This window comes from Pseudophryne corroboree, chromosome 2 (assembly GCF_028390025.1).
Source record: "Pseudophryne corroboree isolate aPseCor3 chromosome 2, aPseCor3.hap2, whole genome shotgun sequence".
Classification (NCBI taxonomy): domain Eukaryota; kingdom Metazoa; phylum Chordata; class Amphibia; order Anura; family Myobatrachidae; genus Pseudophryne; species Pseudophryne corroboree.
In genome coordinates this window covers 408,041,405-408,113,493 of record NC_086445.1, presented here as the reverse complement: position 1 = coordinate 408,113,493, position 72,089 = coordinate 408,041,405, and the positions used below count along the sequence as shown (strand labels likewise).

Below are 72,089 nucleotides of genomic sequence, written 5' to 3'. Positions count from 1 at the left end.
ATACGCAAGCACATAGCGGCCACCATTTTAACATTACTTCCTGGTTCTTCCCCGGAAGTTGCTGCCCTACAACACTCAGCCTCTGGTGGAGCCGGGGTGTTTTTAGGAATTTTATTTTATTTTATTTGTTTTGTACAGCATGGCTTTACAGGAAGATTCACTATTGCTGGTAACCACATGCACTGTAATGCATGTTTATACACACTCTACTTCCGTGGTGTACTTACTGGTCGGTGTACATGATCACTAAGTCTAATGCCTAGTCAAACAAGCAGCTTCGCTGCAAAGTCGGTCACACAGTGTGTCGGACAAATACGACTGCACAGGCAGACCCTTTACCGATCCTCTTTGGAGGGAATGTGGGCGCATGTACTGCCTGAGGGACAAAATTGTGTTTATTTGTCTTATAAATTGACTGTTTCTGCTAGATTGTTTGCGGTCGATTCGCCGCCAGCTCTCATAGCACCAGGCTAGTACGTCGGGTTCTCAGCGAAGGCTGAACAATTTCCAATGAGACAATTGCAATTATTGGTGTTATCCCTTGTCCGTTTCAGTCTACGACGTTTAACTACCCGTCGGAGTGTACCCTACACAGCAGTAGGGCTGTTGCTTCGCCCAGCTTTGGTGGGGGTTTTGAGTTAACAAGGCTGTAGGAGCAGGGCAATCCAGTTCAGGTTTGTCCTACACGAAGAACACCTTACACTTCTTGCTGCTTACAGCTTCGGTGGACGTTCGCCAGTTGGTTCTCGCATTTCAGCTTCACTAGTTGCGCACAACGTCCACTTTGGCTACGTTTCTAACAGGCGGAGTCGGATTCCAAACGAGAGAGGCATTACCTTACGCTGGCTAGAGGTTTGGTCCTGTCTTGGACACCTGCCTTTCGCAGACCACGAGGGGGAAAATCTGATTTCCTACCATTGTCTACGCGAATTCCTGAGGGGGCTACTCAGGATATTGTCTTTACACCTTAGTCCATTCGGCGCCGTGCTACAGGAGCAGCCATACACACATGTGGTAGACTACGGTTATGGTACTGCCACCTACTTCGAGATATCTATAACCAAGTTCTGTGGCCTTTACACCTAAGCCCACTAGCAGGCCAGGGCCAAAATGAGATTCCAGCATCTCCAATCGTCAGTTGTGAACATCCACAGTTAGGTGGAACCACAACTTTGAATTCACAGATTATGAAAATACGGTCGACGGTTTCCCTTCATTGCCATTTGCAAGACAGGTCTGCCTCCGTCAGAGGACAAGACGGCGGTTCTGCAGACAGGCTCGTAGTCAGTAGTTGATACCGCAGTCAACACCCGAGTCGCGGTTATGTTTTGGTTTGGGGATAGTTCCAAAACTGGATGACGCTGTCAGTTCGATACTGACCCTGCAGACAGTAGGGTGGTCATTCCGAGTTGTTCGCTCAGTAATTTTTTTCGCATTGCAGCGATTTTCCGCTTATTGCGCATGCGCAATGTTCGCACTGCGACTGCGCCAAGTAAATTTGCTATGAAGATTGGTATTTTACTCACGGCATTACGAGGTTTTTTCTTCGTTCTGGTGATCGTAATGTGATTGACAGGAAGTGGGTGTTTCTGGGCGGAAACTGGCCGTTTTATGGGCGTGTGTGAAAAAACGCTACCGTTTCTGGGAAAAACGTGGGAGTGGCTGGAGAAACGGAGGAGTGTCTGGGCGAACACTGGGTGTGTTTGTGACGTCAAACCAGGAACGACAAGCACTGAACTGATCGCACTGGAAGAGTAAGTCTCGAGCTACTCAGAAACTGCACAGAGAAATCTTTTCGCAATTTTGAGAACCTTTCGTTCGCAATTTTGCTAAGCTAAGATTCACTCCCAGTAGGCGGCGGCTTAGCGTGTGCAATGCTGCTAAAAGCAGCTTGCGAGCGAACAACTCGGAATGAGGGCCTATGTTGCTTGCTATAGATTCAACGTCGAATAAGGGCAGTCGGTGACAGCAGGTGGGATCCGCAGTAATACCGGATTTCGATGGATCTCGTATTTCGACGAATCGGGCCTACTTATGGTTTGCTGTAAAAAAACAAAAAAAAAACATTCTTACTTTCAAACGCTACCGTTTGGCTTCTTATCGGCGCCTCGGGTAGTCACATATAGAAGATGGCATGATAGCTCATCTCAAATTCCTAAGAAGGATAACAGTTCCGTACTTTGGAGATCTGCTCATCAACACTACGTCTCAACACTTCTTCCTGCAACGTGCATTACGAACGTACAATGCCGTCGTTCACCACGGTTGGATTGTCAACCTAATGAAATCGTCCCTCATTCCGTCACAAAGGATTCATGCTTAGGAATGATTCCGTAGATTAATGGTTTTCCCTGCCTGAACACAACACCGAAGTGTTCGTCATCGCATACAGTTAGTACGCAATCCATGGACTGTCTCGGTGCATTTGGGCATTCGACTACTAGGAAGGAGGGTGGTGGCGTCTTTCGACGTACTCCAGTACGCAGAAGTTCACTCATGACTTTTTCACCTGCATGTTATGGCACGCATTTACAAATTCATCAGATAGTGCGGTTGTCTCCAAGGGCCAGAGTATCACGACTCTGGTGGCTCCAAGTACACAATCTCTCCGCAGGGAGAATTGCTGTCAATTAAATGACCTGGAACTCAGGGCAATTTCCAACGCGCTGCAACAAGCAGTGCACATGCTCCAGTCTCAGACTGTCCAGATGCAGTCAGACAACGCCACAGCGGTCGCATACAAAGCAAGGAGGAATTCGAGGTCACATGGCATGCAGGAAGTTGCTCGAATCCTTAATTGGGCCGAGCGTCACCAAGTGATATTGTCGGCAGTGTTTGTTCTGGAGTGGACAACTGGAAGGCAGATTATCCCAGCTGTCAGGTTTTTCTTTCAGGAAACTGGGCATTGAATTCAGAAGCGTCCCAGATGTTAGTCCAGCAGTGGAATTACCCACAGGGGGATATAATGGCATCTCGCAAAAAGAAAAAAAAAATCATCAAACATTCCAGTATGTGTCCAGAGTAAGAGCTCCAAGGGCAGTGGCAGTGGATGCTCTCACGATTGCGTGGCCGTACATCTTTGAGCATCTGTTTCCGCTGTTTTCTCGGTTGCTAAAGCTGACCAAACGGGAGTCATACTAGTGGTGCCTTATTAGCCTCGGAGAGCATGGTTCTCGGATTTCCGAAAACTACTCGCACCCTTGACCTTGACCACTTCCGCCGCATCCGGACCTGTTACAACAGGGTCCGTTCCTTTACCCCGATTTAGCGCGGCTGCGGTTCATGGGGTGGCTGTTGATACTGCCCCTTACGAAGAGAGGGCGTTCCAGAATCTGTTCTACCAACCATGTTACGTGCGAGGAAGCCAGTTATGGCGGCTCATTATCATAGTATTTAGCTATATAGGTTGGTGGGAAGCTCGGACGTTTCCGACATCATCTATTCCGTTTTTTAATATTTTTTTTTACAGACTGGGTTAGGTGGAGGACTGTGTTTCTACACTCAAAGTGCAGGTTTTTGCCTTGTCAATTTGCCTTCAAAGGCATTTGGCTATTTTACCGATTGCACACACCTTCCTGCAAAGTGTCCTCAGACTACAACCTCCATTTCTACCATCTACAGCACCATGGGTTTAGTTTTTTTTTACAATCTTTATATGTGAACCCTTACAGCAAGTGGATCTTAAGTTTCTCACTTGGAAAACAGTTTCTCTTAGCCTTAGCAAGGCGCGTTTCAGACTTGGGTGCCTTGTCATGCAAGCCACCGTACCTTGTGCTCATAGAGCGGAACTTCGCACAAATTCCTTTATCTCACCAAAAGATGTTACGCATCACTTAATCAATCGTAGTTCCTGTGTTATCAGTAGGTTCAGGAACTTCAGCTACTTTTAGATGTGGTACACGCATTACGTGTTTATGTAGCCCAAACATTAATTGTAAGTAAAACAGACACATTGTTTGTTCTCTATAGTTAGATGGCTTGGCCAGCTTCCAAGCAGACCTTAGGTCATACGTCAGGCTTAGCTTCATCATAGGCTACAACCGCCGACATCAGTGTCAGGCCATTCCACACGTTCTTGAGAACGTCATGGCCAGGCTACAAACGCCTACATCAGTATCAGACTATTCCACACGTTCCTTGTGAACGTCATAGGCAGCAGGTCGTGGACCTTCGAAGAAACAACTTAGACGAGCTGCTACAGTGTCATCGGTGCATGACCATCAGTGCACACGTCCGTGCCCTTTTACAAGTTTGCTAAGTTTACGGCATCAGCATCTAGCTTTGGCGTCTAGTGTTGCAGGTGCCAAACAGCTCTCCCGCCCAAGGGGGAAACTTTGGTACGTCCCAAGAGTACTCCAGTGACCCCTAGTGGATGAAAAAGAAAATAGGATTTTGGTACTTACCAGGTAAATCCTTTTCTTTGAATCCATAGGGGGCACTGGACGCCCACCCAGAGCAGTATTACCTGGTTTGTGGTAAGCTCAGTGGATCTTATAGGAACACATTATTGCCAATGGATACGATGTTACGGTGATATATATATTATGGTGTCAACTGCTTAGTTGTCAGTTGCATTATGTCAACTTTAGTGTTGACCGTTATAATTTCTGTTATGTGTCAACTTTAGTGTTGACGTTATAATTTATGTTATGTGTCAACTTTAGTGTTGACCGATATAATTTACGTTATGTGTCAACTTTAGTGTTGACCGTTATATTATAATGTTATATGTAATTCTCTATGGTTCATCCTCTCTATCGCTCCTGTTCGGCTCAGTAAAAATACGGAAGTCTCTATGGGAGTATGGAGGGGGTAACCAGTTACTAATTTAAATATTTAAATGTGCCAATCCCGGCTACGCCCGTCCATATCCCAAGAGTACTCCAGTGCCCCCTATGGATTCAAAGAAAAGGATTTACCTGGTAAGTACCAAAATCCTATTTTTTCTTCCCAGAGGATGATTCTTGTTACCTCTGATATTGCAGCTCTGCTCTTCGTTCTGCCCTGTCGGTTTATGTAAGCCGTCATTACATTGTCCGACTGCACTTGAATGGCTCAATCTCGCAGAAGATGGGCCACTTGGAGAAGACCGTTGTAGACGGCTCTTAGTTCTCAAATGTTTATTGGTAGGCTGGATTCCAGGCTTGACCACCTTCCTTGGAAGGGTTCCCCCTGAGTGACTGCGCCCCAGCCTCGGAGACTTGCATCCATGGTTAGAAGGCATGAAACCTTCCATACTGTAAAACGTCTTAAGAGGCCGCCGTCTTCCCCAGAAGGCGAATGCACTGATGAACCGAAACCCGGGCTGGCTTCAGGACATCCCGGACCATTGTTTGTATCACCAACGCTTTCTCCTCTGGAAGAAACACCCTCTACACTTCTGTGTTGAGATCTTTCCCAGAAAAGACAAACCCCTGGTCAGCTCCAAATGTGATTTTGGAAAATTCAGGATCCAACCGTGTTCCCTGAGCAGATGAGTCATGAGAACAATGGACTGCAACAACCTCTCCCTGGATGATGCCTTTATCAGCAGATTGTCCAGCTATGGGATTATGTTCACCCCCTGTTTGCGGAGGAGAACCATCATCTCTGCAATCACCTTGGTGAACACCCTCGGTGCTGTGGGGAGGCCAAATGGTAGTGCCTGGAATTGATATTGACTGTCCAACAGTGCAAATCTGAGATAAGCCCGGTGAGGTGGTCAAATCGGAATATGGAAGTACGCATCCTTGATATCCAGGGATACCAGAAACTCCCTCCTCCAGACATGAAATCACTGCGCTGAGTGACTCCATTTTGAATTTGAACACCCTCAGGTAAGGGTTCAACGATTTCAAGTTCAAAATTGGTCTGACAGAACCATCCGGTTTCGGTACCACGAAAAGGTTTGAATAATAACCCTTGTTTTGCATATGAGGTGGATTTGGGACAATGACCTGTGATTTTTCCAATTTTAGGATGGCTTCCTGTAGGATATCCCTGTCTGTCAGCAAAGCTGGCAAGCCTGATTTGAAGAATCGGTGAGGTGGGAGTTATTGAAACTCCGGTCTGTGCCCCTGGGACACAATATTCTGTACCCAGGGATCCAGGCCGGATTACACCCAGACGTGACTGAAACGTCTGAGTCTCGCACCCACCAGCCGGTCCTTCAGGCTTTGAGGTCCACCATCATGCTGAGGATTTTGAGGAACCAGAAGCAGGTCTCTGGTCCTGGGATTCTGCCGGTGCAGGCTTTTTGGATTTTGCCCGACCACCTCTAAAGGTAATGGTAGAAGGCTTGGGCTTTTTTTGTCTTAGCGGTCCGACGGGACTGCTACACAGCTGAAGAAAACAGTTTCTTCGTAGAAGGAGTAGCAGAGGGAAGGAAAGGTGACTTACCCGCGGTTGCCGTGGAAATCCACGCATCCAACGTTTCCCCAAATAGAGCCTGACCTGTGTAGGGTAGGTTCTCCACACTTCTCCTGGATTCCGCGTCTGCAGACCATTGGCGTAGTAAGTGTGCATGTATATAATAAAGTTATACTGTCACGGTGTGTGCGTTTTGTTTTTATTTGGGTATTTTTTTTGTAGTAGAAATACAGGTACCAGCGAGCCCATTTTCCCACCGCATGCTGGTACTTGTGGTTCTCCAAGTACCAGCTTGCGGGGGAGGCTTGCTGGGACTTGTAGTACTGCTACAAAAAAACAATATTATTTTTACACAAAAGGCTATCAGCCCCCCATCCGCCACCCTTGGATGGGGGGGACAGCCTCGGGCTTCACCCCTGGCCCTTGGGTGGCTGGAGGGGGGGACCCCTTGATTTAAGGGGTCCCCACTCCTCCAGGGTACCCCGGCCAGGGGTGACTAGTTGGTGATTTAATGCCAGGGCCGCAGGGACCAATATAAAAGTGTCCCCCGGCCGTGGCATTATCTCGCTGACTAGTGGAGCCCAGTGCTGGTGTTAAAAATACGGGAGACTCCTACGTGTTTTGTCCCCTGTACTTTTGACACCAGGACCAGGCGCAGAGCCCGGTGCTGGTTGTTAAAATATGGGGGAACCCCTGTCAATTTTCCCCCCGTATTTTTACAACCAGGACCGGCTCAAAGAGCCCGAGGCTGGTTATGCTTAGGAGGGGGGACCCCACGCTATTTTTTTTCCTGATTTTTTACTATTTCACACCCCTTCCCTTCCTATCAGAACATGGTAAAAAAAAAAAGCAGGTCTATTTTAAAACTGCTTTTTTTTATGTATAAAAACAGACACTATCTGCGCAAGTCCCCTTAGTATAAATGCATGTTAATTTCGAAAAGAAAATAGAGAAAAGAGTGGGATATAGTTGGGATGGGATGTAGCTGGAAAGATTTTGGAAATGGTGCAAGCCAACAGGTAGACTAGTACCCTTACTAGTATGAACTGAATCAGAAATAGAAAAATAGAAAAATACCTTGGCGCACCAGGGGTTAAAGAAAAGAGTACCAGAAGGGAATGGTCAGACTAATTTGAATTAGAATTTATTTATGCATTAAGACACATTTGACATATTTATAAAATCATATAAAAGTTAACACAAGTTATCTTTGCATAACCTATTAAGTACAACAATAAAATGATTATGGCAACTTGATGTCTTTCGCCAATAATTGTATCAATGTGCCAATACTTATAGTTATAATTTCATATTCGTCCCAAAAAGCATAGGGCACAGGAAAAATAAAAGGTCCCGAAATCTGTTTATCCCACACGGGTGACACTAAATGTCTTTTATAAAAGCAGTCTTTAAATGATAGGGACTTCCCTATAAAGACATACAGCCGTGTGTGACCTTGTCCAAGCAGCTCAATTGAATAGCTGATGGACTTTTTGGGATGGTCACTGAACTTAAATGTCTAGGTGGCTCCCAGCCCTCCTCTTTCCTACACACCTCAAGTGTGTGAGCTGGTGCTCGTAAGATGACAGTACCTGTGGATGAGCAATGTCCAGAGTCCTCCGTGCCTTCCTCTCCCGGGTCCGAATCTCGTAGACCTCCGGTGAAGCCGGGCAGCCGATTCCCAGAGCTACGATACGGCTTGTACCGTCTGGCCCGCAAGCGTGGAACGCAGGCCAGTCGCTTCCGGTTTCGCGGCTTCCGACTTCCGGGATAGCGAGTCGTCAACGGGTCAGTTGAAGTTAGAATTGAACTCCTATTCCTTCGTTCAGCATGCAGTGAACCAACGCGTTTCTCCCATACAGGGCTTCGTCAGGGATAAGTGGCATGCTGCAAAGGGAGCCTTATATACCTGGTGTATTCCAATAATTGGTCTCACCTGTAGTGGTCCCATTGTGTGTGCATTAACTCCTTCCTTACAGGAGTAATTTTGTCATTTCATTAAATGATTTACAATTTCATTAAAAAGGTGGACAAATTAAAATTTCAATTATATAAGAATCATATGAATTCATGATCGAATCAAAAATCCATTAGCCATTATTTTAAAAAATCAGTCTGACCAGAGGAAAAACAATGAAAGGAAAAGAGTAAAGAAAAGAAAGAAGAGAAGGGGAGAAGAAAATGAATGAGAGACAGAGGGTGAATTACCCCTTATTTCTTTTCCATAGGGGAGATCCGTAATTGTTTGTGTGGAAGATAGCTTGAAAGAATCGTTTAAACAGTATGTCATTCCAGGAAGCTTGCTAAGTCGAAATCGATATTTAAACCTTTAGGAGTGATGGTATCCATTTGGTAGATCCATTTTGCTTCCTCCTTTGAAATTTGGGCCATGCTTTTTTTTATGATTTGTATTTTTTCACGGCAGTGTTTGGCTATTGCCAGCAGTGTTTGTGAATTCGAATTTTTAGTAAATTACAGAGTTGTATAAAATAACAGGCGTATTTGACCAATGGTGTATTCATTCGTATTTTTTTTCTTTGCCTTCCAAAAAAATACGAATGCCCTCATCACTGCCGAGATTTGAGTTTAGTAAATTCCCGAGATGACACTTTAATGAAAAAACACCAACTCGGTCAAAATCGGGAGCTTAGTAAATATACCCCCATGTCTGTAGTATCGGAATCTGTATCCGTGTCATCTTGCACATTTTGGGTAAGTGCACGTTTCTGTGGGAACATGCTAGGGGATTTTGCAGGAATAGGGACAGAGCCTGACCAAACTACCATAGACTTCTTCAACACCTGAGTTTCAGTCTCAGTATTAGCTACCCTAGTAGAGATCTGAGAGATCATTCCTTTGATAGGTTAATCAGTCAGGTTCAACAACAGGGATCTGAGACAAAGCACTACAATCCTGTGTACATGGAATGGATCCCTCCTGAGAGGAAACATCTTCTGCAGCATATGACACAGAGTCTCTAGACATGACTATGTGAGATAGTAAACACCCACACACACAGACACAGGGAAATGTCAGACACAGTTTCCCCCCAAGTATGCCACAGAGAGAAGCAGAGATTGGAGCCAACCCACACACAGCGCTTTTTAAGGTAGAATGAATGAAACTACCAGCGCTGTCTGTGTACCTTAATAGACTACACAGACTTTACACATCCTCCCCCTCCCTTCCACAACCCCCTGGTACCGTACAATGATAGCTGGAGTTGATATGGAGGGACAGCTCTCACTGACAGCGCTTCTGCAGGCTGGAAAATGACGCTAAACGCTGCTGAGTCGCTCTGAGAAGCTCTGCCCCCTTTCATGGCGCTGCATCCCGCTCTTCTGAACATTTTACTGGCCTGAGGAAAAGTGCTGGCAGCGATCCTGGGACCCTGACAGGCTTGTTGGTCAGTGTAGGGTGTAGGCGCTGGCTCAGGGCGCCCCTCACAGCGCCGCACTATGTACCGCTGAGCCCCGGAGCGCAGTTGGTACTGCGCTCCATACCCTGTTGCCGCCATCTTCACACCGGCTCCCTGCTTGCCAGGGGGGCCGGTGACTAACTCGCCACTGATCTTCTGGCTCTGTAAGGGGGTGGTGGCATGCTGCTGGGGTGAGCGATCCCCTGTGGCGGGGAACGTTCGATCCCCTCAAGAGCTCAGTGTCCTGTCAGCGGAGATAGTGGCTCAGACCCCGCAGGGCGGACACTACTCCCCCTTCCCCTTAGTCCCTCGAAGCAGGGAGGCTGTTGCCAGCTGCTTCCCTGTGTCTAAGAAAAATAATAAAACTAGAGAAACTCCTAAGGATCTCCCCTATGGAAAAGAAATAAGCTATGACTGGCTCCTCCGGGCACATTTTCTAAACTGAGTATGGTAGGAGGGGCATAGAGGGAATAGCCAGTCCTCACTCTCAAACTCTTAAAGTGCCAGTGGATCCTAGTGGACCCATCTATACCCCATGATACTAATGTGGACCCCAGCATCCTCTAGGACGTAAGAGAAATGAGAACTATAGTCAGGATCGTGACAGTATCCTCCACTCTACATCAGCTGCTGTGCTGCACCCAATGGACTGTCCTGCTGCTGTAATGCTGAGGAGATTCCTGATCGGTGCAGGAACTCCTCAGCAGTGTCTGCTGTACTCCTGTTGGCTGAGTGACACATCACACACAGTCACTCAGCCAATCCTCACCCCCACACACTGACCTCACAGACAGGAGGCTGAAGGATGAAATTGCAGGCTGTAGTTCAGCCTGAACACAGGAAAAATGGTTAGTCAAGTGTCAGTGTGTCACACACTATTATGTGTATAGTCTGTACAGGGTAATCACTTTTATAAGTGTGACCTCCCCTCTCCCTGAAGCCTAGAGTACATGTGCCTTATATCTCTGTCCTCTGGATGCAGCAGCCCCTCCTTTAACCCCCTCCCTGCTAGCTGCCTTTTCTGCAGTATGTATAGATATACAGTATATACTATGCATACAGTATGTACACTGCTTCAGCAGGTCCCTGTCGCTGCATTTCCCCATGGGCCTTGAAGCCCCAATCCGACACAGACCACAGTGGATGTCCTCGGGCAACCAAATCTGCCTTCAGAGAATTGAGACATCATCTTTCCTTGAAAGAATTTCCTGAGCACTTGCAAATACCAGTTACTACTGGCAGAATGAGTAAGAGTCCAATCATCAGAGGTGTTTCAGCCCCCATATCTGTATATCTCAAAACTCTCACTCCTATCGCTTTTCCCTCCATCCCAATATCCTCAACCCTACAAAAAAAATAGGCCCTTCATAAATTTCAGCTCCAAGCCAATATGGACCTTAATCTGGCACTGCATCTTTGAGTTTGTTGGCTTCTGAGATTCAAACATTCTAATGTTTGCAAGTGTTACACTAGATTTAATTTCAATAGCTTTCTGCTTTTCTTGTGTCCTAACTTGAGGCTCCTCTACTGTGAGGGATTTTGGTTTTTTCCTGTCCACCAAATTGCATCACCAAATTAATACAAAAAAAGAAAGAATATATATAATATATGTATGAACTTAATTTTCATTGATTTTTCAGGTTTTTTTTATGTATTTACCCGATAGTACATATGACTTTCATTTTCTCTTGGATGTTTAACCTCCTTTAATTGTTACGTTTTTTAAATTTTACTCAGTTTATAATATTTTGACAAATCAGGCTAGTGTCTCTTGCAATAATTTTATATTTTTAATGGATATCAATAAAATGTATTTATTTTAACATGACAATGCTTTGTTTTCCAACCAGTGCACCAACAAGGGATAACCTTGTTGTTGTCACCTATATAAATAATAAGATATATTAGGAAAGTATCATGACAAGGTTGGTGTAAGTAGATAGGTTGTTATTATAATCTTGTCACTTGATTTGCTTGCTTCCTTTAATTTTGTATTATATTGCAAAAGAGGAAAAAGGATGAGGTGTAAAGAAACGGGATCTGTGTTATCACAGTTGACCACTGGGTGGCAGCAAGCCTTCAGCACAACACTCAGGTAGCTAGATTCAAATATGAGAAGGTGACAGTGCACATACACAGTAAGGGAATTTGGTACTGAATGCCTTTGTTGATCTCTCACTAATGTGTCTTATGTTAAGTCACCCCCATGATGTTGTTTTTTTTTTTGGTTTGTTGTTTCATCATCCAGTCACGTTTTATAATCCAGGTTTTGCACTAGTGTGCCTTTATTACATACCTATGGGGAGTGTATTGTGCAATCTGACCAGTGTTCATGTAGGTATACCTACAGGTACAATGGTTAGATGGCACACTGTGACACCATACAATTCAATAGGGTTAGGAGTCAGCTGGCTGAGCTGCCTGAGATTGTATTTGAATCTTTCCCTTTTTACTTACCTAACATGGGCCTCCTCTCCAGTCCTCCCTGAGATATTTGGTACAGGATTGCCTCAGAGATGAAGAGACGGGTCAGGGTTGGAGAGTAATAAAGGGAGGAAAAGAGAAGAGCAGAGAGTAAAGTGGAAGACAGCCCCAACTCTCCCTCCTTCAGCTGACTGCACCCTCAGCAACTGGTATGTGGCAAAAAAAAAAGTTTCTTTGCTTTTATTATATAAAAAGACAAATATAAAAATAAACAGATCTATAAGTTTCACAATCTGCATAAAAGCACCAGCCGGCCGGCATAATATACTGTACACAATATAATCACAGTACAATTTCAGAAATTGTTACAACTAAAGAATAAAAATTGCTTATAATTATCTAATAAGAAATCCTGCTCATAAGTTGGAAGCAGTTAAAACAAGTGTGCATTGAGCACAAACATTTTATTAGTTCAGCGTGAGTTAATTAGTATAAAGGAGCTGAGTGGATAAGAATGGTGGGGAGAGTATTTATTACTTATATGATTGTAAAAAGCTCTGGAGGGTTAGTTGGTATTTGATAGAGATGTGCGGCGGACACTTTTCAGGTTTTGTGTTTTGGTTGTGGATCTGGATCCCCACTCATGTTTTGGATCCGGATTGGTTTTGCCAAAACCACCCTTTCATGTTTTGGTTTTGGATCTGGACAGGGGTGTAGCCAGAACTTTGTGGGCCCCATAGCAACATTTTGAAGGGGCCCCAGTCCCAATGCTTCTAGAGAGACACTTCTCTGCAGCAGTTGTTAATTTTATGCCCTATGATAGTGCCCTAGTTCATTTTCTGAACCATAGTAGAGCCTTATTTAATGTTATGCCACATAGTAGTGCCCCAGTTTCTTTTATGAATCGCAGTATTGCTTAGGTTCACCCTATGTCACATTTCAGAGCTGCCAGGACACATTATGCCGCACAGTACTCCCAATTCACATTACGATATATAGTGCTCCCCGTTCATATTGTGCCTCATTACAGGGTTCATGTTATATAACATTAAAATGCCCTCAAGTTCATTTTATACTACACTACAATGACCAGATCCAGGGCATACATAGATATATTGCAGGCCCCAAGGAAAAAGTTTGAAAGGACACCTGCGTACCACCCAATGGCGAAAAATGTATATAAGACATGTAACTTTGACAGGGAAGGTGGGCCCCTCTCCGCTGTGGGCCCCATAGCAGCTGCACTGCCTGCACATATGGTAACTACGCCCTTGGATCTGGATGATTTTTTTTTTAAAAACATAAAAACAGCTAAAATCACAGAATGTGGAGATAATTTTGATCCTACGGTATTATTTATCTCAATAACATTAATTTCCACTCATTTCCAGTCTATTCTGAACACCTCACAATATTGTTTTTAGTCCAAAAGGTTGCACCAAGGTCGTTGGATGACTAAGCTAAGCATCACAAGTGGGCGGCACAAACACCTGGCCCATCTAGGAGTGGCACTGCAGTGGCAGACAGGATGGCAGTTTTAAAAGCTAGGCCCCAAAGAGCACATAATGCAAAGAAAAAAAGAGGTGCAAGTTGGAATTGTCTTGGGCCCTTCCACCCGCCCATACAGTATGTTGTTTAAACAGGACATGCACAGTTTAATAAACCCATCATTTCAGCAACAGGTGGTCCCCCTGGAAAAAGGTAGCCAAGTTCTCTGAATCATAGCTAGCTACAAACATATCACCTCCATATTTGATGACTTTTCACATTATGAGAAGAGGCAAGAGGAAGAGGACAGTGTCAAGAAGGTGATTAAAATTAGAGAGATACACGCAATCAGGAACAACACACAGGCTTTCACCTCCACTCTTATATTGGTGTGGAACAGAAATTACTTCAACCAAGCAAATATATAATTATTAATTACTACATTACTGGACAAACTGATAAACCAGGGTCAAAGCCTCCAAATTTTTACCCCCTTCTCCATGTTCATGGATTAAGATAATCTCAGATTTAATGCTGGAATGCAAATACATTTCTGTATACCACAAGATCAAGATTGGAGTCTGGAGACTTATTTTGTGAAAATCTCGTGGGTTTCTTTCCCCCCCCATTTTTTTAAATTAGAGTTTTATTTACATATTTTGTGACAGATGCCTTATTTTTGTTTTTCACAGCTCCCATTAACATGCATGTGAGCATACCTGTGTGTCTTGTTTATTTTATTCATATTTTATTTTTAAATAAAGCAGCCCTTAGGTGTTTTAACAGCCCCTCCTGAGCCCCCACAGCAGCCCCGGATGGGGAAAGTTGAGTTCGGGTGGGTTTGGTAAAGTACCAAGTGCGACTGTGCAGTTAAATTTTTTGTTATTGAGCCCCTGTCCTAGTGGAGCTTACCACTCTACAGTCGAAACTCATTTTATACTATAAGTAGGACTGTGGGAGGAAGCAATGCTAACCTCTGTGCCCACAGCATGCCTCAGCCTGGCAAACATCTTCCTGGCTGTAAGCCACCATGAGACTCTATACTGGGCCTGATTCAGTAACTGTGCCTCACAGGAGCTCCTGACCCATCTAGTGCTGCAGTGCAATAGAAAGCTGATGCAAGATCACTGAAACTTTGTTCTTCTAACACTGCGAGGTCTTGCAGCCCTTAGGAAAAGAAAATCCCTGTACAACAAATGTGCATCTTCTAAATAAATAATCCCAAAATGTGGAACATCAATAATAAATCAAAATTAAGGTTGAGTAATTGGAGCTAATTAATTTGAGTGAAATAATTGAGAAGAACCTCTCTCTAATGTTCCGGCAGAAAATATCACTTTTACCTCTCCGGCAGTTGCCCTGGATTATGATCCAGCCTCTTCTGAGTCACACTGATTTTGGCCACAAATGTGGTTTCTCCCTGCGTTATTTAAAAACACTTTGTCAAAATAGCAATTTCCATTTCCACCTTTGCGGCTATGTTTTCACAAATATGTTTGTGATGTTGAAGCTTGTTTCATATCTGCTCTAGGCTTTCATTTAAACCTAGGATCAAGTACAGCAGCACCCCTGGAATTATACAGCTGCACCCCTGGATTTATACAGCATAGGCAGCATTCCTGGAGTATTACACAGCACAGCAGACAGGCAACAGCACCCCTGGACTTAAACTGCAGTGGGGCAGCATCCCTGGACTGATAGGGTAGAGGGGAAGCACCCCATATAGGGCAGCACCCCTTGAATTATGTGGCAAAGAAAAGAAGTGCAAGATGGAACTGTCCTTGGGCCCTCCCACCCACCCTTATGTTGTATAAACAGGACATGCACACTTTAACAAACCAATTATTTCAGCAACAGGGTCTGCCACATGACTGTGGCTGAAATTATTGGTTTGTTTGGGCCCCCACCAAAAAAAAAGCAATTAATCTCTCCTTTCACAAACTGGCTCTGCTGTGGCAAGATGTCGTCCTCAGCCTTCAGAGTTTACATCCTCATCCTTACAGAGAAATACTATTCAAACAAAACCACATAATTTATGTGTCAGTGGACTGCTTACGCTATTACCCAAAGTTTCTGAATTTGACAATGGCTTATGATGAATGCCCTGCAGGTGAAGTATAAAGGAGGATGTTCCTAGGTGGTTTTTGTCCTTACCCCTACTTATTATGGATTGACAAAGGCAACAGATGGCTTGACACCTGTTGTCCGGATTTGTGGAGAAAAAATTACACACTGAAGAGGTGGCTTTTTTGGTATTTTGCCCAGGCATGACAATGGGCTTTTTTTCATCCCATGGCCAACAACTGTCTCCACTGGTGCCTTATTCAAACAAACCACATCACCATCACAATCCTCATCGTCAATTTCCTTCGCAGTGTCTGCTACACCCATATCCTCCTCATCCTGGTGTACTTCTACAGTGACATCCACAATCTCAAAATCAGCAACTGGACTGGTGGTGCTCCTCCCAGCACTTGCAGAAGGCATGCAAATGGTGGTAGAAGCCTTCGCTTCCCATACAGTGTTGTGAAGGTCAGGCCTAGCCATTACAACCGTGGACAGTGCCAGCACCCCTGTATTTTCAAACACCCATGCAATTTTACAGCATACAAGACAAGGCCAGTGTACATTTATTTTCACTACAACACTGTACTTTTACAGCATACAGGACCAGTGTACTTTTATTTTAACAGCAGCACCTCTGTATTTTTATGGCATAGAGGACCAGTGTACTTTTATTTTAATGCAGCACCCCTGTATTTTTACAGCATACAGGACCAGTGTACTTTTATTTTAACAGCAGCACCCCTGTATTTTTACAGCATACTGGACCAGTGTACATTGATTTTCACTGCACACCAGAATTTTTACAGCATACAAGACAGGGCCAGTGTACTTTTATTTTAACAGCACCCCAGAAATTTTACAGCATACAGGATACGGCCAGTGTACATTGACTTTCACTGCACCCTAGAATTATTACAGCATACAAGACAAGGCCAGTGTACTTTTATTTTACTGCACCCTAGAATGTTTATAGCATACAAGACAGGGCCAATGTACATTTATTTTACTGCACCCCAGAATTTTTTCAGCAAACAAGACAGGGCCAGTGTACGTTTATTTTACTGCACCCCAGAATTTTTGCAGCATACAAGACAGGGCCAGTGTACATTTATTTTATTGCATCCCAGAATTTTTGCAGCATACAAGACAGGGCAAGTGTACATTTATTTTAACAACAGCATCCCTGAATTTTTACAGCATACAAGACAGGGCCAGCACCCCTGTATTTTCACAGCATACAAGAGGACAGTGCCCCTGCCCCCTGTACAACACAGTGACAGCCATAACAGCATCACACATGTACAGCTGCAGCACCCCTAACAGCACATGAAACACCAGTGACAGCCAGGACAGCACCCCTAACAGCACAGGTACACCACAGTGACAGGAGCAGCACATCTACAGAGCACACACTGACCCCACCCGACGCCACCACCCACAGAGAGCGACAGAGGTCTGTTTCCCTCACTCTCCAAGTCCAAAGTGAAAATGGCGGCGACGTGCGGCTGTTTATATGGAATCAAAAACCTGTAAGAATCCGACAGCGGGATGATGACGCGTTGCCTTGTTCTGGTTTCCGAGTCTGGCGGGAAGTCCCGAGCCGGACTTGGAAACTGGCTTGGAAAGGGATGAACTGAACCCGGTCATCTCTAGTATTTGTTAAAATAGAAGCGACAATCAATAGGTAGATATATTTACCACTTCTCTTAGAACCACAGAACACACAGTCCTCACATCCACTGGTGCTGTTATCCTTTTAATGTGGCCTTATCCAGAGGGATGTATGTTCAGTTTCCAAACTCTTACTTAGAGCTCCTTATAATAATGTAATGTGGCCAAACAAGGCAATGATAATGCTGTTGGTGAGAGTACAAGGCTCCTGCTATATATCACCCTTAATTATGGGTGAAATTGTCGCTGATGTGCAGAGCTGGCCCTAACCAATATGATGCCCTAGGCAAGTTTTTGGCTGGTGCCCCCTAGCACCACCGCGGTTCCGCCTTTGGCCCTGCACCCCTTTCCCAGTACCATCACCCCTCACCCATCGCAGTCCTCATTTTGGTGCTCCTACCCCCAATATTTTGAGTAGGAACAGTGTGCACATTCTGCACACAGCCCAACAAAAGGGCGTGATCTTGCTGGGAAGGGGAATGGCCACACAATAGTACCCTCAGTTCAAATTTTGCAACACAGTAGTGCAATTTTATTCACATTATATCATGCGATAGTGTCCTTTATTCACATTACATCACACAGTAGTACCACTTTACCTTATATACGTTACATGTGGTGAGGTAAATGGCTCAGGAGGTACCAGAGCCAGATTTACACACAATATATGAGCCAAAGGGTTAATGTTGGCATTATGCACAGGTGCAGCAGTATAAACTCCTGGAAATTTGCTGAGTTTTGATCAGAGTTGTGCGGAAAAGATAGACACAACCTCACCTGCCATAGACTTTTTACTCCAAAATGATTAGAATAATACAAAGAAAATATTTCTAACATATTCTTTGTATTTTTCATATACTTTATATAGTCAAAACTCTGGTCCAAACGTTAGTATGACAGGAAAGGCTCTGCCTCACCTGCCTCACCCCCACCACACGTCACTGCATCACAGTAGTGCCCCTTATTTACGTTACATCACACTGAATTTCTCCTTATTCACATTACACCTCACCATATTGCTCTTTATTCTCAGTGCCCTTTTTATATGGTATGCCACCGGGGGCGTATCTAGAGAGGAGGGAGACCTGCGCATGCGCTGTAGACTCTGGCACTGTGCCAGAGCCTCTAGTGCTCAGACAGAGCGCTAACAGCGCTGCTGCGGCTGCTGGCTATGGGACTCGGGAGAAGATGGGACCCACACCCGGACACCAGAAAGGTAAGTATATAGAAGAAATGGGTGCAGTGTGTGCGGTGTGGGCACCCTCTGGACCCAGGGGCCCGTGTGCACCGCACACACTGCACCCATTATAGATAAGCCACTGTATGCCACAAAGAGCACCTTATACACAAAATGCCACACAGTAATGCCCCTTACACATATGACACACGCTATTGTCCTTAAAAACATAACGCGCCTTACACATTACTAAAATCTAAAATAATCCCGCGCTTTATGTATGTTTCAGCAGCTCCGTATTAACAATAGCAACTTAAAATATACAAAATTGGAGCGCTTGTATATGTGTAATAACGCTGTGGAATAAAATTAATTAGTGAATGTATACAGCTCTTTTCTGAATATGTTTAAAAGGGATTGAGTTATTTTTAGTAAACCCGGGGATTCCTATAATCCGGTATAATCATGGTTAATGGTGCAAGTTGTCTTTCCCTGCTATCCCTACCTGTACTTTCAGCTTCAGCGATTTGATGTAACTGATAATGGCCCTCATTCCGAGTTGATCGCTTGCTAGCTGCTTTTAGCAGCATTGCAAACGCTAAGCCGCCGCCCTCTGCGAGTGTATCTTAGCTTAGCAGAAGTGCGAACGAAAGGTTAGCAGAACAGTGCTGAAGTTTTTTCAATCAATTTCAGAGAAGCTGCAGACCTACTCCTACCGTGCGATCACTTCAATCTGTTTAGTTCCTGTTTTGACGTCACAAACACGCCCTGCGTCCGGCCAGCCACGCCTGCGTTCTTATCTGACACACCTGCGTTTTTTAGCACACTCCCGGAAAACGGTCAGTTACCTCCCAGAAACGCCCATTTCCTGTCAATCACTCACCGATCAACAGAGTGACTGAAAAGAGTCGCTCGGCCTTGTGTAAAACTGCATAGTTTTTTGTGAAAGTACACTGCGTCCCATACGCATGCGCAGAAATGCCAATTTTTAGCCTGATCGCTACGTTGCGAACAACGGGAGCTAGCGATCAACTCGGAATGACCCCCAAAGTCTGATGGCTGCGAGCGCCGGCTTCGGCGGCTCAAGCTCCGGCTTGATTTCCCTGATGCGGTTAGCCGTGTGAGATAGCGCTGGCAGCTTCAGTGTTTTGATGTTGGTCAGCCTGAACGGCTGCGGCGCAGGCCTCAGTGACTCCCGTACTCCTGCGGCTTCGGCTCCGGATTGGTTTCCCCGATGCTGCTGGCTGCTTCAGAGAATGCTAGTGAGCTGTTAGCTTGTGCGTCTCTTCCCTCAATCTCAGTGGTCTCTCCAACGCCCTTCATCTAGGATTCTGAATGTTTAAACTTGGCTCCTTTATATACTTAAAAAACTTTATTATTTCTTAAATAAAACAGGAATTGTTAAAAAAAGGATGTTTAAATAAACAGTGGCAACCATATGCCTATTAAGGCATATATGGGACATAATAAAAATGGTTGCATTATCTTATTCGATTTGGTATGGCGTTCATATTTAATTTGTATTATGTTTAAGAAGTTATATAAATACAAGATGCCTTACATATTATGCCAACCTTTATTAATGCCCTTATATACATAATGTCCCTTACACATATGCCGCACATTATTAATGCCCTTATACACATAATGACACGCATAATAGTGGTCATTCCGAATTGTTTGCTCGTTGACGTTTTTCGCAACGCAGCGATTAGGTGAAAAATGCGCATGGGCAAGTTATATAACACAAAACTTAGTAGATTTACACAAGCTCGAGCAACGTTTTTTCATCGCTCGAGTGATCGTAGTGTGATTGACAGGAAGTGGGTGTTTCTGGGCGGAAACTAGACGTTTTTAGGGAGTGTGCTAAAAAACGCAGGCGTGCCAGGTAAAAAAGCAGGAGTGGCTGGAGAAACGGGGGAGTGGCTGGCCGAACGCAGGGCATGTTTGTGACGTCAAACCAGGAACTAAACGGACTGAGGTGATCGCAATCCAGGAGTAGGTCTGGAGCTACTCAGAAACTGCAGCAAATTATTTAGTAGCAGTTCTGCTAATCTTTCGTTCGCTATTCTGCTAAGCTAAGATACACTACCAGACAGCGGCGGCCTAGCGTTTGCAATGCTGCTAAAAGCAGCTAGCGAGCGAACAACTCGGAATGAGGGCCAATGTCCCTTACACATATGTTGCACATTATTAATGCACTTATACACATGACACACATAATGCCACTTACACAGATGCTGAACACTATTGCACAACCAACCCACCTGTACACAACACTCATACGGCCGTTAACACTGTGATCTCTGCCTCTGCTTGGATACAGATGTGTCCTCATACATATTGCCTCAATACGTCATGCAGCAAGAGATGCCTGGCATGAGTCAGCTGGCAGCTTTAGGTCAGCTCTGCTAAAGTTGGGCACCTTTTTTTTTGCCGAAAATGCTTCTTATTTGCATTGCTATGTGACTAGGATGCACAAGCAGCTTCTGCTGATTAAAATGATATACAGCATGCCTATATTCTCTGTGCGAATGTGGCTATATCTGCATATGAAATGCTATGTTACAGTGATTTCCAGGAATACACTGTAACATAGCATTTCATATGTAGATACAGCCGCAGTCACACACAGAATATATGCATGCTGTATATAATTTTAATCGGCAGAAGCTGCTTGTGCCCCATGGCATTCCAAATGCCCTATGCATTTGCCTAGTTTGCCTATGCCTGGGACCGGCTCTGCTGATGCATGTATTGTAGCTCTCCTGTTGCATGCTGTACCCACTGAAGGCGATATCAATGCTGATGGAGCCGTCAATGGGAGTACCGATCTGCTGTATATACTGCTGTATCTCACTCCTATTTGTAGATAGAATTATCACTGGTAGGTAGAATATATTTCTCCCGCTGCACACTGTAACTGCCTTGGGCGAGATCGCCACTGATGAATATACTGCAGTGTACCTGCTGCGCACCACTTACAGTAGGGCACACTCCGCTTCCCATGAAGGCACTGACTGCACGATGTGCCGCGGCTCCAGATTTCTCGTACACTGGCCTCTGCTTACCATAAGGGCTGTATGATGGCGCGTTTCCCTGCCTTAACAAAATCAGCGGCTTCCTCCGATCAGAATCAAATGTTTGAGCTCAATGCAAACTTGTTTTTAACTGCTTCCAACTTATGAGCAGCATTTCTTATTAGATCATCATAAGCAATTTTTATTCTTTAGTTGTAACAATTTCTTAAATTGTACTTTGATTATATTGTGTATATTATGCCGGCCGGCTGGTGCTTTTATGCAGATTGTAAAACTGATAGATCTGTTTATTTTTACAGTATATTTGTCTTTTTATATAATAAAAGCAAAGAAACTTTATTTTGCCGCATATCAACGCTTTTCTCACGTTTTTGTAAATATTCTATTATCCTTACAGGTTGAGTATACCTGTTGAAGAGCAGCAGGTATCTGGCTAACCAATGGGCGCCTGGTCACTTTTTCTTGTCTTTGTTTATCCTCAGCAACTGCTCAACTCATTCCATTACTAGGACAGTGACTGGCAGCCTGCAGCACTCTCTCTCTCCCTATCAGACTTTGCACCTCTAAAGGTGCATACACACGGAGCGATATAACTGAGCGATTTTGACTATATAGTCAAAATCGCTCAGAAAGTTAGTGCAGATCGCTCCGTGTGTACACAGCCAGCGATATCGATGCGCGTCCCCGCTAGGTCGCTATCGCTGGGAAAAATAGTCAGTGCAGGCAAGTCAATTTTGACTATGTCGCTGCAAAAGTTAGGCAAAATCGCTAACACTTTAAGAGGCCAGCGATTTTGCCCAGCGATAGCGATGTGCGGGCGGCGGCGGGTTGCGGTGGCGGTGTGGGCGACGGCGGGTTGCGGTGCGGGCGGCGGCGGTGCGGGCGGCGGCGGGTTGCGGCAGCGGTGCGGGCGGGGGAAATTTACCTTTCTATTGCAGAGTTTGGCAGCGGAGCGGTACCAGTTTCAAAAATGGCGCCTCAGCGTCATTTTTGAAATTCAAGATGGCCGCCGCGAGCCAATCACGGCTCGCCGCGTCATCGCCCCGCCCCCTCCCGCTGACTTATATAAGTCAGCGCGAGGCAGCGGCTGTCAGTCCGACGGCGGAGGAGGAGCGGAGAAGAGCTCCTGAAGACGCCGTGGAAGTCCTGGATGGGCGGCGGCTATGCAAAAGAGCTTAGCAGCCGCCGCCCACCAGGTGAAGACGCCGGAGCAAGACCCCAGAAGCCCTGGGGAGGTGGCGCCCCCCCAGGTGAAGACGCCGGAAGCCCTGGGAAGGCGGCGGCCATGCAAAAGAGCTTAAAGGCCGCCGCCCCCAGGTGAAGACCCAGTTTAATAAAGGATTTTTAAAAGAATGTGTTGTGTTTTTTTTTAAATATTTTCTTTACAGGTGGACTACAGGTGCCAGCGGGCCCTTTATGTCCGGGCATGCTGGCACTTGTGGTTCTCCAAGTGCCAACATGCTGGGGCAGGCTTGCTGGGACCTGTAGGCCTCCTGTAAAGAACAATATTACTATTGAAAGGCTATCAGCCTCCCATCCACCGGGCCACGGATGGGGGGGACAGCCTCGGGCTTCACCCCTGGCCCTTGGGTGGCTGGAGGGGGGGACCCCTTGATTTAAGGGGTCCTCACTCCTCCAGTGTACCCCGGCCAGGGGTGACTAGTTGGGGGGGTAATGGCACGGCCGCAGGGACCAATATAAAAGTGTCCCCCGGCTGTGGCATTATCTCCCTGGCTAGTGGAGCCCGGTGCTGGTTTGGAAAATACGGGGGACCCCTATGTCTTTTGTCCCCCGTATTTTTTAAACCAGGACCGGACGCAGAGCCCGGTGCTGGTTGTCTAAATATAGGGGAACCCTACTCATTTTTTCCTCTGTATTTTAACAACCAGGACTGGCTCAAAGAGCCCGAGGCTGGTTTTACATAGGAGGGGGAACCCCACGCAAATTATTTTTTTAACTTTTAGCTATTTAAATACCAGCCACCCTGTAAAATCGTCCTATATATGACACTCATCCCCTTATTTAAATGAGATAGTCAAAATCTCCCATAGCCAAAATCTCTTGCATAGTTAGACAAAATCTCTGGTAAAGTTAGTCAAAATCTCCTACTGCCAGTTCAAGGGAAAAGTTAGTCAAAATCTCTCATAGCCAAAATCTCTCCGTGTGTATGCACCTTAAGTTTGATAGCCCCCTGTGAGGAAATGAGAGGTCTGTGACAATTAATATAGCTATGCCTCAATTCCCATGTCAAATATGTACTTTTTATACCCATACCCGTATACATTCAATTCCTCTGTTTGTTCATTCTCCATAACATGTCCATTGCTGCTCACCCAATACTGTGTTTAAATCAATCTTAACATTGTTAATATATGCAATTGTGTTATGTTATATGTTACCCTTTAGATAATGTATTCATGTTAGACTTAGTTTCCTATTGTTTACTAACACCAGAGTGGACACTCAAAAGGTAAATCATATAAGGTACCATTGTCCTTTTTTGCTTACTCCCTATTGTCCAACATTGAGATAACCAGACATGGTAGCTCTCTGGCTGATGTAATCACCTTGATTAGAATATGTATTGTATTCCAATGCTTAAGATCCTAAGACAAAGAAGCCACACACACCCCTGCAATATGAAGCTTCTGGGGGTATAAGTAGAGCTACCCAGAGAGCTGAGGGAGATTCTTTGACCCTAGGCTAAGATGTAATGTTTTGCCAGGGATCCGCTGTAGAAACTAGAGATGAGCGGGTTCGGTTTCTCTGAATCCGAACCCGCCAGAACTTCATGTTTTTTTTCACGGGTCCGAGCGACTCGGATCTTCCCGCCTTGCTCGGTTAACCCGAGCGCGCCCGAACGTCATCATGACGCTGTCGGATTCTCGCGAGGCTCGGATTCTATCGCGAGACTCGGATTCTATATAAGGAGCCGCGCGTCGCCGCCATTTTCACACGTGCATTGAGATTGATAGGGAGAGGACGTGGCTGGCGTCCTCTCCGTTTAGAATAGATTAGAGAGACACTTGATTTACTAATTTTGGGGAGCATTAGGAGTACTCAGTACAGTGCAGAGTTTTGCTGATAGTGACCAGTGACCACCAGTTTTATTTATAATCCGTTCTCTGCCTGAAAAAAGCGATACACAGCACACAGTGACTCAGTCACATACCATATCTGTGTGCACTGCTCAGGCTCAGGCCAGTGTGCTGCATCATCTATTATCTATATATAATATTATATATATCTGTCTGACTGCTCAGCTCACACAGCTTATAATTGTGGGGGAGACTGGGGAGCACTACTGCAGTGCCAGTTATAGGTTATAGCAGGAGCCAGGAGTACATAATATATTATATAGTGAGTGACCACCAGACACACAGTGCAGTTTATTTAATATATCCGTTCTCTGCCTGAAAAAAGCGATACACACAGTGACTCAGTCAGTCACATACCATATCTGTGTGCACTGCTCAGGCTCAGGCCAGTGTGCTGCATCATCTATATATATTATATATCTGTCTGACTGCTCAGCTCACACAGCTTATAATTGTGGGGGAGACTGGGGAGCACTACTGCAGTGCCAGTTATAGGTTATAGCAGGAGCCAGGAGTACATAATATTATATTAAAATTAAACAGTGCACACTTTTGCTGCAGGAGTGCCACTGCCAGTGTGACTAGTGACCAGTGACCTGACCACCAGTATATATAATATTAGTAGTATACTATCTCTTTATCAACCAGTCTATATATTAGCAGCAGACACAGTACAGTGCGGTAGTTCACGGCTGTGGCTACCTCTGTGTCGGCACTCGGCAGCCCGTCCATAATTGTATATACCACCTAACCGTGGTTTTTTTTTCTTTCTTTATACATACATACTAGTTACGAGTATACTATCTCTTTATCAACCAGTCTATATTAGCAGCAGACACAGTACAGTGCGGTAGTTCACGGCTGTGGCTACCTCTGTGTCGGCACTCGGAAGCCCGTCCATAATTGTATATACCACCTAACCGTGGTTTTTTTTTCTTTCTTTATACATACATACTAGTTACGAGTATACTATCTCTTTATCAACCAGTCTATATATTAGCAGCAGACACAGTACAGTGCGGTAGTTCACGGCTGTGGCTACCTCTGTGTCGGCACTCGGCAGCCCGTCCATAATTGTATATACCACCTAACCGTGGTTTTTTTTTCTTTCTTTATACATACATACTAGTTACGAGTATACTATCTCTTTATCAACCAGTCTATATATTAGCAGCAGACACAGTACAGTGCGGTAGTTCACGGCTGTGGCTACCTCTGTGTCGGCACTCGGCAGCCCGTCCATAATTGTATATACCACCTAACCGTGGTTTTTTTTTCTTTCTTTATACATACATACTAGTTACGAGTATACTATCTCTTTATCAACCAGTCTATATATTAGCAGCAGACACAGTACAGTGCGGTAGTTCACGGCTGTGGCTACCTCTGTGTCGGCACTCGGCAGCCCGTCCATAATTGTATATACCACCTAACCGTGGTTTTTTTTTCTTTCTTTATACATACATACTAGTTACGAGTATACTATCTCTTTATCAACCAGTCTATATATTAGCAGCAGACACAGTACAGTGCGGTAGTTCACGGCTGTGGCTACCTCTGTGTCGGCACTCGGCAGCCCGTCCATAATTGTATATACCACCTAACCGTGGTTTTTTTTTCTTTCTTTATACATACATACTAGTTACGAGTATACTATCTCTTTATCAACCAGTCTATATATTAGCAGCAGACACAGTACAGTGCGGTAGTTCACGGCTGTGGCTACCTCTGTGTCGGCACTCGGCAGCCCGTCCATAATTGTATATACCACCTAACCGTGGTTTTTTTTTCTTTCTTTATACATACATACTAGTTACGAGTATACTATCTCTTTATCAACCAGTCTATATTAGCAGCAGACACAGTACAGTGCGGTAGTTCACGGCTGTGGCTACCTCTGTGTCGGCACTCGGCAGCCCGTCCATAATTGTATATACCACCTAACCGTGGTTTTTTTTTCTTTCTTTATACATACATACTAGTTACGAGTATACTATCTCTTTATCAACCAGTCTATATATTAGCAGCAGACACAGTACAGTGCGGTAGTTCACGGCTGTGGCTACCTCTGTGTCGGCACTCGGCAGCCCGTCCATAATTGTATATACCACCTAACCGTGGTTTTTTTTTCTTTCTTTATACATACATACTAGTTACGAGTATACTATCTCTTTATCAACCAGTCTATATATTAGCAGCAGACACAGTACAGTGCGGTAGTTCACGGCTGTGGCTACCTCTGTGTCGGCACTCGGCAGCCCGTCCATAATTGTATACTAGTATCCAATCCATCCATCTCCATTGTTTACCTGAGGTGCCTTTTAGTTGTGCCTATTAAAATATGGAGAACAAAAATGTTGAGGTTCCAAAATTAGGGAAAGATCAAGATCCACTTCCACCTTGTGCTGAAGCTGCTGCCACTAGTCATGGCCGAGACGATGAAATGCCAGCAACGTCGTCTGCCAAGGCCGATGCCCAATGTCATAGTACAGAGCATGTCAAATCCAAAACACCAAATATCAGTAAAAAAAGGACTCCAAAACCTAAAATAAAATTGTCGGAGGAGAAGCGTAAACTTGCCAATATGCCATTTACCACACGGAGTGGCAAGGAACGGCTGAGGCCCTGGCCTATGTTCATGGCTAGTGGTTCAGCTTCACATGAGGATGGAAGCACTCAGCCTCTCGCTAGAAAAATGAAAAGACTCAAGCTGGCAAAAGCAGCACAGCAAAGAACTGTGCATTCTTCGAAATCCCAAATCCACAAGGAGAGTCCAATTGTGTCGGTTGCGATGCCTGACCTTCCCAACACTGGACGTGAAGAGCATGCGCCTTCCACCATTTGCACGCCCCCTGCAAGTGCTGGAAGGAGCACCCGCAGTCCAGTTCCTGATAGTCAGATTGAAGATGTCAGTGTTGAAGTACACCAGGATGAGGAGGATATGGGTGTTGCTGGCGCTGGGGAGGAAATTGACCAGGAGGATTCTGATGGTGAGGTGGTTTGTTTAAGTCAGGCACCCGGGGAGACACCTGTTGTCCGTGGGAGGAATATGGCCGTTGACATGCCAGGTGAAAATACCAAAAAAATCAGCTCTTCGGTGTGGAGGTATTTCACCAGAAATGCGGACAACAGGTGTCAAGCCGTGTGTTCCCTTTGTCAAGCTGTAATAAGTAGGGGTAAGGACGTTAACCACCTCGGAACATCCTCCCTTATACGTCACCTGCAGCGCATTCATAATAAGTCAGTGACAAGTTCAAAAACTTTGGGTGACAGCGGAAGCAGTCCACTGACCAGTAAATCCCTTCCTCTTGTAACCAAGCTCACGCAAACCACCCCACCAACTCCCTCAGTGTCAATTTCCTCCTTCCCCAGGAATGCCAATAGTCCTGCAGGCCATGTCACTGGCAATTCTGACGAGTCCTCTCCTGCCTGGGATTCCTCCGATGCATCCTTGCGTGTAACGCCTACTGCTGCTGGCGCTGCTGTTGTTGCCGCTGGGAGTCGATGGTCATCCCAGAGGGGAAGTCGTAAGCCCACTTGTACTACTTCCAGTAAGCAATTGACTGTTCAACAGTCCTTTGCGAGGAAGATGAAATATCACAGCAGTCATCCTACTGCAAAGCGGATAACTGAGTCCTTGACAACTATGTTGGTGTTAGACGTGCGTACGGTATCCGCCGTTAGTTCACAGGGAACTAGACAATTTATTGAGGCAGTGTGCCCCCGTTACCAAATACCATCTAGGTTCCACTTCTCTAGGCAGGCGATACCGAGAATGTACACGGACGTCAGAAAAAGACTCACCAGTGTCCTAAAAAATGCAGTTGTACCCAATGTCCACTTAACCACGGACATGTGGACAAGTGGAGCAGGGCAGGGTCAGGACTATATGACTGTGACAGCCCACTGGGTAGATGTATGGACTCCCGCCGCAAGAACAGCAGCGGCGGCACCAGTAGCAGCATCTCGCAAACGCAAACTCTTTCCTAGGCAGGCTACGCTTTGTATCACCGCTTTCCAGAATACGCACACAGCTGAAAACCTCTTACGGCAACTGAGGAAGATCATCGCGGAATGGCTTACCCCAATTGGACTCTCCTGTGGATTTGTGGCATCGGACAACGCCAGCAATATTGTGTGTGCATTAAATATGGGCAAATTCCAGCACGTCCCATGTTTTGCACATACCTTGAATTTGGTGGTGCAGAATTTTTAAAAAAACGACAGGGGCGTGCAAGAGATGCTGTCGGTGGCCAGAAAAATTGCGGGACACTTTCGGCGTACAGGCACCACGTACAGAAGACTGGAGCACCACCAAAAACTACTGAACCTGCCCTGCCATCATCTGAAGCAAGAAGTGGTAACGAGGTGGAATTCAACCCTCTATATGCTTCAGAGGTTGGAGGAGCAGCAAAAGGCCATTCAAGCCTATACAATTGAGCACGATATAGTAGGTGGAATGCACCTGTCTCAAGTGCAGTGGAGAATGATTTCAACGTTGTGCAAGGTTCTGATGCCCTTTGAACTTGCCACACGTGAAGTCAGTTCAGACACTGCCAGCCTGAGTCAGGTCATTCCCCTCATCAGGCTTTTGCAGAAGAAGCTGGAGGCATTGAAGAAGGAGCTAAAAGGGAGCGATTCCGCTAGGCATGTGGGACTTGTGGATGCAGCCCTTAATTCGCTTAACAAGGATTCACGGGTGGTCAATCTGTTGAAATCAGAGCACTACATTTTGGCCACCGTGCTCGATCCTAGATTTAAAGCCTACCTTGGATCTCTCTTTCCGGCAGACACAGGTCTGCTGGGGTTGAAAGACCTGCTGGTGACAAAATTGTCAAGTCAAGCGGAACGCGACCTGTCAACATCTCCTCCTTCACATTCTCCCGCAACTGGGGGTGCGAGGAAAAGGCTCAGAATTCCGAGCCCACCCGCTGGCGGTAATGCAGGGCAGTCTGGAGCGACTGCTGATGCTGACATCTGGTCCGGACTGAAGGACCTGACAACGATTACGGACATGTCGTCTACTGTCACTGCATATGATTCTCTCAACATTGATAGAATGGTGGAGGATTATATGAGTGACCGCATCCAAGTAGGCACATCACACAGTCCGTACTTATACTGGCAGGAAAAAGAGGCAATTTGGAGGCCCTTGCACAAACTGGCTTTATTCTACCTAAGTTGCCCTCCCACAAGTGTGTACTCCGAAAGAGTGTTTAGTGCCGCCGCTCACCTTGTCAGCAATCGGCGTACGAGGTTACATCCAGAAAATGTGGAGAAGATGATGTTCATTAAAATGAATTATAATCAATTCCTCCGCGGAGACATTGACCAGCAGCAATTGCCTCCACAAAGTACACAGGGAGCTGAGATGGTGGATTCCAGTGGGGACGAATTGATAATCTGTGAGGAGGGGGATGTACACGGTGATATATCGGAGGGTGAAGATGAGGTGGACATCTTGCCTCTGTAGAGCCAGTTTGTGCAAGGAGAGATTAATTACTTCTTTTTTGGGGGGGGTCCAAACCAACCCGTCATATCAGTCACAGTCGTGTGGCAGACCCTGTCACTGAAATGATGGGTTGGTTAAAGTGTGCATGTCCTGTTTTGTTTATACAACATAAGGGTGGGTGGGAGGGCCCAAGGACAATTCCATCTTGCACCTCTTTTTTCTTTTCTTTTTCTTTGCATCATGTGCTGATTGGGGAGGGTTTTTTGGAAGGGACATCCTGCGTGACACTGCAGTGCCACTCCTAGATGGGCCCGGTGTTTGTGTCGGCCACTAGGGTCGCTAATCTTACTCACACAGTCAGCTACCTCATTGCGCCTCTTTTTTTCTTTGCGTCATGTGCTGTTTGGGGAGGGTTTTTTGGAAGGGACATCCTGCGTGACACTGCAGTGCCACTCCTAGATGGGCCCGGTGTTTGTGTCGGCCACTAGGGTCGCTAATCTTACTCACACAGCTACCTCATTGCGCCTCTTTTTTTCTTTGCGTCATGTGCTGTTTGGGGAGGGTTTTTTGGAAGGGACATCCTGCGTGACACTGCAGTGCCACTCCTAGATGGGCCCGGTGTTTGTGTCGGCCACTAGGGTCGCTAATCTTACTCACACAGCTACCTCATTGCGCCTCTTTTTTTCTTTGCGTCATGTGCTGTTTGGGGAGGGTTTTTTGGAAGGGACATCCTGCGTGACACTGCAGTGCCACTCCTAGATGGGCCCGGTGTTTGTGTCGGCCACTAGGGTCGCTAATCTTACTCACACAGCTACCTCATTGCGCCTCTTTTTTTCTTTGCGTCATGTGCTGTTTGGGAAGGGTTTTTTGGAAGGGACATCCTGCGTGGCACTGCAGTGCCACTCCTAGATGGGCCCGGTGTTTGTGTCGGCCACTAGGGTCGCTTATCTTACTCACACAGCGACCTCGGTGCAAATTTTAGGACTAAAAATAATATTGTGAGGTGTGAGGTATTCAGAATAGACTGAAAATGAGTGTAAATTATGGTTTTTGAGGTTAATAATACTTTGGGATCAAAATGACCCCCAAATTCTATGATTTAAGCTGTTTTTTAGTGTTTTTTGAAAAAACACCCGAATCCAAAACACACCCGAATCCGACAAAAAAAATTCGGTGAGGTTTTGCCAAAACGCGTTCGAACCCAAAACACGGCCGCGGAACCGAACCCAAAACCAAAACACAAAACCCGAAAAATTTCAGGCGCTCATCTCTAGTAGAAACCACTATATTGGATTTATCTGGGACTCTGTGTTGCTGGTAGAGATTCTCTGCTCCAAGACTAAGAAGTAATGTTCTGTCAGGAGTTTGTGGTGGGAATTGTTGTGTGTAATTGTATTACAGAGGTGTAGCTGTTTATAACCCATTCTGTTCAATTAACCACTGTTGGTTTTTCATCTACCACTGTGCCTGAGTGATTTGGAGCCCAGTATCTTCACACCCCCTTCCATATGGATTGTAAAGTCTCACAAATGTATAAGCTTCTTACACGCTTCCATATAGATAGTCAGCTCTCTCTTCCTTGTGTACTGTTCTTTTTATTTCATAAGCGGTCATCTCTTTTCCCATGGTGTTCTTTTACATAATCAGTGGCTTTGTACCTGTGTGCTTCACCTTCAACTGGGATACAGGTTAAGCCTGTGCTCGTTATCTTGGTACTACTACTATGTACATACAGTATTGTACTTGTCCTATTCTGTCTTTACTTAATTTCTTGTTATGCTTGTTTTGTACTGTTGTAAGTACTCTAATGTGCTCTAGACCCCTTGTTGCTCCCTGTAATGAAAAGATGATAATAATAATAATAATAATAACAACAACAATGGTATTAGAATACTGTTGAGCTGTTTCCACACCATAAGGTGAGCTTATCAGCTTTATTTACCACCAATATCATCTCTATGCTGATGATACTCTTCCCCTGACTTTTCGCCCTTTTCCCCTTATTTGTATCTCCAACTGTCTGCTATCTCTACCTGTATGTTCCAACACTTTCTTAAACTTAAACATGTCTATAAGACTGAGCTGATCATCTTACCACCCTCTCGCATAACCAGGGCTGTAAGTGCCACCCCTTGTAGGGCTCAGGGTGAACGTTTCCTTTGGCGCCCCCCCTCCCCATTCAAAATAGGGACAGTGCACACCAAAGGCATGCAACAAAATTATAGGGTCATGTCTTCATGGGGAAGGGGTGTGGCCATAGAATAGTACCAATTCACATTACACCACACAGTAGTACCCCTTGTATACACATTATGGCAAGTAAAGCCACTTTTATAACTGTTACACAGTAATGCCCCTTATACATTATGCTACACAGTAATGCCCCCTATACATCATGTTATACAGTAATAGTGGGTGACATGGAAGGCAGTAGCTGACATGTGGTGCCCAGGCTGCTGTCCTGGATAGTGTCCCTGATGCCGCTCTCTGGATCCCTATAATGGTACTCTGTGCAAGTACTCTTTATAAGCTGCCATTTACATGCAGCAGAGGGAGCTGCTAGAGCCCTCCCTGCTGTGTCCTTTCTCCAGAGCAACCCACAACCGCAGCCCCCAGGGCCAAAACTAGGGATTTTTGTCACATGAGGTAAGGCAGTAATTTGGCAAAAAACCCTCCCCCATAAGCCCTATTAGGGTGACCCTTTAATCTGGGACACATATGATTTACACAGGTTCTGTGGCTGGCTAAAACCAGGTGAAATTCAGGCTAGAGTTGAGCCAGCCACAGAACCTGTGTAAATCATAGGTGTCCCAGATTAAAGGGATATTATGGTCACCCTACCTAAGAGTTGGTGACCATATCACCCTCTTCCTGGGCGTCTCACCCATCTGCCAACGACTCTCTCACCCATCTGCTGCTACACCATTGAAAGAAAAGGGGGTTCAGATGCAAAAAGCCTGCACCAAAGGATTATGTTATTGTGAGGATCTGGTGTATATTCATATGTACATTCCTAATCATTAACCTACAGTATCCACACATTCTTGTGTATATTTTTTAGCTCTTATACCTATAGTACATATGTATCTGAGTGCACAGTCTAGCCATTAGACATATAGGTGGTCATTCTGAGTTGATCGCACACTGCAACGTTTTGCATCCCGTGCAATCAACTAGACGCAGCCTATGGGGGAGTGTATTTTTGCATAGCAAGGCTGCGATTGCATGTGCAGCCGAGCTATGCAAAAACATGTTGTGCAGTTTCTGAGTAGGTCTGGACTTACTTACCCACTGTGATTACTTCAGCATCTCAGGTCCCGGAACTGATGTCAGACATCCGCCCACCAAATGCCTCGACACGCCTGCGTTTGGATTTCCACTCCCCGAAAACGGTCAGTTGACGCCCCGGAACGCCTTCCTTCTGTCAATCACGGTGCGATCGTGGCAGCAATTGTTTTCTTCTACGGTGTGGCGTGAATGGGGGGTGGTACGGCGTGGATAAATGCGTGTCGGGGGCATGATCAAAAGCGTGTCAGGGGCATGATCTCACATACAGCTGCCGCGATCGGGAACATGGCGGCAGGTATCTCTAAGGCAGTCCTGCGCTTTGCCTGCCGGAGGCATCCTCTATTTATGCTAACAAGCAGAAATTGTGATGCGTTTGCAATTTCTGCTTGTTGAAGGGGGGCAGGCGGCGGACAACATGCTGGGCGGCCTTGCGTGCTAGCTAAAGGATTGCAATTTCTGCTAATTATCAGAATTTGCAATCTTTACTGAATTAGTCTCCAAGAGCGATTTTAGACACCAAATGATCAGATGATTTACATCTGCCAAATCAGGCCAATCTGTTGTTGAGGTCTATTATATAATATGGTAGGTTGTTGTTGTTTAGTACATTGCTTTCACTTGTTTGTGAGTCGTGTGTGCTTGTAAGTATTTGTATTGTTTTATTTATTTATTTCCTGTGTTCTGTCTGTTTTGTGTGTTATGTGAGTCTGGATGGAGATATGCAAGAAAAGGGATAAACATATTAGCAAGTGTGGGAAAAAGAAGCAGATTGGGGACACCAACAAGTAGTGTGCGTGTGTGTGTGTGTGTGTGTGTGTGTGTGTGTGTGTATGTGTGTGTGTGTATGTGTGTGTGGGTGGGGGTGTCTTGAGGAGGGAGTCAGTGTGCAACAGGAAAAAATAAATTTGCCCACATTGTGTAAAACTGCCCTCCTCGTGTTTCTGGGCAGACTTTTCGTTGAGGTCTGTGCCACTGTAAACTCTGTAGGGTATCCCTGGAGGCCCAGAACTTCTTGGGAGACATAACCATGCACCCAAGATGACACAACCAAACATCCAGTGCTGTTTCTTGCGGCGGGCGAGCCGTGCAACCGTACGGGGCACCCGCTGCGGCACTTTGTCCCTTTACTGCTCCGTACTCCCCCTCCTCCATCCGTTACCCAAGTACTCCGTTCAGAGTTTCACGGAATGATGCAGTTGCGTCGTGACATCAAGATGCAACCGCGTCATTCCGTGAAACTCCCCCCCCTCCCCCCCCCGAGCGGAGTACTAGAAGGAGGAGGGGGGGCCCCGGATGGATGCATTACAAACCTGACTTCCTTGCAACAGCAGCCCCGGCGGGAGCAGCTTTTCCACGCCGCCCCACGCACCGGCAGAAAGACACAGCCATCCCTCAGTTGGCAGCCCCGGGTGTAGCTTTCCCCTGCTGCCCCGCACATTGGCAGGAGGACGCAGCCATCCCTCAGCTGGCAGCCCCAGACTCCCAGCACATGAAACCCCTGGCAATGAGCATGACACCCAGCACAGGAAACCCCTGGCAACAAGCATGATACCCTGCACATGAAACCCCTGGAAACAAGCCTGACACCCAGCGAATGATACCCCTAGCAATGAGCAGGTAATTTTAAAGTAATTAGAAGCTTTACTGTTGGGAATAATTTATCACAGTCATTGCGGTGTATGGCACAATATGGTGCAGGGAGCATAATATGGTGCAAGGGGCATTACTGTGTGGGTCTTAATATGGTGGATTTTTCTTTCCCTGTGGTGGCTGAGGTCTCTTGGTGCAGGGTCAAAAACTGGGGTATAAAGTAGTCTTTTCGGGCTAGACCACACCCATTTTAGTGAGACCACACCCATTTCACACAGTGCACTCCAGTTTGCAAATACCACTTCCCGTTCAATGTTATGCACAGTGTGGTGCATCCCACTCCTCAATACTTTATTACTCTATCCAGCACAGTGCTCCCTAATTTGGTATATTACCTGCAACAAGCAGTTTCTTACCAGACTATTCAATGCAATAGTCTGATAAGAACTATAGGGGGTGATTCCGAGTTGTTCGCTTGCTAGCTGCTTTTAGCAGCATTGCACACGCTAAGCCGCCGCCTACTGGGAGTGTATCTTAGCATAGCAGAATTGCTAACGAAAGCTTTGCTAATTTTCTCGGAACGATTACCCCGCAGTTTCTGAGTAGCTCCAGACTTACTCAGCCATTGCGACCAGCTCAGTCCTTTTCGTTCCTGGTTTGACGTCACAAACACACCCAGCATTTGCTCAACCACTCCCCCGTTTCTCCAGCCACTCCTGCGTTTTGCAACTCGAACGCCTGCGTTTTTCCGCACACTCCCATAAAACGGCCAGTTTCCACCCAGAAACACCCACTTCCTGTCAATCACACTACGATCAGCACAGCGATGAAAAGGCTTAGTTATGCCGTGAGTAAAATACCTAACTTTTGTGTAAAATAACTAAGCGCATGCGCTCTGCGAACCTTGCGCATGCGCAGTAAGCGACTAATCGCAGTATAGCGAAAATCGGCAACAAGCGAACAACTCGGAATGACCCCCTTAGTCTGGTAGTCAGTCGCCTCCAAAATAAGGAGGATTCTTATCAGACCTCCTAGCTTCCTACAATCTCCTAATACCCAAGACGGCTTTCTGACCCCTATAGGGCTGTGAGTCAAAATCTGAGAGTCTGGCACCAAAAAAGGTCGTGAGGGGTGCGAGATCGGGGGCCATGAGGGGTGCGAGATCGGGTGCCATTGCCAATGTTTTGTCGTGGCAATTACATTTCTTACCCTTCGCAGTGAATAGCTCTGACCCCATAAGATGAATTTAAAAAGAAGGTTAGTTAGGGAATGGGAGAACTGGGAATGCCATTTTCACCCCAATAACTATTAAATTGCATATTAGTTAATGAGAATTATGTAGCAGATTTTTGTTTATTATTTTTAAAAACTAATAGATAGCAACATGTTTAGTCAGCTTTTTTTATCCCTTCTGAAAATTCTGGTCATATGACAAATGCTATGTATAAATACTGTGAGCTACACTAATTCCCCTTTTTCTTCATGTGTGCAGAAGAAATTACTGTCTTTGCTATTTTGCTAGAACACGTTTCCCTTGATTGTTGTTCGCTGGAGACAGATTCGCAGATGTAACAAAGAAGGGTAAGGCTATTTTAATTTACACAGTTTATTTAATTTATGTCATTCTAAAATCATGTGTTTGGTTGTGACACTCAAATGTCTTTACCTTGTGTATCTGTAATATGTATGTATGTACAGTATGGTACGTTTCTGTTCATACTATTTATTCCGTATTGGAGAGGTTTGTTGAATGTAAAGAGTCCAGAGGAATTACACGTGTGATAATCAGCAAAGCACATATATTTAGACCATACAATAGACATTTCATTAAAAGATCAAAAAGAAGAGGAATAATGTGAAGCAAATATAAATGAAACTCTATTGGTTTGTAATTATATTCTTGTGTAGATTCCTTGCTGATTACATAAGCTTTTTGATTAGATAGTCAGTTCTTGTTACATATGAACTAAATAGTGGAGGCACTCGGAATAACCGGCTGCTGGTTTGAAAATATAACAAAATGCATTGTTTAGACAATATCATACATTTTTCAATAAAATAAACATAAAAATAGCATTAAAAATCAGTTTAAAAGTAGCAGGTGAGAACAGCAGGTGTAGCAATTATATTGGTAATAATTCTCCCTTATGGCCAGCAAAGGGAGTATAATGGGGGTCATTCAGAGTTGTTCGCTCGCTAGCTGCTTTTAGCAGCATTGCACACGCTAGGCCGCCGCCCTCTGGGAGTGTATCTTAGCTTAGCAGAATTGCGAATAGAAATTTCTTAGCAGTTTCTGAGTAGCTCCAGACCTACTCACAGATTGCGATCAGCTCAGGCCGTTTCGTTCCTGGTTTGACGTCACACACATGCCCAGCGTTCGGCCAGCCACTCCCCCGTTTCTCCAGACACTCCCGCGTTTTTCCCTGACACGCCTGCGTTTTTCGTCAAACTCCCAGAAAACGGACAGTTTCCGCCCAGAAACACCCACTTCCTGTCAATCACACTCCGATCACTACAACGATGAAAAGTCTTCGTTCGGACGTGAGTAAATATACTAAGTTTTGTGCTAAAATACTTAGCGCATGCGCACTGTGTACCATGCGCATGCGCATTTTAGCCTTAATCACTCATTTGCGAAAATCGGCAACGAGCGAACAACTCGGAATGACCCCCAATGTCCTCTATAGACTATAACAATATACGAGCAGCTGCAACTGATTTGTTGAAATGAGGAGTTATTTAATTAAACTTCAACCACAGAGAAACAGGTTCCTGTAAAATGAGCTGAATTGTCCCAGTCAGTGGCGTCGTCGGAACGGATGGGGGTGCGCTTACCCCCGTATCCCTGCAGTGACTTCTCCTTTAAAAATTGTGCTCTGTGCTGCCGCAGTGTGCTATACTCATGATTAGTTTCTTGCCGGTTCTTCACAGATGCATTTTGAGGCGGATATATCCCAGCATATTCAGCATGGCCACACCTCCTCTCAATAATGCATCTGGGAAGAGCCGGCAAGACAGGAGCACATCGGTATAGCACGCTGCGGCAGCTCAAAGCACAATTTTTAAAGGAGAAGTCACCGCGGGGACCCAGGGGTAAGCGCTACCCCATACATGGTGTGGACGGGGGTGTGTGGACGGGGATATTGGGGGAGCTCCAATATGTCATTTTTCAGCGCCCCCAACCTCAAACCATTCTGTCGCCCCATGTCCAAATAATTGAAGTTTCTCCACACACTCAGCAAGTAAGGGTTAATAGCAGTAGAGAGTAAAAGCAGCTTCAACTATTAAATTGCAATGAGCTGTATTATCCCAATAATTGGAGTTTTCCCACACACTCATATATATTCGACATGGAGAAGGTTCGCTAATCATCCATTAAAAAATATTTTCAAATTACGTACAATTAAATTCTTCTGTTCCTCAAACATATATTTGACATGCATAGAGTTCGCTATTCAAGTGTGGAGAGTTTAGAAATTTTGTTAATTTATAATTATTATTAATAATATTAATTTAAATGAATCACAATGTTGTAATAAGAAGAATTATGAAAATAGGACAATAAATTATAACATAAGAATATGAGCTACTGACACAGCACCCTGAAATGGACAGAGCACGCCTGGAAGGAAACAGCACAAAATATACAAAAAAAGATGTATTTTATTTTGGGTGGAGTAACAGAACACCTTTACATGAATGGTGCAGCTGCAGTCCCTGGATGTACAGTGGGATAAAACAGCACAAAATATTAATTAAAATCAAAATATATATATTATTTTTTATATCACACTGCGGTTACAGCACAGGTTCTCAAACTTGGTCCTCAGTGCATGTTTTCCAGGTCTCCTCACAGAATCATAAGTGAAATAATTAGCTCCACCTGTGGACCTTTCAAAATGTGTCAGTGAGTAATTAATACACCTGTGCACCTGCTGGATTACCTGCAAAACAAGCACTGTGTGGGGTTCTGAGGACCGAGTTTGAGAACCTGTGGGTTACAGTGTCGCACAAATGAGTCAGAAATATATATATATATATATATATATTATTTTTTATATCACAGACTGCAGTTACAGTGTCACACACTGTGCTTACAGGGTCACACAAATGAGTCAGAACTATGGGGGTCATTCCAAGTTGATCGTAGCTGTGCTAAATTTAGCACAGCTACAATCAGGGACACAGATATGCGGGGGGATGCCCAGCACAGGGCTAGCCCACCCCGCATGTGTGTCCGCATCCTCCCCGCACAAGTACAAAAGCATTGCATAGCGGCGATGCTTTTGTACTTGTGGAGTTACTCCCGGCCAGTGCAGGTCTTGGGCATGGTCCGGCCAAGCAAGCCGCTGTGGCCCACCCCCCGCACGGTTTGGCCACGCCTCAGTTGGCCGGACCGTGCCCACGAAATGTCCGTACTGCCCCCCCCCTCGCCCAGGGACTGCCTCTGCCTGATTGATAATAGCACTCCAACGGCCTTCGGCCATCTGGCATACGCCGGTGCACTGCGGCATCGGCGCATGCGCAGTTCTGACCCGATTGCACTGCTGCGATAAACTGCAGCGTGTGATCGGGTCAGAATGACCCCCTATATATTATTACACACTGCGGTTTAGCTTCACTAACAGCAACGCACAATACGTGTATGAGTCACAAATGGTAGTTGAACACTGCAATTGACCTTCATCAACAGCATCGCACAATACGTGTATGAGTAGAAAATAATATACTGTGGTCTGAACGTTAGTGTCACAGTACTTATGAAAATAAAATGAAAATTGTATAGTACACTGGGGTACAGCACAAAAACTATTTTTTTTTTAATATTTATAATTTTAGGAGTTTTGTTTTTAGCTTTCAGTATTTTCATTTTACACTGGGCAGAGCCCCTGGGTGGACAGATGGACAGATCACCCCTTTTTCAGATACATCAGACAGAGCACCCATTTTCAGATGCAGTAGACAGAACACCACTTTTTCAGATACAGCAGACAGAGCACCCCTTTTTCAGATGCAGTAGACAGAACACCCCTTTTTCTGATACAGCGGACAGAGCACCCCTTGCAGATACAGCAGACAGAGCACCCCTGACTGGACAGACACAGCAGAGCACCCCTTTCAAATAAAACAAACAGAGCACCCCACCTGGACTGATACAGCAGCACACCCCTTTAAGATACAGCAGACAAAACACCCCTTTTAAGATACAGCAGACAGAACATCCCTTTCAGATACGGCAGAGAGATCACCCCTGCCTGGACTGATACAGCTGATCGCCCTTTTCAAATACAGCAGACAGAGCACCCCACCTGGACTGATATAGTAGAGCACCCCTTTAGGATACAGCAGACAGCACCCCTTTTTCAGATACAGCAGACAGAGCACCCCTTGCAGATACAGCAGACAGAGCACCCCGTTTTCAGTTACAGCAGACAGAGCACCCCTTGCAGATACAACAGACAGAGAACCCCTTTTTCAGATACAGCAGATATCACCCCTTTTCAGATACAGCAGATAGAGCACCGCTTTCAGATACAGCAGACAGAGCACCCCTTGCAGATACAGCAGACAGAGCACCCCGTTTTCAGTTACAGCAGACAGAGCACCCCTTGCAGATACAACAGACAGAGCACCCCTTTTTCAGATACAGCAGATATCACCCCTTTTCAGATACAGCAGATAGAGCACCCCTTTCAGATACAGCAGACAGAGCACCCCTTTTTCAAATACAGCAGACAGAGCACCCCTGCCTGGACTGATAAAGCAGAGCATCCCTTTCAAATACAGCAGACAGAGTAACCCACCTGGACTAATACAGCAGAGCACCCCTTTCAAATACAGCAGACAGAGCACCCCTTTTTCAGATACAGCAGACAGAGCACTCTTGCCTGGACTGATACTGCAGAGCACCCTTTTCAAATACAGCAGACAGATCACCCCACCTGGACTGATACAGCAGAGAGAGCACCCCTTTTCCAGATACAGCAGACAGAGCACCCAATTTTCAAATACAGCAGACAGAACACCCCTTTCAGATACAGCAGACAGAACACCCCTTTTTCAGATACAGCAGACAGAGCACTCCTTTCAGATACAGCAGACAGAGCACCCCTTTTTCAGATACAGCAGACAGAGCACTCCTTTCAGAAACAGCAGACAGGACTGGACTGCCTGGACTGATACAGGAGAGCACCCTTTTCAAATACAGCAGACAGAGCACCCCACCTGGACTGATACAGCAGAGAGAGCACCCCTTTTTCAGATACAGCAGACAGAACACCCCTTTCAGATACAGCAGACAGAGCACCCCTTTCAGATACAGCTGACAGAGCACCCCGCCTGGACTGATACAGCAGAGCACCCGTGGACTGATACAACAGACAGTGCACCCGCCCCATGCCAGACAACACAATTCTGAGACGGACACATCCGTCCAGTACACTCTCCACAGCCGAAGTGAAGACGGCACCGATCACCTGGGATCTTTATAGAATCCAAAACCCACAAGAATTCGACAGCGGGAAGATTTGTCCTCACTTTGGGATCCGAATAAGGCGGGAAGTCCCGAGCCAGCCTCGGATCCCGCCTCGGAGGCCAAAGTTCGAGTGAGTCCGGTACTCCGAGAACCTGGCCCTCTCATGTCTACTGTTAACCCTTACTTGCTGAGTGTGTGGAAAAACTCCAATTATTGGGACAATACAACTAATTTTACAGGAAACTGTTTCTCTGTGGTTGAAGTTTAATTAAATAACTAATTTCAACAAATCAGTTGCAGCTGCCCAAATATTGTTATAGTCTATAGAGGACATTATACTCCATTTGCCCCGTCCATAATGGAGAATTATTACCAATATAATTGCTACACCTGCTGTTCTCACCTGCTACTTTTGAAACGGATTTTTAATGCAATTAGTATGTTTATTTTATTGAAAAATGTATGCTACTGTCTAAATAATTAGACAAACCAGCAGCCGGTTATTCTGAGTGCCTCCATTATTTTGTTTATATTGTTCATATCCTGTGGTGAATTTCCAGGTCCGCATTGTGGGGACTGCCATTTCCAGTTTGCAAATATATATATATATATATATATATACCAACAAATATAAAACCACAGCACTCACCACCCCAGAAGTGGGGTGCAGTGTCTGCACTCACCACTCATAGGGTGGGGTGCATTTAGCCCATGGCCACCTACTTAAAAATATACAAACAGAAAGTTCAGCACTCACCAAAGCAAGCTCACTTATTTTCACAACATCAATAAATAAATGATGGGGGTTTAGTTAGTGAATTGGCCAATGCACGGAAGCCTGCAAACCGCTCGCCAAGGTACCCCATCTTCATGCAGGTCCTACACTATCACAGAGTCTCAAAAATTAAAACCTAGCAACTGTATCACACATAATATAACTACCAATTTGTTGGTATATTGTAGGGTTAATCTTTGGTTAACTCATATTAACTGTGGCCACAAGCTTTGTTCATGCACCCCTATGCAAGCCCAATTATCTAAAACCTGAGTCAGCTGTTCTTTAGTAATTTATCAGCCAGTGTCAGGTGACTAGTGTACCTTTAAAAGCCATGGAGTATTTGGCAGATACACAGTAAACCAAGTGGGCATATTTGCAGTTATATTATGTGTGATACAGTTGCTAGGTTTTAATTTTTGAGACTCTGTGATAGTGTAGGACCTGCATGAAGATGGGGTACCTTGGCGAGCGGTTTGCAGGCTTCCGTGCATTGGCCAATTCACTAACTAAACCCCCATCATTTATTTATTGATGTTGTGAAAATAAGTGAGCTTGCTTTGGTGAGTGCTGAACTTTCTGTTTGTGTGTGTATATATATATATATATATATATAATTCTACACACAATACCCCATAATGACAACGTGAAAAAAGTTATTTTAGATTTTTGAAAATGTATGAAAAATACTAAGAATTCACATGTACATAAGTATTCACAGCCTTTGCTCAATACTTTGCTGATGCACCTTTGGCAGTAATTACAGCCTCAAGTCTTTTTGAATATAATGCCACAAGCTTGGCACACCTATCTTTGTACAGGTGACCCATTCCTCTTTGCAGCACCTCTCAAGCTCCATCAGTTTGGATGGGAAGCGTTGGTGCACAGCCATTTTCAGATCTCTCCAGATATTCAAGTCTGGGCCACTCAAGGACATTCACAGAGTTGTCCTGAAACCACTCCTTTGATATCTTGGCTGTGCGTTAGGGTCGTTGTCCTGCTGAAAGATGAACTGTTGCCCCAGCCTGAGGTCAAGAGCGCTCTGGAGCAGGTTTTCATCCAGGATGTCTCTGCACATTGCTGCATTCATCTTTCCCTCTATCCTGACTAGTCTCCCAGTTCCTGCCGCTGAAAAACATCCCCACCACTATGATTCACTGTAGGGATGGTATTGGCCTGGTGATGAGCGGTGCCTGGTTTCCTCCAAACATGACGCCTGGCAATCACGCCAAAGAGTTACATTTTTGTCTCATCAGACCAGAGAATTTTGTTTGTCATGGTCTGAGAGTCCTTCAGGTGCATTTTGGCAAACTCCAGGCAGGCTGCCATGTACTTTTTACTAAGGAGTGGCTTCCGTCTGGCCACTCTACCATACAGGCCTGATTGGTAGATTGCTGCAGAGATAGTTGTGATTCTGGTAGGATCTCCTCTCTCCACAGAGGAATGCTGTAGCTCTGACAGAGTGACCATCAGGTTTTTGGTCACCTCCCTAACTAGGGTCCTTCTTCCCCAATCGCTCAGTTTAGACAAATTCTAAAAAATGAAAGAGTAACTTTGACTGACCTCATATTTATTGAGGTCAGTCGAAGGGTCACTTGTTTAAATAAGGAGGAATCAGTACTTACAGAATGTTGATATTCTGGTTTCATTCTTCTCATTGAATCCTGTGGAGAAATAGAGAACCTCCGGTAACTTCAGTGGAGAGATAAGAAGGGCTCTCCATATATTATTTTACAGTGCTTGTGGACCACTCCTTTTTTTTTTGGCTCAGTTTAGACGGCCGGCGAGCTCTAGGAAGAACAAAACAAATTAATGACCAGGCACCTATCAGTTACCAGAATATCTGCTGCTCTTCAAAGGGGTATACTCAACCCCATAAAAAAATATATATATATATAGAAAGAACTGGTATGAAAAGCGCTGGTATACGGTATATACTATAGGCTGTACCAAAAACCATGTAAAACTAAGGTAACGGTGACATTGACCAAAATAGCATGTGTATTGGCTACCACCCACAGGTATTTAAATGACTTCAATATGACTGATCAACATGGTACATATAGTACACATCATTGTTTTTGGTACAGCCTATAGTTTGAACTATTTTTCTGCTGTCAATGGAATGGAATAGAGGGTCTCCTATCACTACTCTCTCTCTCATTTTTCTGGGACTCTCATTGGTGATCCAGTGAACTCCCCTACCTACGGTAGTTTTTCAACTGGTATGTTCCGACCCACCACCTAATACCAACAGCAGATCCCACTTTTTACCCATCACACCCAGGTCAAATGACTATGTTAATCTTTTCATGAACTTTCATCAATGATTCTGGAGGAATTCAAATAGGGACTCCTATTACCTACTATCATACCATACTTCATATGCCCAATCTCGTCTGATCTTGGAAGCTATACAGTTTTGGGCCATGTCAGTACCAGGCAGGAGACCACCTGGGAATACTCGGTGTAGCAGGTCGGAGCATCGGGAACACTCCGGTCTAACATTGACAGCAGATTCATCCTTTATACTCTCTTTGCACCTGCTGTCATTTTTGGTTAACAATATTTGTATCACCTCTTTTCCATCCACTGACTTTGATCAGAATTCTGTAATATACGCATTGTTTATTCAGTGTACAGATGATCCAGATCTGCATGGAGAGGTAATAGGTATTCTCTTCAACACAGTGACAACGATCGAAATTATGCTCTATTGATGCTTGTTATTTCTTGCACTGCATGTATTGGATGCATTGCTTAACCACTGCATAGGTGATCCTTTGAAAGATTATAGGCATTTCCTTTATCACAGCATTATGATCAGAACCATGACTTACTGATGCATGATACTTTCTGCATGCTATGCACTGTTTTAGTTACTCTGTGTATAGGTGCTTCAGTGGTATTAACATGAGATATTAAATATTCTCCTTTCTAGGCCCTATTCAGGGCAATACTGGGCATAACTACCTCAGACATGCATTTGTTGAAGTATTATAGCACAATCGTTGCATACTTGAGCATTGAACTTTGGTGATACCCTATGAACTAAGGTGCGCGTTAATAATAGTCCAATTTAGGACTAGTATCATTGTATATAGATTCCCATTACCACTGCCGCAATATAATACACTCTAAAATGTATTCATTTATTTTAATTACTTTCCTAGAGGACAATATATTTTAATGAACTGATTAAAAGGTTAATTTTATATTCCTATAACAATACATACTCATACGAGTTTACTATTACTTTGTTTTGTAAGAGTGCGCCAAACACGAAAGTCCTCTCTTATCTCTTTTTTTTTGTATTTCAAGCTGCAAGAACATCTCAAGTATGATCAGTGGAAACAGGATGCACCTGAGTTCAATTTTCAGCTTCATGGCAAAGGCTGTGAATACTTATGTACATGTGATTTCTTAGTTTTTTATTTTTAATAAATTTGCAAAAATGTCAAAAAAGCTTTTTTTCACATTGTCATTATGGGGTATTGTGTGTAGAATTTTGAGGGGAAAAATTAATTTATTCACATACTGTATAAATATATATACATTATAAATATAATAATATATAATACTTAAGAACTATCCCCCATATTTTTGTCTTTTCTTAAGGGCCATACACACTAGACAATAATTATGACCGATATGGCCGATACAGATGATTGTGAATGATATAAACATCCCCACCACCATGTGGTGTATGGATCCGTGATGAGCGATGTGCACAATGTGACATTGCTCCTCCTCCCGGACCCTCCACGGCAGCGGCTCCATTCTAGGTAGAATGGAGCCACTGACAGGAGCCACACGCTGCACAGCTCAGTCTCCACTCAGCTCAGTCTCCTTATCGCTCACACTGCTCAGCCTCCTGCTTCCTGCCTTCACCACTGCCCCACCAATGAATGCAGTCACCACTGCCCCACCAATGAACAGCCCACATCCACTGTGCCACCAATGATTTTTAACCCACTATTATATATATATATATATATATATATATATATATATAATAGTGGGTTAAGGAGAGGAGGTAGCCACACAGGTCCAGAACTCTGCATTTTGGATATTCCCTATCCCTCTGGACTTTTTTGTTTGGTGTAATTGACTTGATTCTAAAAAAAAATTCCGGTATTTCCCTAATCTTGGAAGACAATTCATAATCCGTTATTGTCACTCCTAGAATTGTGATAATTTTCTACCACATAATATCCTAACCTACAGTGAGAATACCATATGGTTGTAGGGGATCACCTTAAACCATATCCATACTACGACCCGTACCCCTGATGAAGTCCATAACGGACAAAGCGCGTTGGATTTTATGAAAATATTTATGAAGTACTATGTTTCTGTACAAACGAACAATGTACTTATGAAATACTGTACATTTGTATGATTTTAATTTAATGTTTTATTAAAAACATTGTTTTTTGGATCACGCTGGTTTTTAATATTTTGAATTAATACTATTGTGCGCCCTGTGAATACTGTACCTATAACCTATGTTTATCTCCTAATAGCAGGGAGATTTTTTCATGAGGTGCTGCCGAATTTAATTACAGCGCGAGTTAAGGATATTGTTGATCTATGGCCCTCATTCCGAGTTGATCGCTCGCAAGGCGAATTTAGCAGAGTTGCTCACGCTAAGCCTACGCCTACTGGGAGTGTATCTTAGCTTCTTAAAATTGCGACCGATGTATTCGCAATATTGCGATTACAAACTACTTAGCAGTTTCAGAGTAGCTTCAGACTTACTCGGCATCTGCGTTCAGTTCAGTGCTTGTCGTTCCTGGTTTGACGTCATAAACACACCCAGCGTTCGCCCAGACACTCCCCCGTTTCTCCGGCCACTCCTGCGTTTTTTCCCGAAACGGTAGCGTTTTTATCCACACGCCCCGAAAACGCTGTGTTTCCGCCCAGTAACACCCATTTCCTGTCAATCACACTACGTTCGCCAGAGCGAAGAAAAAGCCGTGAGTAAAAATACTATCTTCATTGTAAAATTACTTGGCGCAGTCGCAGTGCGAATATTGCGCATGCGTACTAAGCGGAATTTCACTGCGATGCAAAGAAAATTACCGAGCGATCAACTCGGAATGAGGGCCTATATACACAGTAACAGTATTCATCCCCATTAGTAGATACGGAACTACCCGATTTTGTATCCTTTAGATAAGTCCCTGGAATATAATAATTCCGTGATAACTGAGGTACTATCCAGAGATTTATGCTCTGTACATTGGGCTATATTGGAGATTCTTCTTTATTTTGTGCACTGTTGTGTACTGGAGGTGGGACATTGTGGCATTTAAGTGGCAACATAGAGCTCCTGAGTAATGGAGCTGAGTATGACCGTGTATGGAATATGAGACCTTTTTGTCCTATAGTGGTTTCCGTAGTTCGTGATACCACTGAACATGGCACTTCCGGACGCCGGGCTGTGGAACGCATTGCGTTTCACGCGCGGCGCGATCAGGGGTATGACCTTTCCGAGCTGTGTTGAACAGCGCGGTAGGTCTCTGCTGTTGCCCAGTAAAGTATTCTTGGCTGTGGATAAATGTGCGTTAGCGGGACTTGCACACTGAAGTTGGAAAGTATGAAGGGGTGTTTATTGCGGTCCGCTCCGGTACTTCCGGTTTATGGGTATATAAGACCGGTCTTTTAGTCAGTTAGTTGTGTGGCTGTAGAGGGTGTCAGCATCTCTTGCACTTTGGGTGAGTACTGAATTACATATGGAGGAGCAGTTAGGAGATTTACATACATTGGTGGACATTAAAGGATGTATGAATTGTTGATATTACTTTTACAGTGATTTCCAATGTTGTCTATGTCGCTCCATGACTGTGAGTTTAAGTAACCAAACTAGTAAGTATTACAGTCTATGTTGTCTCACTGGTGGCACTTGGTTTTTGTGGACTATCTAGTCTAACAGCATATGTGGTTTTGCACATGTGGTTGTTTGTATATATGTGTAGATATATGTTTGTATATATATATATGTGCTTAAATCATTTTTGTAGAATCCCGTTTGAAGTAAGACTGACAAACCGTACAGCATATTGACTGTCTGAACATGGCATATTGATTTCTAAGTAAGTGTATGTTGTTACTGACACCCTCTCATATATAACAGCTGCTGCACATTTTTGAAAATCCTATACCCCACACTCGTGTTAAATGATTAGTAATTGGTGCTGGTGTCCACACCTGGCAGGTATGAACAGAGGCATGGTATTTGAAACACCGTGGATGTTAAGAGTTTTTTTGCATGTAAATGCTATCTGAGTGTGGTAGTCCATTCATGTTTTTTGTTTGTGTTTGTTCCTTTAAATGTGTGGTTATTTTGTTTTTATTCTGTTTTTTTGTAGTAATCAATATATGATGCTTTCGAAATAATGTATGTAAATTGAAGCTTATCTTGAGAAAGATCCTTGAATGGGGATCGAAACGTCGACCTAAAGAGCCGAATATCGACTGAAATAAAGCTGTTGTGAACAAACTGAAGTTGATGACTGGTTGAACTTGACGAGTGCACCTCCACATTGTTGGATACCTGTTTAAATATTGTGGATCTACCTGTTGAGGGAGATTTCCACTAGGGAGCACCTCACTGTTGTTTATTTTCTGATATGAGTGCAGGACAATACATACTATATATATATATATATATATATATATATATATATATATATATCATACAAATTCAGCACTCACCTAATATTAACACTTCAAACTGTAATCCATCTGAATTCAGGAATGTTAGTTCCAAAATATTGCAATAGTTTGTTAAGCTGAACAGCCACTTCACGGCCATTCCCATTTGGTCAGTCTCTACACTGACTATCAAAAATCTGAGCATTGCTCTCAGGCATCTTTTGGATTTTAAATGTACAGTATGCTTCTATCATGGGTTTAGGCCCTGTCTCACTCTTTTAAAGAGACAGGAACCACACCCAAGCATATCAGTTGAATTACAGTTTGAAGTGTTAATATTAGGTGAGTGCTGCATTTGTATGATTTTTTTATTTAAATGGTGTGGTCCCAAATACCACTGGCACCGCGGATGTATGAGTGCTGTGGGTTCTAGTCTATTGTTTATATAAAATTTTTGTGGTCGCACTTTTCCTTGCACCCCTATTGTCCATATGTAAATTAAATGTTAAGAAATTCCCCAGGTGTTTATTAACTGATATGCTTGGGTGTGGTTCCTGTCTCTTCAAAAGAGTGAGACAGGGCCTAAACCCATGATACAGTAGAAGCATACTGTGTATTTCAAATCCAAAAGAGGATATATTTCCAGGCTACAAGTGGAAGAACCCAAAAGGAGCAAAGAACTCTTGGAAAGATTTCTGAAGGAAACTGAATTGAGATATCCTCAGAGAGCATCTGGACTTTTTTGTTTATATATATATATATATAATCAAGGTGTGAATATTAAAATATGTAAATAAGGTGCCAATTCCAAAGATATCTTTCGTCTTTCAAATTGTTTGAAAAATTGCTTAGTGTGTACACTCAATTTCGTTTGTCAGGGCTCTGGGAAGTTCGAGGGAAATTGTTCATCTTCCACATTGTTCATCTTTCTCATTGGTCAGGTCTTCAAGTGTGTAGGGCCCTTTAGTTACAGAATGAATGTGGCTACTCAATGGGAAGCCACACAATTGTTGAAGGCTATAAAATGTGGCACCAGCAAAGCAACAGATGAACATCACTTGTAAACATTTAACAGCTAACTGCACTTTTTTTATTTGTTATTGTTTAAACCTCATGTCATCCAGTATAATTGTATCACTTCCTAATATTTACTAAATATATTACCGGTTAATGACACCTAATCTATCGATAGAATGGTAATGCCCACAATCTTACTAATGGTTACAGTATGGTACATAAGAAACCAAAAGGTACAGTAGTTGCTACAAATAATAAAAAAACATCTTGGCTTTAATTACAAATATATATTTCTTTACTTGTAGGCTGAAGATATGAATGCAAAGAGTATTTTTTGTGGTTTTTGCATTTGCTTTTTTTCAAACTTTGGAGAAAAAGGTAAATATAGTATCATTTTAGTATCATGTTATTAATAGTTTTTGTTTAATTTCTGTTTGGTTCATGAGTGGGCGCTATTGTAGAATGACTATGTACTTATTTATTTTAAACTAGTGTGACTTGTATTTGTCTGACTTAAACTATTTTTTCATATTCAGAGCTGGTGCCCCATGTAATAATGTTTTTTTCTTTCCCTGTGCTACTCGGTATAATATTCCCAGTATACCATAAATAAGGGGCAGCATTATATACACTATTTGAGGAGAGTCAGGTCCGTGGATGTCATCACTGTCATGGATATCAGAGTACAGTGGGTGTGCAGCACACCCGGCGAGACGCAGCCCCCATCTAGGCCCGGGGGTCGAGGGAAAAAATTAATTTATTCCATTTTGGAATAAGGCTGTAACATAACAAAATGTGCAAAAAAATAAGCGCTGTGAATACTTTCCTGATGCACTGTACATTGTGGTTCACATGTGGTGACATATACTTGGAAAGATTACATATACAGACACAAATACAGGGAGGGTCATATATATATATATATATATATATATATATATATAAAAAAGAGCAAAAATGACAGCACTCAAAACCATAGTACAGAATGAATAGATGGTGCAAGGCTGTAAAATAACATAAAGGCACTCGCTTTTCCAGCTCATTGGAAAAAGCAAAACAAGCCAGCACTCACGGTTTAGATGAGAAAACGAAGAAGATTTATTCCATATCAAGGCGACAAGTGTACATACAGGCTGTATGTACACTTGTATATACACACACACATTGGTCGAAGTGGAAATTTTGAAGTGGGGGTATGGAAAAGGGAAGGTTGTAATTATGCGCGTGCCTTTGGCGCACTCCAGAATAAGGGAGCATGGGCACTCAAAAGGGGGCGGGGAACCCAAAAGGGGGCATGTCCATAAGTGTAGTGTACCACATCGTATACCCCTTATACACATAATGCACCACAATAGTAGGACCCCTTATGCTGTCTAGTACTGGTGCCCCTTATATATTATGCCACACTGAATAAGCCAAAATTCCCACGGAATGAAACAAAATTTATGTTACACTACACAGAATGAGCCAAAATTCACAATATGCAACACAGTATGAGCCAAAATTCACATTATGCAACATGAAATGAGCCAAAATTCACATTATGCAACATGGTATGAGCCAAAATTCACAATATACCACACAGTATGATCCAGAATTCACATTATGCAACACGGAATGAGCCAAAATTCACATTATGCCACACAGTATGAGCCAAAATTCACATTATGCAACACAGTATGAGCCAAAATTCAGGGACAAGGAGAGTGACAGCTGGGACATAGGGACAGGGAGAGTGACAGCAGGGACATAGGGAAAGGGAGAGTGACAGCAGGGACATAGGGAAAGGGAGAGTGACAGCAGGGATAGTGACAGAGTGACAGCAGGGAGAGTTGCAGAGAGAGTGACAGCATGGAGAGTGACAGAGAGAGTGACAGCAAGGACAGGGAGAGTGACAGCAGTGACAGAGGGACAGAAAGTGTGACAGAGGGACAGTGCCTAATGAGCAGCGGACGGGGCTGTGGTCATTGGCGGTGCAGAGGCTGAAGTCGGCAGCAGTGAGAAGGCCCTTGGCAGCGGCAGTGACCAGGATAAGGACCTGGGCAGTGGTGCGGGGGATAACATGAGCGTCAGCGGCGGAAGACGTGGCTGGCATCAGTGAGGAGAAAGCCCAGGGCAGTAGTGGTGTGGAGATGGCCTTTGGTCTCTATCAACACGGCACCACCATTTGAAATCTCGAGCGGATCGGCAGCTAATCAGGAGTGGTGGTGCGGCTGCTACTGATTGGCTGCCGGTTCCAGTGGTTGACAGCACAAAATTTGAAAGGTGTCGGTGGGGGTCAGTGCTCAAACTGCCAGTATGCCAGTAGATGGGAACGCAGATCTTGCTGTGGAAGCAAGATCTGCGTTCATCTCTGAAAAAAAACCTTAGTTACCTACATTTGCAAAAATATGGTAAGCCTACAGGCCAGCATCAAGGCTTCTCTGATACTGAAGGTCCCTACATTGCATGATAACAGTACTCACTCTTGGCCATACAATTGTCTACTTTAAGGCTACATGATAATATCATATACAAAAATATATCTAAAACATACAATTTATTTTTTACTGTAATCTATATTTTAATAATGACAATGCAATTATAACAGACATGTAATTTGTTTTAACAGCCAGTAGAAACATGACCCCCAGGATCACAGAGCCACCCAAAAATATTAGTGTGCAGGTAGAACCAGGTAAGAATTGAAATAAGTATACTTCTTACATAAAATCTTTTAATACAATTCTGAAACAAGAGATAAACAAAATAAGTTTTTCTGACGTACTGTAATAAAGCTTGTCGTAAGCATACAGGAAGCATATGTAAGAACAAGGGTACTATAGGTGATGACTTTAGTTATCTCCTCCCCTGAAGAAGCCTGGAGAAATAATGCTGCTGACAGTTTGAGTGTGAAGCCGGCTCACCATACGGACCCCAGATTCTCCTGACCCTACTCACTTCTCTAGGAAGTGGGCAGGATGCGGGAGATCTGCCTACTCTTCCAGGGATGTGGAGGTTTACCCAAAATATTGTGAGTCTCCCGCAACTATGTGATATCGTGATCTAGGGCATTAATGTGGTTCATAAAATAGGGCACTATTGTGGGGCACAACATTAATTAAGGCACTACTATGGTTCAAAAAAAGAACTAGGACACAACATTGTATTGGGGCAGGTCCCCTTCAAAATGTTGCTTTGGGGCCCACAAAGTTCTGGCTGCACCTCGGGCTTTGCTGCATTTTAAGACATCCCATTGATCTCAAGTGCTCCCTCCCAACCCCAGGACTAGGCCCACCCAGTCCTTCTGATCTAGTCTGTCTCTGTTTATTCTTCCTCTAATCTCAGAACCAGACCTTTTTCTTTTCTGGAGCTTTGCAAAGATCAGAGAGTATGATAAATCCTCCTCCATGATATTTGCATGATATAGCAGTGCAGTAATGTAGTGTGGGAAGTTAGTGCAGTGATGTATTACTGTGTAGCATAGGGTATACAATAATGTTGTACAGTGATGTAGTGAGGTGAGGAAGTTCAGTGGGGCGCTGAGGTATATAAGGTGCCATGAGAGTCCTCTGAGGCATATAAGCTGTATGTGGAGCAGATGGCATATAAAGCATCATATGTGTGCTTGAAATCTGATAAATAAAATAGTTGTCACCTTACTGTGGTTTTGTCCATGCCCCTTGTCATGCCCCCTCCAGGAATTTGAGAATTGAAAGGAGGTAAGCCTCTCCCTATCACCCACTGCCACTCCCCATCACCACTGCCTCTCCCCATTATTCCCTGGCTCACTTCATATGTTGAGTCTCGGAGCAACACTGCAAATTTCAGACACAGGTGAGTTCACCTCTTGGTGGCTATTGGTTCCCATACAGGATGTCAGTAGACTGCATGGCCACGGGGAAGGAAGATGTTTTAAAATATATACTCATCTTGAGTATAGAATCCTTATTCAGAGTAAAATCAGAATTTTATATTATTACCTTCTCAACTTCGCTGGTTGTGACAACCTCTATTTGCCTACAGAAAAATAGTATCTGATTGCCATTCACCTGGTCGCTCTCTGTACTGTTTGGCAGTCACATATGGCACTGCTGTGTAGTATATTATGAACTCACGGTGGGATGGAGCAGGGGGGCCTAAAGCTAGAGGCATAACTAGGATCTGTCCTCTTCTTTTTTTTAAACTCAACATGTATTAATCATACCCCTAACCACATAGCCATACTCTTCTAAAAACATAGCTCCCACTACAATGTTTTATCGTAATTGTTTCTTTAATTGTTTTTTTTTTCATTACTACATTTGTGTTTTCCCAATTTTATTTTGTGATATTGGTTGCTCAATAGCCCTCTATTTTCATTTGAACATTGATATTTGGTATACTGAGTCATTGCTAGCCTGTGTATCAAGTTTATTTTTTTTTTAAACGCTCACATTTGTCTTCTGTGGTTCACTGTGAGCATGAGCAACACAATCTTGTGGCAGGCTTCATTTGCATTCCCACAATTAGTCAGAATTTGTAATTAGAAAAATAATCATAGTACATATGCCCACAATCAGACACACACAACAAATAAATTAACACCTCTAATTTCTAAAAAGTTTTGAAAAAATGTAGCAGAGAAGACGAGATAGTCTCTCTGCACAGGCTTAATATAATATTTTAAGCCAGAATAAACAAAGAGGATATAAATAGAGGGAATATGTCACCACCATTATGTATAGATAGTGGGCGGGGTAATATAGGTATCTGGCGGTGCCAGTGCTGCCAAGAGGTCTTCTGTGGCCCAGGTAAAATTTTCGGGGCATGACCTAAATGCAGGAGGCATTGCCACGCCCCTTAAAGGAAAAATTAAAAATGTCACTAAAGCCCTGAAGGGGGGAGCAAATTGCCCTCTCAGCCAGGGGCAATTCAAGGGGGGAGAGCATGATCACTGTGATTGCTCCCCCCTCCCCGTACAGCAACAGGCAGAGGCCCAGCATGTTCTGTGCTGAGAAGATGAGAGCTCATGCTGCTGCTGCCCCGTAAGGAGGGATGAAGCAGGGAAGTGGCTGCAGCAGACCTTGCCCCCACCCCCGGGCCCCTCCATCAGGTTTGGGTCCAGTACCCGCTCCCCTACCCCTCTCAGCGGTCCTGGGCGGTGCTCCCCTAGAGTATGATCAATGATTCATAGTAGGGTAGAATAAGAAACTCTTTTTGTGGGGGAACTATGTACAAATAAATTGTTACAAAACATTATCCAATTCAATAAAATGACATACAACATTAACAAGTCCAGTGAAGAATCTCTTCAATTATGGTAGGGTAAATATGATATATTCCTATATCTACCAAATGAGATTGTCTTATTATTGCAGAACTAGGTAGCAATCAATGCAATCTGAAAAAAGTAAATTGTAATAATATAGCACTTATTCTCACATTGTGGTTATAATAGCTGTGACCATCTTTCAAATATAGCGTATGAAATCCTAGCAAACAGCAAAATATATGTGCATTCATGTAACAACAATTTAAATGCTGATGCAGAATGTCAAAAAAAGACACCAATCAGATCCAGTATATGTTATCATCAATAACTCAATTTTAGACTTGTACAGCCTGTGATAATATAGACTTCATTATATACGTGTATCAAAAAATGTCAATAACTGCAAAAGGATAGATATGGTCTGAATAGAGACACATCCCAGTGGGTAGGATTACTGCTGTCTGGTATTTGTCGCTAGGACATTGGATACCAGATGAGTGCACCCTCATACCATGGAGTGAATGCAACAGATATAGTAAGTATAGTGGAAAAGATTCAGCTGAAAATGTGCACAATGTCTGCTCTTCCTCCTCTTAACTTCAAATGTGCGTGCATAGGAGGAGGGAATGAGAGTAGACTAGTGCACACTAAGCTCAATATACAAGACTGCTTCTGCTGTCAGTCTTACCGGGGAATTGTACAATCAGCACCTATGATAAGAGAGCATTAATGTGTTCGGTAGTATCATATCATATTTACCCTTCCATGGGCAGGAAGTACTGAATGAAAAATGCTGTAAACCCCTGTTTACCGCATTTTCTGAATGTACTAAGCCCCAGCCACCGGGTCAGCGACTCGAAGGGGATCACCAGCTTTGCTGGCGATACCCCATAGAAGCCTATGGGCTTCTTTCCACAGTACTGGTAGGAGGAATACAATCAGATCCTTCCCAGCATGCCTTGCAGCCACCCCCGTGCGCAGAGTGACCCCCGGGGCCTAAATCCGTAAGTCAGGGAGCCGCCGGAGATCACGAAGGACAGCTCTTATCGGAAGAGCTGTCCTTCGCAATGCTAATCGCATATGTCACATAGTACACCCTGCCCCATAATTTAAGAAAATCTTGGATTGAATAAAGTTTTTTTAACCATTTATTTGTAAGTAGTGCCCACACAAAAAGAGCTTCTTTCTCTACCCTACCTTGAATCATTGATCAAACTCTAGGGGACCACTGCCGGATACCTATACAGGTTGAGTATCCCTTATCCAAAATGCTTGGGACCAGAGGTATTTTGGATATCGGATTTTTCCGTATTTTGGAATAATTGCATACCATAATGAGATATCATGGTGATGGGACCTAAATCTAAGCATAGAATGCATTTATGTTACATATACACCTTATACACACAGCCTGAAGGTAATTTTAGCCAATATTTTTTGTAACTTTGTGCATTGAACAAAGTGTATCTACATCCACACAATTCATTTATGTTTCATATACACCTTATACACACAGCCTGAAGGTCATTTAATACAATATTTTTAATAGCTTTGTGTATTAAACAAAGTTTGTATACATTGAGCCATCAGAAAACAAAGGTTTCACTATCTCACTCTCACTCAAAAATGTCCGTATTTCGGAATATTCCGTATTTCGGAATATTTTGATATGGGATACTCAACCTGTATTACCCTCTATACTATCTATATATAATAGGGGTGCCATATTCCCTCTAGCTATATCCTTTTTGTTTATTCTGGCTTAAAAATATTATATTAAGCCTGTGCAGAGAGAGTATCCCCTCTTCTGTCCTGCATTTAATCAATTGCCGAGTCAATCTCAGTTTCTTGCCTTCTCTAGCATGGCGACTATATACCAAATTATCTAACATAGCACCCCAAAAAGAATTTTGGGTAGACTTTCTTCTATCTAATACATACTAGATTTTCAGTATGTAAGTATGACCAGTTTTAGTCTCAAGAATGAATTAAGCTCTAAGAAAAAAACAAGTGAGGACATTAATAATATCACAAGCATACCTGACACTCTCTCTAGTAGTAATTGGGAGGATGAATTCAATCGTCTTTGCTACATCCTACAGAAACATATACCCACTACTTAGGATCTAACTACTCTAAAAAAAAAATATATTAAACAGCAAATATCTCCAAGAGGCTTAAGACCTTTGAAAAATGAGTTGGAAAGTACCTTTAGCAAATGTTACAGGAATTGGTGACCATACTCATCAAACACAATCTTTTAATACTTGAAAAAGTAAGAAAAAGAAATAAAGACATTAGTCTTGAGACAAAAGTTAAAAGCCTGGAGAAATGGGAATTGGATAATCAATTTCAAAAGTGTTTTGAAAACAAAACAAAAACGATCTGGAAATATATGAGCAGACTATAATTGAAAGGAAGAAAAACAAGTTCCTAAGGGCTAACAAAGATCACGCCACATGCAATGTGTTTAGGTGGAAGAAAAGAGCAAGACCACTAGCACCTAGACAAACTCCATACCAGTATAGCTCATTCGAACTAGACACCTCTGAAACAGAGGATTCCCAGGAATCATATCAAAGATACGGCTCACATACTGTACATCTCTGCCAACTACACCTATACTCCTGACTCCTTTTTTACGGACACCCGTGGATCAAGGGGGAATTACGAAAATCCAAGAGAAAGACGTGGCGGAGCTGGAAGAACAGGAGGAAAACAAGGTCTGTGAAGGTCACCGATACTCCAGACACAGTCCAAACAGCTACAGAAATTATAACTTTACAGAAAGTAGACCCTTTCCCAATCATCAACCTGTCTAATAGGATACTGACAGAAGAACAAAGGTCACTCCTAAGCAAGGTTCTATCTTTTTCTCCAGTTAAACACTTTGATAGGTTTACATGAGAAAAAGACCTCAATCTCTTATGCCATAAACTCCTACTCATCAAATATCACACTGTGAAGAAGGAAAGACTACAGACACAGGAAAGACATAACAATGATGAAATCCCTCAGACCTCTTTATAATCAGATAAGATTTCACCATCTATGAATGCACTAGATCAACTCACTATGGAAGAACTTAAAACTATTGATAATCTAGAAGAACGCTGGGACCCTCTAATAAATACACAAACAAGGACAACCACGCTAGATAGACCACAATACATGAAATGGTCAATTTTCTTTCCCCGAGATAACATATGCCCTGTAGTATGAGTATTCAAGGAGTTTGTCTCTAAGGAGTTTAATACCCTGTTTCTCAAACAGAAGAAAGAACCCATATTGAATGACAACTTAACGAAAGCGGATAGAAGAGCACTTGAAGAAATCAGATAATGGGATTGGATATTAATAAAGCCTTTAGATAAAGGGGGTTATATTCTATTATGGCCCAAAGAGATGTATGAGGAAGAAGCCATGAAACAACTAGCAGACAACACCTGCTATAAATGATTGTTGTTTAACCCAACAGATAACTTCCTATGCTTCTATAACCGGATGGTCAAACAAGCTCTAAAAAGTGGAATTATTAATCATCACAAATACATTTTTTGGGAAGTGACTACCCCCAAGACCCCGATATTCTATCATTTGCCAAAAGTGCATAACAACTGTAATAAACCACCAGGTAGAACAATAGTGTTGAGTAAAGGGGAATTCTTACAGAACATTTAAAGAGGATCTGTTCCAGCCTGACAAATCAAGCTTCACACGAGGGGTTATAGTCACAGAAGCATAAAGAGGGCAATATACATGACCTCCAACATGGATAGGGAGACACTTACTGATGTGATGGATGACACAGAATTCTACTTTCTACCTGATATGACATTATCTCTGATCTCTGATTAAGGTTACCCATCCCTCAGTAGTAGTATTAGTACTATGAAGAACCTCCTGCCTAGGATTATGTGTATCTCTGCATTCCCATACATAATCCTTGATATGGCACTACCCCACTTTATACAACTGGCATTACATTTTGTATATTTTTCTTTAGTTTTTTTTTTATGTATTAATATTTTTTGCAACTCATACTAGCCCTTTAAACTTCCAGACCTCCAAATATACATTATATGGAATTAACGACATATCAAATATCGGGGGTTCCCGTGTACACAGTGTATTATATATGGAATACCAATTCCCCACTTGTCATGCAACACACATTGTCCCTAAAGACAAAACTTCTACACATACGGATATATATCATCTTAAGAAATTACCGACATAGCATAGATCAGAGATTCCCTTAGGCATAAAGTGTTATGTATGGTATAACAAATCCCCCATCTCTCATGTTGGACAGTGGGGGCTTTTGTATTCGCCCGCTCCAATTTACATAACTATTGTTAATAATTAAAAAGAATGTGGGTTCATTCCACTCTTCTAATTTACTGATTCCTTTGATAATATTATAGTGGCATTCCTAGGGAATCCAGTGCATATCCCACATATAGCTATCATTACAGTGATGGTCTCATCTGCCAATCACAGAGCAGCAATCTCGGAGAACACATGACACACTTAATGTGCAAACATGAGCACTCTCAATTGATGTACTCGTCAGCCAGTGACAGAAGTGTTAACCTTGGGGAATCTATGACATAGAGATGACCTGATGTTGAGTGGTGTTCTCATCCACCAATCACACACTGGCAATCAGAGAGAATCCATGATGTTCTTTATGCATAAGACATGGCTAATTCCTTTATCCACTTAACACTGAAAGAACATTCAGCAAAGAGACTTCTGATTGGACACTCACTACAACTAATACTGACCCTACTCCTGGACATGGAAATCACTGTGACCAAATGGTAAATGTATCATCTGTCATTATAGGGGAGAAGTTGTATCAGTCCACATTATGTGTGCTATACCGCTTCTCCCCCATGTATGATGGCAGTGGTGTGTGCACAGTGTACCCCTGTCCATATCGGCGCTGCTATCTATAAGATAGTAGGCCCATATGTGAGGGCAATGTAAGAACGGTCAGTCGCGCTGACTATTCTGATACCTACAGCTATCGATATCGACAGCTGCAGGTGGCAATGCCTTATCTCCACATTAGGGACAGAGCTATCCCTGGCTGTGGTTGTTGCCAGCTCTGGACTGCGCTGAGGATCTCGCAGGAATAGCAGGAAATGTTATAGCGGCACAATCCGTGCCGCTATAATACATTTACCCATAAGCTACAAATGGATAAAAAAAACTATTTTGTTGGGCAAATGAGATTTCCACAGTGTACACGGCAGGACCTGCACACCACAGCTCTAACTTCAGTTTTCATCTATACTCCACAATTAAGAAATCTCTCTTTTCTCTGCTCTCTCATCGACTGGTGCTGATTGCACAATTCCCTGGTAAGACCAACAGTAGAGTCAGTCTTGTTTATTGAGCTTAGTGTGCACTTGTAAACTCTCCTCATGTGCTTACACATTTGAAGTTAAGAGGAGAAAAAGCAAATATTGGGGGTAATTCCAAGTTGATCGCAGCATGCTTTTTAATAGCAATTGGGCAAAACCATGTGCACTGCAGGGGAGGCAGATATAACATGTGCAGAGAGAGTTAGATTTGGGTGGGGTGTGTTCAATCTGCAATCTAATTTGCAGTGTAAAAATAAAGCAGCCAGTATATACCCTGCACAGAAATAAAATAACCCACCCAAATCTAACTCTCTCTGCACATGTTATATCTGCCTCCCCTGCAGTGCACATGGTTTTGCCTAATTGCTATCAAAAATCCTGCTGCGATCAACTTGGAATTACCCCCATTGTGCACATTTTCAGCTTAATCTTTTCCACTATACTTGCTATACCTGTTGCATTCACTCAATGGGGAAAGGGTGCACTCATCTGGTATCCGATGTCCTAGCAACAAATACTAGACCGTAATAATCTTGCCTGCTTTGTGTGTCTCTATTCAGACTATTTCTATCCTATCTATTATTTGATACACGATACACGTTGTGGCAGTATCAAGGATGAAGCTGATGAACAGCCTATTCTGTGTGTGGGAGGTGGCATCCACCCACACTGAGAATAAAAGAAATGTAGGAAAACACCCAGAGGTTGCCCTTTGCACAGAGCCCAGGTGAGGCTGGAGGACAGCCAGACAGTCCAGGTGGGACTGCAAAGCAAGTCAGTCTGGAGAGACTGCCTGTTGAGACAGAGCCAAGGTGGGGTTGCAGTCAAAGTCAAGTAGGCCTGGCAGCCAGGATTCATACCTGCAGGAAGTCAGGGAGAGCCCTAAACTTTGACACTTTCTGTGGAGCTGTGGTAGCGAACCAAGCCAGGCCAAAGCCTGTGCTACTCTGCAAGGAAGCAGGGTGTGAGACTGAGAGTATCTGTGGCAGTCAAAGCCAAGCAAGGCTGTGAAGTGAGAAGCCAGAGGCCAAGCCAATCCAGTCTAGCTAGACCCTTAAGATATAGGACTGGAAAGACATTGAGAGACTTTGTGTTTGCAGACTAGCTGTCTCATGGTTAGTCAGGGTTGAAGAAGTGAGTTAGTGCCCTGAATGGGCGCTAGGCATATGTTATTTTATTTTCATTTGTGTTGAATGCTGCCGGAAAGCTTCAATATTTCATTTATTCACTGGAGAAGTTGTCTGTGGATCATGATTTAGCACCTAGACCAGTGGTTCCCATATTGTGTTCACAGGAACCCTGGGGTGCCTTGGGTTGGTGGTCCAGAACCAAATCAAATTATTTTCAAAGTGATAGGCAAAACAACTGCTAGTGACTGCCAATCTTAAAGCCTGTGGACAATCAGAAGTCCAACTGTACACCACCACATAACTGAATCTAAGGGTGACAGGTAGGCACAATTTACTTAATTTAATATTTTTTCCAAATTCATCAATAAAAAAACTTTTATCCTAGGGGTGCAGTGAAAAATATGCTGATACTCTAGGGTGCCATGATGTAAGAAAGTTTGGGAACCACTGACTTAGACACTGCACCAATACACCCCTCTACTGAGTTAAATACCCTTATTGTTACAAAGTATATAATGAAGTCTATATTATCATAGGCTGTACAGGTCTAATATTGAGTTATTGATGATAACATATGAATACTGGATCTGACTGGTGTATGTTTCTGACATGCTGCATCAGCATTTAAATTATTGTTACATGAATGCACATATATTTCACTGTTTGGATATTGCTATGATTTGATACTCAATATATTTGGTCAATGTCATACTGTAGACATAGGAACAGTGATGTGCGGTGTGGTGAGGCAGATGGAGAGGCTTTCCTGTCATACTCTATTATAAGCCAGAGATTTAACTATATACAGTATATAAAAATACAAAATATATTAGAAATATCTTTGTATTATAGTGATCATTTTATGGTCAAAACTCTGGAGTAAAATGTCTATGGCAGGCGAGGCAATGTCTCCCCTGCCTATCTTTTCCAACCATCTCTGATCAAAACTCACCAAATTTCCTGCAGTATATACTGCTGCACTGTGTATAATGCCCACATGAACCCTTGGGCTCATATATTGTGTATAAATATGCACTGGTACTAGCCAGTGCCTCCTCAGCCATTTACCACACCGCATGTCCCTGTATAGGAATATACAGTATCATATTTACCCTACCATAATTGAAGAGATTCTTTACTGGACTTGTTAGTGGTATTTGTCATTTTATTGGATTGAATAAATAAGATTTTACTCACCGGTAAATCTATTTCTCGTAGTCCGTAGTGGATGCTGGGAACTCCGTAAGGACCATGGGGAATAGCAGCTCCGCAGGAGACTGGGCACAACTAAAGAAAGCTTTAGGACTACCTGGTGTGCACTGGCTCCTCCCTCTATGACCCTCCTCCAGACCTCAGTTAGGATACTGTGCCCGGAAGAGCTGACACAATAAGGAAAGGATTTGGAATCCCGGGTAAGACTCATACCAGCCACACCAATCACACCGTATAACTCGTGATACTATACCCAGTTAACAGTATGAAATATAACTGAGCCTCTCAACAGATGGCTCAACAATAACCCTTTACTTAACTAATAACTATATACAAGTATTGCAGACAATCCGCACTTGGGACGGGCGCCCAGCATCCACTACGGACTACGAGAAATAGATTTACCGGTGAGTAAAATCTTATTTTCTCTAACGTCCTAAGTGGATGCTGGGAACTCCGTAAGGACCATGGGGATTATACCAAAGCTCCCAAACGGGCGGGAGAGTGCGGATGACTCTGCAGTACCGAATGAGCGAACTCTAGGTCCTCCTCAGCCAGGGTATCAAACTTGTAGAATTTAGCAAATGTGTTTGACCCCGACCAAGTAGCTGCTCGGCAAAGTTTTAAAGCCGAGACCCCTCGGGCAGCCGCCCAAGAAGAGCCCACCTTCCTCGTGGAATGGGCTTTTACAGATTTAGGATGCGGCAGTCCAGCCGCAGAATGTGCAAGTTGAATCGTGCTACAGATCCAGCGAGCAATAGTCTGCTTTGAAGCAGGCGCACCCAACTTGTTGGGTGCATGCAGGATAAATAGCGAGTCAGTCTTTCTGACTCCAACTGTCCTGGAAACATAAATTTTTAGGGCCCGGACTACGTCCAGCAACTTGGAATCCTCCAAGTCACGAGTAGCCGCAGGCACCACAATAGGCTGGTTCAAATGAAAAGCTGAAACCACCTTTGGGAGAAATTGGGGACGAGTCCTCAATTCCGCCCTATCCATATGGAAAATCAGATAAGGGCTTTTACATGATAAAGCCGCCAATTCTGACACACACCTGGCCAAAGCCAAGGCCAACAGCATGACCACTTTCCACGTGAGATATTTTAAATCCACGGTTTTAAGTGGTTCAAACCAATGTGACTTTAGGAAATTCAACACCACGTTGAGATCCCAAGGTGCCACCGGGGGCACAAAAGGGGGCTGAATATGCAGCACTCCCTTAACAAATGTCTGAACTTCAGGTAGTGAAGCCAGTTCTTTCTGGAAGAAAATCGATAGAGCCGAAATCTGGACCTCAATGGAACCCAATTTTAGGCCCATAGTCACCCCTGACTGTAGGAAGTGCAGAAAACGTCCCAGCTGAAATTCCTCCGTTGGGGCCTTCCTGGCCTCACACCACGCAACATATTTTCGCCATATGCGGTGATAATGGTTTGCGGTCACTTCTTTCTTAGCTTTAATCAGCGTAGGGATGACTTCCTCCGGAATGCCCTTTTCCTTCAGGATCCGGCGTTCAACCGCCATGCCGTCAAACGCAGCCGCGGTAAGTCTTGGAACAGACAGGGCCCCTGCTGCAGCAGGTCCTGTCTGAGCGGCAGAGGCCATGGGTCCTCTGAGATCACCTCTTGAAGTTCTGGGTACCAAGCTCTTCTTGGCCAATCCGGAACAATTAGTATAGTTCTTACTCCTCTTCGTCTTATTATCCTCAGTACCTTGGGTATGAGAGGAAGAGGAGGGAACACATAAACCGACTGGTACACCCACGGTGTCACTAGAGCGTCCACAGCTATTGCCTGAGGGTCTCTCGACCTGGCGCAATATCTTTCTAGCTTTTTGTTGAGGCGGGACGCCATCATGTCCACCTGTGGCCGTTCCCAGCGATTTACAATCAGCTGAAAGACTTCTGGATGAAGTCCCTACTCTCCCGGGTGGAGGTCGTGCCTGCTGAGGAAGTCTGCTTCCCAGTTGTCCACTCCCGGAATGAACACTGCTGACAGTGCTAACACGTGATTTTCTGCCCATCGGAGAATCCTTGTGGCTTCGGCCATCGCCGTCCTGCTTCTCGTGCCACCCTGTCGGTTTACATGGGCGACCGCCGTGATGTTGTCTGACTGGATCAGTACCGGCTGGTTTTGAAGCAGGGGTCTTGCCTGACTTAGGGCATTGTAGATGGCCCGTAGTTCCAGAATATTTATGTGTAGGAAAATCTCCTGGCTTGACCATAGCCCTTGGAAGTTTCTTCCCTGTGTGACTGCCCCCCAGCCTCGAAGGCTGGCATCCGTGGTCACCAGGACCCAGTCCTGTATGCCGAATCTGCGGCCCTCTAGAATATGAGCACTCTGCAGCCACCACAGCAGAGACACCCTGGTCCTTGGAGACAGGGTTATCAGCTGATGCATCTGAAGATGGGATCCGGACCACTTGTCCAACAGATCCCACTGAAAGATTCTTGCATGGAACCTGCCGAATGGAATTGCTTCGTAGGAAGCTACCATTTTTCCCAGGACTCGCGTGCAGTGATGCACCGAGACCTGTTTTGGTTTCAGGAGATCTCTGACTAGAGACGACAACTCCTTGGCTTTCTCCTCCGGGAGAAACACCCTTTTCTGGTCTGTGTCCAGAACCATCCCCAGAAACAGTAGACGTGTCGTAGGAACCAGCTGTGACTTTGGAATATTCAGAATCCAACCGTGCTGTTGTAGCACCTCCCGAGATAGTGCTACCCCGACCAACAACTGCTCCCTGGACCTCGCCTTTATAAGGAGATCGTCCAAGTATGGGATGATTAAAACTCCCTTTTTTCGAAGGAGTATCATCATTTCGGCCATTACCTTGGTAAATACCCTCGGTGCCGTGGACAGACCAAACGGCAACGTCTGGAATTGGTAATGACAGTCCTGTACCACAAATCTGAGGTACTCCTGGTGAGGATGGTAAATGGGGACATGTAGGTAAGCATCCTTGATGTCCAGTGATACCATGTAATCCCCTTCCTCCAGGCTTGAAATAACCGCCCTGAGCGATTCCATCTTGAACTTGAACCTTTTTATCTAGGTGTTCAAGGATTTCAAATTTAAAATGGGTCTCACCGAACCGTCCGGTTTCGGTACCACAAACATTGTGGAATAGTAACCCCTTCCTTGTTGAAGGAGGGGTACCTTGACTATCACCTGCTGCGAATACAGCTTGTGAATTTCCTCCAGCACTGCCTCCCTGTCCGGGGGAGCTGATGGCAAGGCAGATTTGAGGAAACGGCGAGGGGGAGACGTCTCGAATTCCAGCTTGTACACCTGAGATACTACTTGTAGAATCCAGGAATCCACCCGTGAGCGAGCCCACTGGTCGCTGAAGTTCTGGAGACGGGCCCCCACCGTACCTGGCTCCGCCTGTGGAGCCCCAGCGTCATGCGGTGGACTTAGAGGAAGCGGGGGAGGGCTTTTGTTCCTGGGAACTGGCTGTATGCTGCAGCTTTTTTCCTCTACCTCTGCCTCTGGGCAGAAAGGACGCGCCTTTAACCCGCTTGCCTTTCTGGGGCCGAAAGGACTGTACCTGATAAAACGGTGCTTTCTTTGGCTGTGAGGGAACATGGGGTAAAAATGCTGACTTCCCAGCTGTCGCTGTGGAAACGAGGTCCGAGAGACCATCCCCAAACAACTCCTCACCCTTGTAAGGCAAAACTTCCATGTGCCTTTTAGAATCTGCATCCCCTGTCCACTGCCGAGTCCATAAACCCCTCCTGGCAGAAATGGACATTGCACTTATTTTAGATGCCAGCCGGCAAATATCCCTCTGTGCATCTCTCATGTATAAGACTGCGTCTTTAATATGCTCTATGGTTAGCAATATAGTGTCCCTGTCTAAGGTATCAATATTTTCTGACAGGGAATCTGACCACGCAGCTGCAGCACTGCACATCCATGCTGAAGCAATAGCTGGTCTCAGTATAATACCTGAGTGTGTATAAACAGACTTCAGGATAGCCTCCTGCTTCCTATCAGCAGGCTCCTTTAGGGCGGCCGTGTCCGGAGACGGTAGTGCCACCTTCTTTGACAGGCGTGTGAGCGCTTTATCTACCCTAGGGGATGTCTCCCAACGTGACCTATCCTCTGGCGGGAAAGGGTACGCCATTAGTAACTTTTTAGAAATTACTAGTTTCTTATCGGGGGAAGCCCACGCTTCTTCACACACCTCATTTAATTCATCAGAAGGGGGGAAAACCACTGGTAGTTTTTTCTCCCCAAACATAATACCCTTTTTTGTGGTACCTGGGGTAATATCAGAAATGTGCAACACATTTTTCATTGCCGTAATCATGTAACGTGTGGCTCTATTGGAATGTACACTAGTCTCATCATCGTCGACACTGGAGTCAGTATCTGTGTCGACATCTGTGTCTGCCATCTGAGGTAGCGGGCGTTTTAGAGCCCCTGATGGCTTTTGAGACGTCTGGGCAGGCACGGGCTGAGAAGCCGGCTGTCCCACATCTGATATGTCGTCAAACCTTTTATGTAAGGAGTTGACACTGTCGCGTAATTCCTTCCACATATCCATCCACTCAGGTGTCGACCCCGCAGGGGGTGACATCACATTTATCGGCACCTGCTCCGCCTCCACATAAGCCTCCTCATCAAACATGTCGGCACAGCCGTACCGACACACCGCACACACACAGGGAATGCTCTGACTGAGGACAGGACCCCACAAAGCCCTTTGGGGAGACAGAGAGAGAGTATGCCAGCACACACCAGAGCGCTATATAAAACAGGGATACACACTAAACAGTGATTTTACCCCTTATAGCTGCTTATATATCACAGATTGCGCCTAAATTTAGTGCCCCCTCTCTCTTTTTTACCCTATGTAGTCTGGAACTGCAGGGGAGAGCCTGGGGAGCGATCCTTCCAGCGGAGCTGTGAGGGAAAATGGCGCCAGTGTGCTGAGGGAGATAGCCCCGCCCCTTTTCCGGCGGGCTTCTCCCGCTTTTTTTATACAGTTATGGCAGGGGATTTTACACATATATAGTCTTAAAGGCTATATTATGTGTTAATTTGCCAAGTAAGGTACTTATATTGCAGCCCAGGGCGCCCCCCCCCAGCGCCCTGCACCCATCAGTGACCGGAGTATGTGGTGTGCCTGGGGAGCAATGGCGCACAGCTGCAGTGCTGTGCGCTACCTTAATGAAGACCGAAGTCTTCTGCCGCCGATTTCCAGGAACGTCTTCTTGCTTCTGGCTCTGCTAGGGGGACGGCGGCGCGGCTCCGGGACCGGACGACCGAGGCTGGGCCTGTGTTCGATCCCTCTGGAGCTAATGGTGTCCAGTAGCCTAGAAGCCCAAGCTAGCTGCAAGCAGGTAGGTTCGCTTCTCTCCCCTAGGTCCCTCGTAGCAGTGAGTCTGTTGCCAGCAGATCTCACTGAAAATAAAAAACCTAAATATTACTTTCTTTCTAAGAGCTCAGGAGAGCCCCTAGTGTGCATCCAGCTCGGCCGGGCACAAAATTCTAACTGAGGTCTGGAGGAGGGTCATAGAGGGAGGAGCCAGTGCACACCAGGTAGTCCTAAAGCTTTCTTTAGTTGTGCCCAGTCTCCTGCGGAGCCGCTATTCCCCATGGTCCTTACAGAGTTCCCAGCATCCACTTAGGACGTTAGAGAAATGTTATTTAACCATCTAATTGTAAGTAGTGCCCCCACAAAATAGGAGTTTCTTTTTCCACGCTACTATGACGTTTTGAAAAAAATTATATGTGCTTACCCATTTTTCCATTAGGTACTTAATTTTTTTGCATACCATCTTAATTACTATGCCCCAATTTGCAAAATGTTTCTTATGTTCCTCTTGCAAACTTTCACAAAATATGAAACCAATGATACACTACATTTTTAAATTGCACACAAATTCTGTTGTAGTACAATATGAAATATTTCAATTTCTTTTCTTTTTTTACATTTTTATGTAGACTCACAAATAGATCTACGGTGCTCTGCTGTGCATGTATTTAACACTTCTAAAGAAGGTACAATTATTTATTGGTTGATCAATGAGCAGTTCCCAGACATGTATGATAATACCCTGGAAAGTAACCAAAGGCAAGTATTCATTTTTCTATTAGTGGCTCTATGACCATTTTTCTATTGTGCGACCGACCAGGGTTGTGGCATCTATAGGTTGCACAGAAAATATAAAGCTTCACACTGATTGAAAAAACATTAATAAGCATAAAGTATTTTGAATGTGATGCTTTTCCTCAATATGGTAAATGTGTTCTCTGTACTCCACCCTCATTTCATAAACTGGACATGCTAGTGACAACATATACATGGAATATATTTGTCACACCCTCCCTTCTCCTGTGGATGTTACTTAACTCCAAAATTCCCCTTTAGTGTTGGGAACAATGTGTGTATAGTTGCGGTGGTTTGCAGTGGTATGTACACACCAATGGAATGTCCTATGAACCGTAGGTGATTTATTGAAGATAGCAGGAAGCAGCCCTTCTCTCTGTGATACACTGGTTAGGTACTGTATATAGCAGAGTGGGGTTGATACAGCTCACCAGCTGGTGACTGTATACAAGGTGTTATTGTCAGCACAGAATGCTGGAACAGCAGTAATGCAGGAATGAATCTTAAGTCTCTTGCAGCTAAATAGGAGATGTCCGTCTCCTACCAAGTCAATCTTATACAGTGACAAGATGATGCCACACATGCACAGTACTAATTATGGTGGCCATCTTTGTAAGGGAATGAAGCCTCCTCGGGAACCAACATGGAGGCTGTGCATTAGCGTACTCCAATATCACAATTATCAAGGACAGTTTCAGTATTCACATGAACATGGGGTCTGATTTAGATTGGAGTAGTTATTGCAGCGATAGCACTTATACATTAATGCAGCAAGAGCGACTATGCAACACCATGAGACGGCAGCATGATGCATGGGGTCATGCAAGCCAGCCACCCCAGATGCACAATGGCGGTGGCACGCCTCTATATTGGAGGAAATGGAGGCTGTCACCCCCTCCTCATCCCCCTTGACATCAGACTGTCAATCACTGTCAGTACCCTGCCGTACTCAATGCTGCCATCAGAAATGGTGGGGCCTGGGACAGATAAAATAGCCCCCCCCCCCAAAAAAAAAAAGTTAATTAAAAATAAATATATATATAAAAAAAATAAAAAAAATGTTTATATGCAGACACGGAACAACACCATGTTATGCCCCTTGCACCATATTAAGTCCCCACAGTAATGCCCCTGACACCATATTATGGCCACACAATAATTATGCAAGTACCTGTTTCATGTAGTTATCAGGGGTTCTGCTCATTGTCAGGGGATTCTTTAATTTCCTCCCCCATTGTTGCCGCTGTTGGGAGGGCCTGGAATGTTCATGCCGCTGCTGCCCGCCTCCGTCTTCGCTGTTCTGCTGCTGTCCCCCGTCCTCCTGCAGCTCTGTATTGAAAACGTTCCTCCCAAAATGGCCGCTGCCTCAGAGGAGACAGTTATTAGACAGAGGGCTCCTCTAATATCTTGAATAACTGTCTCCTCAGTGGCGGCGGCAGCAATAGGGGAGAGGAGAGGACAGCGGCAGAACAGCGGGAACGGCAGGAACGGCGGCAGGCGGGCAGGCGGCTGCATGAGCATCCCGGGCCCGGGACAGCTGTGCCCCCAGCACCCCCCTGATGGCGGCCATGGCCGTGCTGCATTCTAAATTCTACAGACCCATACTGCACGTGTGTAGTATAGGTCTGGTGCATGCACAAAGTACCGAACCTTGATACTTGGCAGCATGCGCCACAGTAAAAGATGGGACCTGAATCAGGCTCATGGACATAAAGGCAGAGCCGGCCCTAGCCAATTTGATGCCCTAGGCAAAATTTTGTCTGGTGCCCCCTAGCTCCGCCGCTAGTTCTGCATCTGTACCTGCAACGCTCAGGTAGTGGGGCCCACTGAGGGTTTACCCTGTGGGCCAGTTCAACTCTGCACAATGCCACACAGTAATGACCATAATACATATAATTCCACACAGTAAAGGAACCTTACACATATGCCCCACATTAGTAATGCCCATAATACACATAATGCCACACAGTAATGCACCTTACACATATACCCCACATTAGTAATGCCCATAATACACATATACTGCCACAGATACTGCCACACTTGCTGGTTATACAAAAAGACCAGTATCAAACATGTAGAAACTGTCCATTCTCTTCACTATTCAGTGTGTTTGCTGGTGTCTGTTACTGCATGCCCTTTACTTTATACTGTGGGAGTGATATGCTCTGCCCTCCAGTCTGATGTGTCCGAAAGTCATGCTGCACTGATGTTTCATATAGAAAAGCACAACGCAACTTACTGACCACGTTACAGTGCTGGGTGGCAGGGGAATTTTACGGCATGGACTGACTAGGAAATAAAGTGTGGGGAGAACATTTCCCATGTTATGTCCCTGCAGACACCTGGGAATTGCACAGGGATAAGGGACATAGGATAACAGGGTCCCCCTCCCCTCTGTGCACAAGCAGTATAGGTGATGTCAGGTTTCTGTGAAGCAGTCTTCCAAATTCACGTGTTATAGAAGCCATCCAGTAATAACCTTATATAGTCAGTAAAAATGTCAAAGGTCCAGGAATTGCAGTTACTGGGCTTGTGCTGTCTGTCTGAGGTCTCACAAGTCAGGGGCATTCAAGCATGTCAGAGGAAGTTTAAGGCACAGTGTGCATTTTTTTTACAAATGTAAACAGCAGTGTATACAAGTACTGATTGAATACATTTGGAAAGTAACAGTTAGTTTGCGGACTGTCCCTCCCAGCATGAGATACTGCAGGGACATGCTTGGATGCCCCTAGACATGCTTGGATGCCCTAGGCAAATGCCTAGCCTGCCTATTGCTAAGGCCGGCTCTGCATAAAGGAAAACATTTTCTTCTATGACATTGTGATAATAAGATCTGTCTAAGTCAAGTGAAAGCCAAAAACAAAAAAAAAGTAAAAATAGCACTGGATATACTATCTCAATCATTACTATATCTTATTAATTTCACTTTGCAGTGTAACAAAAAAAGGAGATGAAAGTTATATTAGTATCACTCTTCACATATATAAAGTTGGCCCAGAATTTTATAACATTCCTATCACATGTATG

General features: G+C 44.2%; 2 long non-coding RNA genes and 1 pseudogene across 2 annotated transcripts in view; all 3 read left to right on the top strand.

Annotated features, from left to right (window-relative positions):
- The first annotated feature begins 36,556 nt into the window (after positions 1–36,556).
- LOC135050843 (uncharacterized) lies at positions 36,557–69,017 on the top strand. Its single transcript, XR_010241868.1, has 4 exons — positions 36,557–36,643; positions 50,295–50,367; positions 52,601–52,666; positions 68,894–69,017. It is a non-coding gene; the product is annotated as an uncharacterized LOC135050843 (long non-coding RNA).
- On the top strand, positions 44,674–44,791 carry LOC135052501 (5S ribosomal RNA; annotated as a pseudogene).
- Positions 69,018–71,999: 2,982 nt separating the features above from the next.
- The window catches only part of LOC135050842 (uncharacterized), a 22,084-nt gene continuing 21,994 nt past the window's right edge, over positions 72,000–72,089 (top strand). The window contains exon 1 of the long non-coding RNA XR_010241867.1: positions 72,000–72,089. This exon is cut by the window's right edge and continues 58 nt beyond it. This is a non-coding gene — a long non-coding RNA (uncharacterized LOC135050842).